Source organism: Pyxicephalus adspersus, chromosome 3 (assembly GCF_032062135.1).
Source record: "Pyxicephalus adspersus chromosome 3, UCB_Pads_2.0, whole genome shotgun sequence".
Classification (NCBI taxonomy): domain Eukaryota; kingdom Metazoa; phylum Chordata; class Amphibia; order Anura; family Pyxicephalidae; genus Pyxicephalus; species Pyxicephalus adspersus.
In genome coordinates, this window is record NC_092860.1 from 6,708,393 (window position 1) to 6,780,481 (window position 72,089).

A 72,089-nucleotide genomic window follows, 5' to 3' on the forward strand; every position below is an offset into this window, starting at 1 on the left:
TGATGCTGCCAAATAATGTACCTACCAGGCAGTGGAGAAAATGAACATGTCGACCTCCAAGATATCATTTTGCAGGAATAAGCAAAGAAAAAGTCACACGGTGTAAATAATGAGATGAAAGACAAGTCAAATAGTGTACATAATAGGAAGAAAGTGCTTATAAAATTCACAACTAGGCTGGTAAATGTATCCAGTCCAGAGAGTGTGATATTTATGGGTTATGTACTAAATAAATATGTGCTAGGCTGTTCTGAGTCACTTTGCATTGAAGGAAGTAAATGAAAAACGTAACAATGGAAACATAGAAAGAAGAAGGACATTACATATGTTACAATTCAGTATAAATGTCTATATACAGAGAGAGAGAGTCCAAACTGAAATAGAAAAAAAGAGAAAAGTAAAAGAAGAAAGAAAGACATTAAAATTAAAGGCAAAGAAAAGGCAAATGAAAAGGAAAAAAGAAAAGGAAAAGGAAAAAGAAAAAGATAATATAAATAAAAGTAAGGGAAATTTAATGTAAAGGAGAATGAAAGGAAAGGGAAAAGAAAAAAAGAGGTACTGAACAGGAAAAAAGAAAGCAAAAAGAAAGAAAAGGAAAAGGAAAAAGAAAAAGATAATATAAATAAAAGTAAGGGAAATTTAATGTAAAGGAGAATGAAAGGAAAGGGAAAAGAAAAAAAGAGGTACTGAACAGGAAAAAAGAAAGCAAAAAGAAAGAAAAGGAAAAGGAAAGGGAAGAAAAAAGAGGAAAGGGAAATAGGGGAAAGGGAGGAAAAAAGGGAGGAGTAATACGCGTAAAGAAAATAGGAAAAAGAAGGTAAGGAAGATGGTAAAAAGTTAGGAAAAGGGGAAAACATGAGACATTAAAAAAGAAAAGGAAGGAAAACAAGAGAAATGTTCCACTAAAAAAAAACAAAAAAAAACAAAACATGTTCCAAACAGTAATACAAAACCTTCCATTGTACGTAATGCAACTTTTTTTGTATACCGATTAATAACCTCTGATTAGCAACCAACAAAGAAACACTTGTCATTAGAAATTTAAGCATTCATTCCCTAACTTTTATATCCAACAATTAAACAACCTTTCAGTGAAATACAATCATCCAAATTCTCATTTTCATCTTTTGTTTATTTTGCCCTCCAAGATTTTTGCCCTACAGTCATGAAACCCATTGCGGTGGCCTCCTTTCCAGAAACGGATGCTATCATTCTCCCCAAATCTGCAGGATTCTATCATTCTCCCCATTTCTTTCCTTCCTCAGTCTGTGCCTCCCTCACTCTTGGTACAGCCAAGTACTGTAAGTGTCTTCTCATTTCCCACTCTGCCAATCTTCACCCAAGAGAACCCGTGGAGATGTCTGGAGACGTCTGAAGGATATTGCCTCAGTCTTAAAGGAAGGAAAGAAACACAGACTCGAAAAAGAAAAAAAAAGTTGCCAGGGCACTTGCGAGTCTTTTTGTGGTTTCCTCCTTAAGTCATATCAAAACCAAATCTCTGCCAATTCCCAGCCCTGGCAAAAATTTGTGGTGTCTGGAGAAGGTTAAGCATAACTCGGGAACGAAGACAGAGTCATATCCTTGTAGCCATTTAGGTAATGTTCTCTAAATCATCGGCCAACAAGAGTTGGACGAGAGCTTGAGTTGCTACCAACAGTGCAAACAACGGAGTCTGGAATACATTAAAACCCTATTAGAAGTGCAGCTTTCTTCCCGAAATTTAAATAATGACTAAGCCATTTATCAGCCTTTGAGCATAAAAAAAAGTTCTATGTATCGTAAACCCAAGAGGACTCGCTCCTCCCAGTCTGGAAAGCTTGTCAAGCTCTATTTTGCTATAGATGGTGCCATTATGTTTTTTAAGCATTAGCCAGCTGACGTGTGCCCCTTCCGTAGGTACACTTTGCCATTGATGCCTATGGATGGGATGTCTGGGGTTCCGAGCCAATAAACACAAAACATACTGTGTCTACTGAGGTACAAAAACCGACTGTATTGATGTACACTGTTAGGTTCTTCATCAAGCCCTTCTAGACGTAACACATTGGTTAAAGGGAATGTATTTTCAGTGGGCGCGTATTTTAAGAAACTGTTAAAATATTCCCTATGATATGTCTTTCATATTTAATATGTTAGCTGTTTCGTGTTGCCATTCTTATTTTACATATGAAGAATTTTAGATCATCCACCTGGTGGCCATCTGTATTTCACTATAGATGCTCAGGCTCCTTCACTGAAGCTTAACTCTAGACCCCAACCAGTGTGCCATGTATCCCTAGGGATCCTCCAGAAGTTGTTGGGGGTTCATTGAACAATTGGGCATTGGGCACTTTGTAGCTCTCTGGTCAATATAACTGGAACCAATGATGTTTTTGGCTATCTGTAGGGGTGACATTCCTACCAATGGCCAGCAATGTAAGAGGCATTCTTCCTACTGACCACCACACTAATATACTGTGAGCTGTGGATATAGAGATCATAGAAGATGTTCCCTGATGACCTGCAAGTTATTTATAGGGTTCTCCATGATTAAAAGGTCAAGAAAGACTGCTCGAGACACAAGTAGTGTAATGTGTTGTAGTAGTATTGATGTTATTACTACTGCCACTTACACTAGGTTTGCACTCTCACTTTTTGGGTAATAGGATAAATATAACACTTAAACCAAGATTTTTGTAATTGAAAATGCCATTAAATAAAGAATATCAGTTTATACTTAGGTCATACCACTAGATGGTGCTATGCGCTCATGTAAAGTGTACAACAAAACAAACTTGCTGTTGGAAATACGATTAGAGTTTGTTATACACTTTACATGAGGGCACAGAGTCATCTACAGTTTACTCACCCAAATGCACAAAAGATGTCCCATCATAACCAACTCAAATGTAGAAAACACTTCCAACTGTAAAAATAAAACAAATATACCGAGACCATGTGATTTTATTTCTTTTCCCTTCTAAATCAATGTTTAAAAAAAAAAACACTCCAACGATGTATTTATTCATATTCATTTTATTGGCATTTTTGTTTATTACTATTTGGAAAGTTAACAAAGACAGCTGCATTTTGTGCCCTAGGTTTATACTTGAGTCAATGGAGATTTTTTTTTTTTTTTAGGTAAAAGTAGATATGGATTATGTTCAGATGGGTTAATATTCAAGTATATAAGGTATATTTTTCTTTTTTGTAAAGTGTAAATATTATATATATATATATATATCATTTTATTTGTTTTATTAATTTATTTTCAATACCTTTGCAATTTTCAGAAAAAGCCAGGTTAGCAGTGTGCAGTCCATTTATCCATTAGGTAACATCACTAAACAAATGGAAAAGACAACATCTTAATTTGGAACACCGGGAGCAGCTTGCCAGACTGTAAGCAATGAGAACACGGCCTGGGCATCTGACCGCTCTCTACGCCCTCATGCTGGGCCTGTTTATCGTTCCAATGACGGATTAATAAGAGGCCCTGTCATTTTTCAGCAGCCTATCATTACTACTCTTTAATAAAGCATTACAACATTATTGCCGTGCATATTATTACCCCTCCCTTCCCCCTATTCACCGGCCCTAATTACAGGCTCACCAAGAAGTCAATAAGCTGTCTGTTGTGCGGAGGTTTAGACTCGGCAGAGAAGCCGAAGCATGGAAAAAGGAAGACCTCCATTTAGGCCTCCGGTTTAATGAAGTCAAATTATCGTAGGCGACAGTCTCTGTGGTCCGTCTTTCAGGAGTGAGGGATGAATTTAAGTTGTTTTCATTGCAAATAATAATAATTGGAAAGCAAAGCTGAAATAGTGAGGCTCGTTTAATAACGTGCAATTTCCATATTTACGGGTTTCACAAACCTGAAAGACAGAAGCTTGTTATATCTATACATTATATCATCTGTATACCAAATGTAGCAAATTCTCTACACCTTGTCTTATTTTCTTTCTTGTAAGTCCTACTTAATAGCAACAGAACAATATGGTGTCCTGCCCTGCCTAACATAGTTCTGCCGTCTGATGGAGTTATGTAAATCTCAGGACTATAAACAACTAAAAAAGAAAAAAATAGCACAATAAAAAAAAGTTCCCTTAGATGTGTTTTATTTGTTTTTATGAATGCATAGAAAAATATAGCAAATATACTCAGCCCCCAGTGGTGCAACATTTGCAACCTCCTACCAACATGTTTGCCCGTTTTTGAGATTTTTGGACAAGTTGATTAGCTGCACCTTAATGAATGAACAGCCTTGCATGCATGCAGTGTTTTAAGGAATACTAAGTGCCCAGAATACCCCTTTACACTGACAGATGTCCAGCTTGTGTGCATGAAGCATGGCAGATAAGGAGGGAACCTAGCCATGTAAGGGAAAATAGATTGGGCCTGATGTATTGAAGCTCTTCAAGACTGGAGAAGATAGACTGTTATGGGGGAATCTGGTTGATCCTGCAAACTGGAATGGAATTCCTAAAATCATTTCCTAATATTTGGCAAATGTTTTCAATCCTGGCCCAAATCCAATAAAAGTTTTCAGTCTTGAAGAACTTTGTCATGTAAAATTCAATAACTCTGCTTCTATTCAGATCAGTTTATATTCAAGTATATACAGTATTTTTACTTTTTTGTAAATGTAATATATAATGATCAGGCCCAATGTGTCTGCATCATTGTGCAAAGATGGAGTGTTACTCACTAGCAGCAGAGGAGAGCACAACTGAACTGTGACTTCATTGTACAATGGGAAAGGGAGATCATGAGCTGCTGATATGTAAAGTTAAAGTTTTATACCGAGCCCAATGCAGAGTTAATTTTTTTGCCTAAACACCAATGGAAAGTTGGAGTTTTGCAATGAGCACAAATGCAAATACATTTTCCATGCCGCTTTAAACCCCTTCCAATTTTAACAAAATTTGGCACAATTTGGCCACACCTACAATCCACCATGGTGCATTAATCATTATCATCTTATCATTGCTTTCCTCGATACCCCCCTACTACCTAAATAATGTGTTGTCCCTGGCGTGAAAGTTCTTTCACCTGGCAGTTGCTGAAATGCATGCATAGCTCAGTATACATTGCAACTTGGTGAAAGAATGATATACTATCCTATAATGTACTATAATAATATTAAAAAATATAGTTTGGTCACAATATTGGAATTCTAGGCCAAAGTTTCACTTGATTTTAAACATCAATAGTAATTTAAATAATATAATAAAATTGGTAAAACAAATAATCAAATAATATTATTAGTAATTATAAAATAATAAAAATAATATTGTATGCGTATTCTCCAAAAACTGCAGAATGCCCATTTTTCCATTAATATTAAAATTCTTTTTCGGTGTAGAACCAGGTATGACCCCCCCACGCTGGAATCAGTGGGTCGATGATTAATTTTGCGTTGGCCTCACTTATTTTGAGGACAGGGGTGTGAAAACGGTTCCTTTCTATAGCTCCTTGCAGCACGTGGAGGCTGAACACTGCAGAGGTCTGTTCGGCCCGGCTCTCAATTACAAACCCCTCGAGTTTAATAAAGCGCTAAATGAGGTGTTACAAATTTGTATTTTATCTGTTACACGAATCATTTCCAACTGTTCCAGGCAAGTCGTCTCTGCAGTGACAGCCTGCTCCGATCTTCATCCATGGGGAATATTGAGATCCCCTCGAGTTACATTTTAGGATAATATTTATTTCCAGTAGGCTGAGCATTTCTTGTAGTCGCAAGGGAGCAGAAACTAGTTGCAAGAATTATCGTATTGCTTGTTTTTATAAATGAATGTTATGCGTGGTAATAACCTTTGTAGGATTTTTGATTTTGGGGAAATAAATCTATATTGTATAATGCTTCAGTGGCTCCTTTGTCTTTGCAGCACTGGGGCTCAGATTCACATACTGGCCATATAGGACACTTTCTGCATGGAGTTTGTATGTTCTCCTTGTGCTAATGTATATTACCTTCTGGATCCCCAAAACCTATAATTTGCGTCACCCAAAAAAAAAAAAAAAAAAGGCTTGAACTATATATGACATCTGACTGTATGATGATATTCAATATGATTTGAACATTTTTTTTATTTAATGATTTAAAATCAAACCTGACAATGCAGCCATAAGAGTCCTTTTTCAGGATCTTCCTGTTATAGGGTGACAACCGTCTTCCAATATTGCTCCTGGATTGTCATCACATGTACCTCCTATGGACAGTACATGTGGATGTGCAGACATGTATTGTGCAGCCATGGTCTCCCATTGGCACCATAAGGAAGCCAGTTCAGGGCAATGATGTGCAGCTAGCACTAAACAAATGCATGTACCTAGGTGTGAAAATGACTGAAAGAAGCTGGAGGAGACAATATACTGTTTACGGGTAGTGCATTTTAAATAAAATATTATTATTATACTACATAGTATTTTCAACATTTACCTAATTTTGCACATTTTTCAATTTTTCCAATTTCCAATTTTCAATTTTTTGGTGGGCTTTCAGACTTGCACATTAACTAGTGTCTCATGTGGTATGTATCTGAGTATTAATAAAGCCAATGACAAGAGCAGGTGGAATTTCCGGATCATTTTTACGGTTTGAGATAATTATAATGAAGAAAGAATTGTTTTCAAATGCTTAAAAAGGTTCCACTGCTGCAGAGAATGTCCCTTTCTTGTTGAGTAGAAGCAGTGGTCTCATTGCTGAGGTCCAGCACCCCTCCTTTGCCTAAAGGGTCATAGCTAAGCTCTCCAATCAGCAAGGAGAATGAACTTTGCTATAGATTGACTCAGCAGGGGGCGTCACAGACCACTGCTTCCATGCTCCTTTCCTGCAGCATGTTGATAAGGGACAAACCTTTTCTTTTTAAAGAAAATGAAATGTAAGACCTTGATAGTCATTTGTTGCGACACATCTGGAATGTATCTACATGATTTAAAAGAAAAAAAAACAATATGAAACAAACTCGATTTGGATCACCCGTGCTTTGTGCAAGCAATGATATTAATATTGAGGTCGGATCTATTCAAACATCAGATTGGAACTCCGAATGCGAACAATAAAAGTTCCAAATCAGCGTGTTATTGACAGGCCCAAAGATTATAATATGTCCAAAGACCACTCATACATAAATGCCCCATCTCGAAGGGTAAATATATTCAAAAGACAAACTAATTATAGGAGTTTTAAGCCGTCAGGATATCTTATTTCCTTATAAATCAATTATGTCCATAGGGTTTTATATCTGGGATATGTTTATTTCACTAGTGGTTGAACTTGATAGACTTATGTCTTTTTTCAACCTGACTTACTATGTGACTATGTATAGTAGGGTCACTGGGCATTGACAATTGTCATGATCCAGTTACCCACTATACCTATCAATAAATAAGAACTTGGATTGTTCACAATCGAGGTTCTGATCCGAGTCTGGAACAGCTCCGTCCTTTCTCACGGATGGTGACTGTTGTCATAGTCCAGTGGTTATATTGGCTAAGCTGTATTATACCGATCAAAAAAGTACTAATTTAGATGCAGAATTCTTTAAATCTGGATTCAATCCCATTCAGATTTTTGCATTGCGTTCGCCTCTTGTTACTGAACTACTGAACGAGTTTGTTCCACATTACCATTCATTAGCCACCTCCCTACCTATAGAACCCATCATCACCTCCTCGCCCGGAGCCAACAACAAACAAACTGTAATTATCTTAAGTAAACTTTCCCTCAACTATTGCCTTGTATTCTCAGCACACTCTGACAAATTGTTACTTGAAAAAAAAAAATCCAATCAACGTTTCAATTAATTAGTCCCCCTCGCTTCTTGGTAAGTGGCGGTTAAGCTGCTAACGCAGAAAAACCTTGTCCAAGTAAAAACAAATAAAAGATTTTCCCGGCAGCCACCGTGCCGTCCTACGTAATTAAATCTCGTTTGCTTCTCCCGTACGACTCGCCGCATGGACAATCGGGACCTTGTGAGAGGCAGCACTTATTAAACAGAAGAGAGTGCCAGCCAGGCTAGCTCTCCAGGTAACCTAAGATGCTAAATAGCAAGTGCACTGCTCAGCCATTTATTTTCCTTCAACAAGGGAAAAGGGCCAGCCTGCCAGATTTCGAGAAATATTGCTCCTTCCATCTCACCAATGAATCTGAAGCCTTCTTGTCCACCGCCTCAATCAATTATATAGTTATTCAAGATAAAGCAAACAGTTTTCACCGAGGAGCTGCATTCACGCTGGTGGTTAGGCGTGCGGGCAGGGCAAAGGAAATAGGGAAATTGTTGGAAAATTCAACTTTTTTTTTTTTAGACGGGTACAAATGGAGATTGCTCGAAAAGTATGCAGGGAATTAATATCGCTAACCTCAAACCCAGAGCTGTCAAAACTTCAACTAACAAGAAAATGTGCGATTTGAGAACTGTCAAGATGATTCTAAATCACGCCAATTAACCCGTTCGTGGTGCAGAGGTGGGGGCTGCTATTAATAAAGTTAGCCACTTATCATGGGGTAATTTGGTCTCACCGTCTATGTTTATTCTTTTTTTTTTTGAAGGATAATGTTATCCTTGTTGGACTCTGCTTAGGAGGGAAATCCATCCATGTATGATTATTATTGAACTGTATTTATATAGCACCAACACATTACCCAGCGCTGTACATTGTCCTTTTGGAATATGGTCAGCTTTGTGCAGTGGGGAAAATAAACCTAGCACCAAATACATTTTTATGTTACGTACATGTGTGTGCAGAAAAATGTCAATGCAACACTTCCAGGTATTTATAGCTTCTCACAGTGATCACAGTACTGATTATAGTTTGTTTTCTGCTCAGCATGGATCCATCCTTGTTCCGGCATCATATCACTTCCTGATGGACGACTCAGAGACAACACAATCATGTAATGCTTCATACACATGTCCTAAGAGAGGTTCTCCTGGTCTGACACATGTACAGTATTCCCCTGATGTTATTTATTAATCTACTGTCCCAGGATCAAGAATGACCACTGTGCACCTCTATGGAGGAGACTAGAGTTGGGTGCCGTTGGCTTGTCTTCACTTTCCCTCTCCATAGAACAAAATAGCACTGTGTGTACAGCACTTGTATTGTATTGTTTATTTATGTGTCACTGGAAACAATCGCAAAGGATCAGTCATTTAACGTCTATCTGATGTCTGTACCGGGTTTAAATCCTAGTGCCTGTGCTCCAAAATGTCACACATCAGCCTTATGTGGGTCACACGTTGGATGATAGGTGTTAGAATGATCTTCCCAAATATAATTTTGTTATCTGGTTACCACCACACACCCATCAACGACCCCCATTCTTTGCCCAATCAATGCTTCTCCCCACCTGCTTTGAGCAACGATAGTATTTTGAGCACCTTCCACTGAGTTACTTTATTTCAATTCCAGGAGGAGTGGCATGGACGGGGCAAGGAATGGGAAAACCTGATCGGTATCAATCAAATAATAATTGTTATTTGTTATTTCCTAAAGGATTCACCCCTGATTTTATATATTTATCAGATCTGACCCCTGAAACTTTCTAAAATATTGACCAGTGGAAGGCCAGCATTGGGGATGAGGTTTAGATTGATAATTTAGTGCAAATTCAGCCACCTTCTCAGGGTATGTTGGGGATCAGTGCATGTCACCCATAGCAGTGCCCAGATTCCCATGCCTATGATTTGAACATAGTTTTCCCATTAACCCAATAACCAAAACTGGAATGGAGATTCACTCCCTATGAACTCCAATATGAGTAACCACAAACTTTCCAAACTTTTTTTGAACCAAACGCAGGCGGGTTCACTAATCCTTGGTGCACCCTATCACCTTGTGACTGGTTACAAACTTACAATATTGCATCCTGATCACGGGAGGTAAGTTGTTCAAGGAAATGCTTCCTTCTGTCTGCAACAGACCGATGACAATGGTCACCAAAAAAGACAAACAAGGTAAATCTCCCCCAGAGGGTAAACCGAGGGCAATGACAAACCTGTCAGGGGTTCCAGACACCACCAGCAAAAAATTACAAAAATATAGTTTCAGATGGATTTCAGGCATTTAAAGTACAAGGGGATGTTGGTATATGCAGTTTGTTTATCATAAACAAGATTTTAATATTTGATGTATACAAAGTGGAGTTAATGATGACTGATCACAAGTGAAAAAAACAGTTGGTCATTGCTGACCTTCCATCTGAAATTTTGAAATGCAAATAGTATGGTTCTCATGCTGGCCTATGTTGGTTCTAGTTCAACGTCTCATGCTGGTTCCCATGCTGTGTCCCATACTGGCCTTCATATTGGTTCTCTGTTGGGTCACATTTTTTGTCTTATGCTGGTTCTCATGCATGTTCTTATCATGGCTTTCATGCTGGCTAACATTCTGTTTTTTTTTGGGAGGTTTTCTCAGGTTGGTCCACATGCTGGTTCTAATGTTGGCTTCCAATGCTGGATGACATACTGACTTTCATGCTGGCATTCAGGTTCTCATGCTCACTAACATTCTCATTACTATGTTGGTTTTCATGCTGGCCCTCATTTTGGTTCCTCTGTGGATTCATATAATGGTTCCAATGGTGGTTCTCATGCTGGTTCTCATGTAGGTTCTCATCCTGCCTTTCATGGTGGATCTCATGCTTGCGTACATTCTGGTTCTTTTGTTGGTTCTTAGGTTTATTCTCATGATAGTTCTGTGCTGGCTCTCTTGTTGGTTCTCAGGTTTATTCTCATGCTGGCTCCTATGATGGTTGTCATATGGACTATCATGCTGGCTCGCATGCTGGCTTTCACATTGGTTCTCCTGCTCACTAACAGTCTCCTTCATATGTCAGTTCTCATGCCACTCCTCATTTTGGTTCCTATATTGGTTCATATTCTGGTTCTCATGTATGTTCTTGTCCTGGCTTTCATGCTGGTTCTTATGCTGGCTAACATTCTGTTTTCGTTTTGTTGCTTTTTGAGTTTGTTCTTAAGAAAGATCTTTGCTGGCTCCCATGTTGGGTCTCATGCCGGCAAACATTTTGTTTCTTTTTGGGTTCTCAAGATAGTTCTCTGATGGTTCTCTTGTTGGTTCTTTTGCTGGTTCTAATCCTGACTCCCATGTTAGTTCTCATGTTTGTTCCTATGTTGGCTCTCATTCTGGTTCTCAAGCTGGTTCTCATGCTGCTTTTTATGTTGGCTCTCATTCTGGTTCTCAAGTTGGATCCCATACTGCTTCTCATGTTGATTCTTTTGCCAGTTCTAATCCTGACTCCCATGCTAGTTCATATGCTGGTTCCTATGTTGGTTCTCATTCTGGTTCTCAAGCTGGTTCGCATGCTGCTTCTCACATTGGTTCTAAAGTTGGCTCTCATTCTGGTTCTTAAGCTGATTCCCATGCTGCTTCACATGCTGGGTATAATATTATAGTTCTTCTATTGGTTCTCACGGTGGCTCCCATGCTGGTTCTTATGTTGGTTCTCATGCTGTCTTTCATGTTGGCTGGATCTCTTGCTGGCTCTTATATTGTTTCTTATGCTGGTACTCATGTTGGTATATATTCTGTTTATCATGTTCACTCTCATGTTGGTTTTTATGCTGGTTGTGATGTTGGTATATATTATGGTTCTCATGCAGCCTCTCATGTTGGTTCTAATGTTAGTTAATACCGGTTATCATGTTGGCTCTCATGTTGGTTCTCATGCTGGTTGGTCTTGTTAGTCTTCTGCCAGCATTATTTTCTGGGTGTCTGCCTTAAACAAGTATGTAGCCAAATCACTGGATCTGTATACTAGTTGCTCATCAATATACTTGTCAATGACTTAAAAAATGGGAGATCCAAGAAAAATTTAAAATAAATAAAAACTTGATAATGCCATCAAGATTCTATGTCTCGTTGGAATTTCAATTAAAAAGCGTAGGTTCACAAAAAGAAAATATTCTACCATTCAACCATCTGCCTGGTAGACTCTAAGAAAAATAAAACTGATGCAAAACTGATGTTATTGTGGTCTGGTATAGTGGACCTTAAAGACCAGAGTAATACACTACTGGCCTGGATTGGCAATGTGAGAGATTATATTTTCCTTAGCATTGACAAATGAGATATTAATTAGTCTGGGACCATTAAAAGACAATCGATCTCAGACCGCAGCTGCTAATGAGCGTCTTCTTTTTTTATTTTCCTTAATAATTCACTCCTAGACACATTAGCACTCATGTTTTTCTAAAACAAAGAGCAAAATTAGCTACTTAATGATGCCACCACATGTCATACAGCAGGAATAAAGGAGAACTCCAAGCAAACTCACTAAAGCTGCAGGGGAAAGGTAAGAAGAGTATAGCGACCGCATTTGAATTTCAGGTCTGATTATTGCACTTATATACTATAAAGATGATTGGGGTGTATGTGTGTGTATGGGGGGGGGGGTAACCTCTTAAAACTAAACTGGAGATATAAAGGTCTACTTTGTAGACACCAAATGCCACAAATTGCAAACCCAGGTATGAATCTCATTAATTTTCTTCTACATGCAAAATGGTTTATATACTAATGCTTTTATAAACAGTGTATTACATTCAGTTTCAGGTAACTTTAGGGCCCCCTTTAGACTAATGGGTGATTTACATGGACGGTGAGATTTTGGGGTGATTACCACTCCCTTGTGCACGTAAACCATGCTCATGGTCAAAACGCCACATGTAGCATTCCACCTATGGCCACTCATAGGGAATAAATAGGAGTAGTAGTGTGCAGTCCGGCATTGCCCACTGCCCAAGGCTAAGTCTACATTGACTAAATTTTAAACACTTTTTAAGTGCCCATAGAGTTTTTTTTTTAGTTTAAAAACAAATTTTAAATAGAGATGTGGTAGAAAAGAGTTTGCCCCAAAAATGCCCCATTTATGTCAACAGATAGCTTTTTTTAGTTTTTTTTTAGCCACTTGGGGGCTGTTTTGGAGTGTTCATGGGCATTTTAACACTTTCCAAATGCAGCAGGGCGCAGTGCCATTGAAATGATTGAGATTTTCAAACATGGGTGATTAAACACTTATTTTAAACACTGGGAAACATTCTCTGTAAAATTAACCTAAAACTACTTTCAGTCATGCTGTCAGAACCTGTGCAGATTGCTGGAGCAGTAAAACACAATTGTAAGCAGTTCTGTAATGCATTTTTGGTTGCAAAAGCAACCACATAGCCAGAAGCAACATGTCATATCCAGGAATCATGTCATAACCCCATTGCAACAAAGAATGGAGCACTATTGAGGTGCTGTGGCCATGTGGCAAACCTCTGAGACATATCTAAAATACCCCAAAAATTTGCGTTACAACACTGAGTTTTTAATATCACTGCTGTAACTCAAGCCACACAATTTGTGTTTAGCGTGTGTTTCCCGCAATGACCGATATAAAGGGGGCCAAATAGAAATCTCTCCAAATATAGGGGGCACTAACCATTTTCTATTTATCACCAAAAAATGGCTTATATTTATAATTAGACTTTAACTTTATCCTTGGACTTATCTTTATATTGAACCATAATTCTAAAAATTAAAGGGAAAAAAAGGTTATGTGTTTTTTTTTTTTGCACCATAAAATGTGGAACAGGGAACATATAAAAAAACTTCTTGTTTAACTATGCAAATAATTTCACGCCTAATTTCCAAGCTGAACATTTGCAGACTCAGAAACTTCGCTTTTCAAAAAAAAAAAAAAATCAAAAATTAGTCTGTTTAAAATGTTGGCAGGGGACTTTGGACTTTTCCCACCTTGCGAGCTTAAAATTGCACACCTGCCAAACTTAATATTCACACATTGAAATGACTCAGCCATTCAGAAGTGAGAGAAAGAAGTGTTACAACTCCATCTCCATCTGTCCTTCATGTAGACCCGATCCCTATTTTATCAGGGACTGTTTCTCTTTTTTTGAGATCTTTTTAAATGAACGCACTAATTAGAAATTTTTTTTTGATGTGAAAAACTTTAGAATACCATGGTGCATGCAACATTTATGTCACTCCAGAATAGTGCAGTGCATTGCTTGACGTTGTACTGTTCTGCAATGCAGGTGCACCTGGAACTGTGTAAATACATTGGTTGTGTCACTGCAGCACATTGAGCCCTTTAATAAAAGATGCAGATTTAATCACACGTGACTTTAATTTGGAACTAAAGTTCTACTTTAAAAACTTGCAATCATGTTGGGCCTTGCTGCAGAAAGGGACAGGCGATGTCCATTCTGCAATAAGCATTGTTACCTTCCTGATCGCTCCATTTAACTGGCCCAATCCCTGAGCTACATTGATTGGTTGTAGGGATACCCGGCACATTGCAGCTTTACCTGTGGCTTCCAGGACTGAATGAACTCCTGCACACCTGGACTTACATCATCCCGGCCTGGCCAATCAAGATGGCTGATGATCAGAAGGACGAGAAGCAGAAAGAGGAAGATTGCAATGGAACAGGGAGAGGTGAGTATAAACTGGGTTCTGGTATTATATCATTTTTTGTCGTTGAGTTTTTTTTGTTAATAAATCCGAACTCCAGACATTTCAGTCTAAATATATTGCTTGCTTTCCACGAATAATATAAAACCACTTGGTTTCCACCAAGCACCTTGGCTTCCTTGTAAAAGTAGTGGTGACAACATCATTGTGCAGCGAGCAGAGCTGTGGGAGGGGCCCGGTAGATCCACCCACTGCAGGAAACTACAGGAGAGGGCGGATACAAGACCAGTCGTCCTGCACAAGTAGAGAGTACAGCAGTGACCGGTCTTTATTACTACGTAGCTGCATAGAGACAACATACAGGAGTTGTTTTGAGCTGGAATATTGCACAGTAAATGCATAAAGAACTCAAAGATTCAAGAAAGAATACACATGCTTATTGTATTTAGTTCGTGCTTGTTTTACCTGGGGCCTCAAGCTCCTTCCTGTGCTACTGGTCATCCTCAACAGTTGCCAATTTTTGGCTCGACACCCAAAGCCAGGCGTGCCGACCACGAACCTTACAACCCTCCCAGCAGCATTCTGATATATAAACCCGTCCACTCCTAAAATAAATCTACAATATGACGCCATCATTTCGACCTATCAGAACCGGAGCGCACAATTGCAGAGAGATGCCGTTTACCAAAATATTGTTCTTGAATACCATCCAAGCATTTGATCAGCGCCATCTGACGAATCCATTCATCACGCAGTGCAGCCAGCAATGCTCAGCCGTATGAAAATATCTCCAGGTAATTAAGAGGGAAATGTTAATAACATGCATCTGATTAGGCAATTAAAATGGATTTAGTAATTGATAACATTCCAACGAGAGGAACAAAACTTGGGTGGACTTTACGGCAAATGCTGGTAATTGTGGCGGCAAGATGTGATTGCAAATGAGTCATTACCTTTATTAAGTGATTAAAAGGAAATTAAAAAAAAAAAAAATTAAAAGGGATCCCCAGGAAAAAATTATAAAATGTAGTAGTAAGTACAGGAACAACATTGCACCCTGGGTAAATTTAAAGTTGGGGCTTCAAATGCACAACATCCTAGCTCCCTGCATCCCCTGCCATTGGGCCTGAATTATTAAAGCTCTCCAAGAGAATACACTTTCATCAGTGAGGCTGGGTGATCAAGCAAACCTGGAATGGATCTGGTCCAGGATTCAAAACGTGCTTGAAAATAGCAAATGACATTGAAGAAATCCATTCCAGGTTTGCTGGATCACCCAGCGTCATTGATTAAAGTGTATCCTCTCCAGCCTTGAAGAGCTTTATTAAATCAGGCCCATTATGTCCATTGGGGTCATGGAGAAGGTGGAAGCCCTGGGTCCAATTTGCCCCCTCCAAAACAACTGACCCTTAGTAGGTACTACTGGGTGTTTCTTTTTTCTGACTTGCTGCATAGAAATTAAATTCCCCACCACTTTTTTATCTTTTAAACACTTCGAACCAACTTTCATTCCAGTTATGGCTCAAAAGGAGTTATAGTCCAACGGCACAACCATTGCTACTCATCAGAACTTTTTGGGCTCCATACTAGGTAAACTTTTTTCCATAGCTGAAAGTTTCAGCATTGCAAAAATCAAGCTCTTCTGGTACAGAAGTATTTCTTGTTCCAACCTTATGGCAGGGCCGGCTATTCACTGCAAATCTTTTCATCTGCTGTGAACTTTAATCTTAACACAAGATTATTTTTTTATTGTTTAACACAATAGCAGGCTATTTTTTCTTTTGTGCTATTTTGTCATTTATTAAATTTTTTTTTATTATTGTATTTGTTGTTTTTATGTCACCTGGGTGCAGTATGTAATCAGCGTTGCAGCAAACATGTTTGCATGCGGTTTTGCATTGCAGTTGTGGTTGCTATTCTCCCTCCAGAAGACACACAGCCAGAAGCCCCAATATAAGGGTATTATCAGGGTGTTATGGTCATGCAGTAAACCTCTAACTGCTGCTTTGGGGTCTATGGAAATGAAAGACAAATTGTGTATAGCGCATGTTTCCATAACTTGACAGAGCAAATTGTCTAAAATTTTGCAGCTTGTAAGAGAGGCCCGAATTTAGGCACAGGGCCACATGGGAGGGTGGGAGGCCTAGCCCAGGGGTGTTAGGGTTATTAAAATGTAGTAAGGCTAGAGGGGGCTGTGCTAGTATGGAGCGTGGGGTAGGAGGGGATTAGGAATAGGATGAGTTAAAAGGGGCAGGACAGAAGTGAAAAAAAGTTTCCTGCCCACCCACCCCTTTTATAGTTATAATTTGAAAGTGTGTTTAATTTTAGTGGTTGGGGTCTTGGAAGGCAAAGATCCAGTGCATTGGTAAAGTGGTGGAATTTGGCAGGGGGCATATTCTTTGGTAGGGTCTCCCCCTTTATGGTGAACAAATGATTATGGCTCCTGAGGTGGTGCTGGGCGGCTAGGGGCCAAGGTTGGAAGAATTAAAGTCCTGTTGGGTGCGGATTTTGCCTTCTGAGACCTGCAGCCTGGTTGTTTGGGTGTAAACCGGGAGTATGGAGTTTGATAACATTATGGATATTGTTGGTATGGTTAGGTATTATTAATAGGGAGGAATTAGGTTGTTGGTTAAATTGGTTATATTCAATGTAATATGTTTGCGTCATATAATCCCGGTTAAGTAATAATAATAATAATGGAGTGTTATGTTATTTTAATGTATGCTTGCATATCAAAAGTATAAATGTATTTTTTTATTCGTCATTTATTTATTATTGGATATTTGTTAATTACTTGAATGGTTAATTTATTTAAACGGCTGCTTGCCAGCCAATTTAAATCCAAGATTGGTGTCTGGGTATTTAATGATGGGGGAAGGGTTGGTATTCAGGTGGGGAGCCTGGGGGGAGGCAGAGGTTCTGATGGTGGTGGTGAAGGACGGGCTAGAAGGTCCGAGCTACCCTCGTCATGTAAGCTGTCATAGGAAGTTGCATACCAGCTCAGACCCAGTAAGGGAAGGAACCATTAAACTGAAACCACCACGGACCCAACGAAAGCAAAGGAATGCTGGTGGACCTACAGGAGACCATGTTATTGCCATCCAATGCTGTGCACCAATGTGAGCCAATAAACCAATCCCAGCCTTTCACGGATATGCAATACTAATGCATGGCTGCTATGTTAGAGATAGCGTCACAGTGGGTAAAAATTGGCACATATTAAAAAATGTGAACGATAGTATGGGCGAACTTTTTGAGTATATTTTAAAATAAAGTAGGAAACCTCTTTTATATCCTATACAAAAAAAAAAAAGACTCCCTCTTTGTTGCAGTTACTTACCGCAATGTTACCTGCAGCAGAAAAAAAAAAAAAAAAAATACAAGCAATTTCTTTTACAGTGCCCGCTAATCGGAAATGATGTCGCATCTCCCCGCTTCTGACAGCGCACACCTCCTTCATCACCTTCAAACTGGCACCGGCACGTTTTCATAACACGCCTGCCCCGCCGGAGCAGTCTGCTCCCATTTGGATCCTTTGCCGTCCAGACAAATCGGCGACAGCAGCCGTAACCTGCGAAAACATTGGGGGCAGAAAACAGCGATTTGTTTGCAGTCGGGGTGAGGGGGGTGAAAAAATAGACCCATTTTCTAGTTCCAGCTAATTTCTCTCACAAAATTTTTTCTGGTATTTTTTTTTCCCCGAGAAATTATTGGTAGCAGCCGGAGCGAGGAGTAATTAGTGTTACCTCACTTGTGTTTATACAGATTTAAACAATTTACAGGGAATAAGCCACAGAGAGAGAGAGCGCCGCATGTTCCGTAATGTGGAGAGCGCTGAGACATATTGCATGTTATGGGGGGGGGGGGGGGGCTATAGCTTTGGGAGCAAATATCAACCCCCAAACTGAATGCAAGGGAAGGTAAAGGAGTGGTAACTTATTTGTGAATCTGGTTCAAGTAGACCCATCAATTTAAACCAAAGGTATGATAAGTAGTAGAGACTATCTCCATTGGACTCCAACTCTGTAACCCTAACACTAACATTCCATGGAACCCTAATACTAACCTTCCCTGTAATCCTAATACTAACCTTCCCTGTAATCCTAATAATGACACCAATTCTTCTTCTAAAACTAACCGAACCTGTAACCCTAACAATATAATTCCATGTAACCTTAACACTAACCCTCCCTGTAATCTTTACAGCAACCTTCCCTGCAACCCTAACGCTAATCCCTTCCCTATTATTAACCATTGTCTTTATACAAAAACTAACCTTAAATCTTCTATGTAATCCTCATATCAACTATGTAACCCTAACACTAATTTCCCATTTTACCCTCACATCGTGTTTCCCGTGACCCTAACACTCTTCCCCCTAAATTCCCAATAGTAATTCTCCATGTGATACAAACTCTCCCTGTAATCCAATCAATGGCCTTACCTACCCTCCCTGAATAACTAAAACAACCCTCCCCATAACCTTAACACTTACCCTCCCCAAATCCCTAACTAACCATTCCTGTATCCCTAACACTTACCCCCCCTGTTTAACTAAAACAACCCTCCCCATAACCCTAACCACTTATCCCCAAATCCCTAACTAACTATTATTGAAACCCTAACACTTACCCTCCCCGAATCCCTAACCAACCATTCCTGTAACCCTAACACTTACCCTCCCAGAATAACTTAAACAACCCTCCCCATAAACCAACCATTCCTGTAACCCTAACACTTACCCTCCCAGAATAACTTAAACAACCCTCCCCATAACCCTAACACTTACCCTCCCCGAATCCCTAACTAACCATTTTTGTAACCCCAACACCCTAAAACTTTTTCTCTAGGAATCCCTAAAACTTACCCTTCCCATAGCCCTAACCGTCTATGTTATTCCCCTGTTGGGTTTCCCATGTGAATTTGGTATTGAAATGGTAATTTTTAGTTTCTATCCTAACCCTTATTTTTGACAAGGTGACAAAATGAGAGCAGAAAAAGATACAGGGACCAAGCTTTGTCACCCTATAATGGACATGCCCCAAACAAGGATCTTCATGGCAGGATAATGAAGTAGCAGATTTTGAAATACTGAAATTATATTTGTAACCACATGAACTCAATTTTTCAAAATCTTCTTTATCCCTACCTATATTGTTGAATATTTCTGATTGGATGCGACAGATACTTAACAGACTGTCCAGTCAGAAGAAAGCTATCTGGTGATCCCTTTCAATGCAATTTGCAGCCTTGGCGGTGCAGGGAATGTGCAGGGATTTGGAAGGTCCAGCCATCCCTGTGAGTATTCCTCCTGCTAAATATATAGTTCTGTTCTGCCGGCCAAATTAGTTTTGGAAACGATTGTTCAGTTTCTGTAATTTTTTTATTTTTTTCTTCTTCTTACGCATGAAATGAGGCCTCCCCTGGGACAGCCAGGAGCCTGAGGTTGCTCCACCTGAATCTGTCTTGGGACGCGGCCCATGAAAAGGGGAAACAAAAAAACAACACGGAGCAGCCAAGAATATCAAACGGTGCCTCGGCGCTGCACGGCCGCGTACAGTCCACCCCACACCCTGTCTGCCTTCCAAGCTGGCAGCTGCCCTCACCTCCATACATTCATCAGGTACGTGGGCAGCTCAGAGGCTGCTGGGCAATATTTAGGGGGAGGGTGGGGTACAGGAAAAGGTCAGTTAACCCCTTTCAACCATAAAAATTTAGAAAGTGCTCATTGCTTAATAATCTCAGTATTTTAGTATTTTAAACTAATTTTATTTTTTATTTTATATCGCATCGCATTTAAATAAATAAAATTGCATGTGACAAAATTCATTTTTTGAAATATGTTTTTTTTAACTTTTAAGAAAAAGGTTAATTTATCCAAAAATGATTTTATTATGATTGCAAATTAAATCAATTCTAATTAAAAAAAAAAAAAAGCTGAATATTTGCATTTGTAACTAGCTACACGTAACTTACCCTTACACTTACATTAAAGCTGAACCTTCTGGACCGGTGCTTAGGTAATAAAGCTTTAGGTAGGGGGTCACAATTTTCCGCTGTTGTCCATTGAAGTAATGCTCAGCACTCTGTTACATACTTCTGATTCCTGCACTCTGCAGGTTACCTACACCTGACCCCAGTACTCTGTACATTACATACTTAAGACCCCTTCACTTTGCAGGTTGCATACTCCTGACACTGAACTATGTACATTACACATTCCTAATCCCTGTACTCTGTATGTTGCATGCACCTGACCTCAACACTTTGTGTGTTATAAAACACCTGACCCTTGCACTCTGTATATTACATACTTACTACTTCTTCACTTTGCGGGTTATATTCTCCTGACACTGCACTGTACTGTATATTACATACTGTGAATCCATGTACTATGTATGTTATATACACCTGACCTTTGCTGCCTGTACATTACATACTTACCACTCCTTCACTTTGTAGATTATTTACTCCCGATCCCTGCACTCTGTTCAGTACATACTTATGGCCCCTTCACTTTGTATGTTATATACTCCTAACACTGAACTATGAACCTTACACATTCCTAACCTTTGTGCTCTGTATGAAGCATACACCTGACCTCTGTACTTTGTGATTTACGTACACCTGACCCCTGCACTCTGTGCATTCTTTACACTGGCCCTATTTGCATTGCATACACCTGACCCCTGCACTCTGTGTATTCTATACACTGGCCCCTGGCCCTATGTGCATTGCATGCACCTGACCCCTGCACTCTGTGCATTCTATACATTAGCCCCTGGCCCTATGTGCATTACATACAATATACTCCTGATCCAACTATGCTCTGCAATTCATACACCTAACTCTGCATTTTGCTTTCTCCTAAACCCTGTATTCTGTACATCAATTACATACTCTGTATGTTACATATCCCTGACCCTCGCATTCTGCACATTATGTAACCCCTGCAATTTTACATCTGCATAACCGCACGGTCTTTGTATGTTGTGTACACCAGAATCCTGCATTCTAATTACACATGTAATAACTGTAGTACATGTAAAAACATGTAGTAACTCCTGACCCCACCAAATTGTACATTACATACATCTAACCCCCTTAGCTTGTATATTATATACTCATCATCCCTGTACTTTGTTTATTACATACACCTGACCTCTGCACTATTACATATACTGGACCCCTGATTGCTGTACATAACATACTGTACATCTAACCCCTGCACTCTGTACTTTACATACTCCTGACCCCTGCACTCTGTACTTTACATACTCCTGAGTCCATGGTTGTCCTAATTTATGGCATTTATGAATACTAGTACTGAAAGTAATGTTTTATATTTTCAAAACTGTAGCATTCAATAAATAAATGTCTAGTGATCTTGCCATGAAGGTTCATGCACTCTCTTAATTGAATTCCTGCATTGTTATCCTGTCATACATACACTTTTAAGGCAAATATGTTGCTTGCATATTTAAATTACACAGACATGGTCCATACCCCCCACCTTAGAGACAGAAAGAAAACAGGAACATAAAGCATGATTGGTCTAATCGACAAGTGTTTTTTTTTTTTTCACAGCCTTTCTTATATATTGGATTATCAAACTAAAAAGGCTGGGCGAAGGATGATTGCAAACTAAACACTTTTTAATAGGTAAATAATACAGGTGTATTGATCTACCCCAAAAGAGGGGCAATTTAGAAGGAAAGAGGAACAGCTTGGATCTGAAAGAGATATAGATCATTCAAATCTGGATTGGGGTATGATGGACCACTGGTGTCACCAACTGGAAACCTGAAAAATAGTAAAAAAAAAGTATTATAATAAAAAAAATAAAAAATAAAACTGAGATCTAAGGTCTACTTCTCCATGAGGTGATTGGTGGATGTTTTATAGAACTAATTTCTTTAGGCATACATACAATTAAATAAAGCTAAGAATTTATTGGTATGTTTTTGGAGCAGTTCTCCAGTTTTAGAAGGGTGCAGAAGCTCCCTATGTTCAGATGATCCCAGTCACCAGGAGTAGACCTAAAGGGAAATCTCTCCCATGAAGGCCAATGATCTTTGGTTAGGCTCAGGGCCCCATGATGAGAGCTCAGTGGAGAATCCCACCATGGTATACCATTGGCAATGCTAATTTGTCTTGCGTGTGTGCTGGATATTAGTTGTGTTTATGCAGATTTATCTGTTTTGCAAGCATTTTCCCAGTCCTACCAACTACAATTAACAATCATTACTTTATAACATACAATCTTCATAGGAATTCTCACTTTCCAGATTGATGTCCACCCATCAAGACACTTTAAGATTTGAATTCCACCTACCAAGAGACAGTCCACTGTTTGCCTATGGGCCTTTAATTGGAGGACCAAGGCATTGTGCTGAGATGTTTTCAGGAAGGTATGTACAACATCTTGGTGGCCCCATCCAGGAGCCATGTCATTGGAACTAAAATAAGATACATTAAACACGTAAAGATTCAATTAAATATTGAATAAAGAAGAAATCAGTGAGGGTAAATATAGGCAGAATAAACATTTCTTCAAACTTTATTTACAATGGCTTTACATTTCAATAAAATAATATTTTTTGTCTAATAACTTTTCCAGTTTTCTTTTTATTTCAAAACATTTTTTGTTAATGCATATTCAAGTGCTAGCTTGACCCCCCAAAATCAGGCTTTAGCCGCTTTGACAGGTTGAAATACTAAAAGTCCGTCTGTTTCGATGGAGCTTAACAAATGGCACCGTGCTGACATCACGACCACAAAAATAATCATCGAGGGCCTGAAATTTCCTCCTCCCTTCCCAATGCCATATTCATCGCCACCAGTTTTTATTAATATAATTTATCCCAGAACTTTTGTGGGGTTACAAAATCGTTTGGCTGCATATGACCCCGCTCCCTCCCACAATGTCGATCTTGTGAAACCAGAGCCCAGTCTTCCCCAGGCAATCCACCAAAGATGAAACTCAATCTGGCCTTGGACTTCTGTGAAAATTAAACCTTTTTAGAGGATTATGTATAAATGCAATAGGTTTTCTGCTCACCTACCCGATGACAGATCCTCTCTTTCCTGCAATTTCCAGCACGCTATTATTACACCACCTGCGTACCTGATTAACTTGTCCCGTGTATGAGACGTTAACTCTCTTTGGTCCGGCGGTGAAAGCTTTTCCCAAAAGAGAAGGACAGTCTGCCCACTACAAGTAAACTTTCACTATATCATGCTTAAATCTTCCAAGCTGCAAATAATAAAAAGACCAAAAAAAAAATTAAATAAATATATGTATGTGTGTACCTTTTCTAAAATAAATATATATTGATCTTAACTATGTAAAAAATAATTGATTTTATGTGATACCTAATTAAAGTAGTATATAATTCATTAAGTTTTTGTAAACATACTTTCATTATTTTTATGAATCGTTTTTCTTTCTACATTTTTCTTTCTACTATTTTCTTTCCACATTTGTAGATTTCCCATTAATGATAACAATATACCCTGTCTATGTAAAGTGTGCATAGATAATAAAATGCATTTTTTATTGGAAGTGCAATGGATGGAATGGCAATGCATTACCACAAGTGGGAGACAGGAACGAAGTGTTGTCACCCTTTAAAATGGAGCTATACTTATTGATGGGTGGTGAACTTCTGCCATAATCAGTGAGTAGACACAGCATACGTGCTGATTATGGCATATACTTACCCATGAGTAGTTTCCCTGCAGTGCTGACCAGGGGTGCTATCACTGCATCCTCGGAGGGCGCCATCTTTGCCACCAGCTCCACAGCCATTATAGGGGTTTAACTCTACTTCAACCATTAAATGCCTGATAGCCACAAAAATTGGGCAAAAGTGCTAGGGTTAGGAGAATGTTTTTTTTTCCAAGTTTGCCAAACTCTGTGTTCTATTGAAGCCCTGGCTACCATCCCTTACCCACTGCTTTGATAAAAGCAAAGGGGTTAGCAGGAAAAACTTCAGTTAGGTGTTGATTTTTAAGACATTGAGTATTGATGGAATGGATCATGATAACTTGGCATGAACTGGCATCAGCCAATGGGACCACTGCCCATCATGTGCTTTAACAATGGATAATATCGATTGAAAAGGTAATCATTGGTAAAAGTTGTTTGGCCATGCCAATTTTTTTTAAGTCTATCTGCTTTTTTCCTTATGAGTGAATGGAAACAGAGAATGGTGGGTCCAAACCAGTCCTACCACAAGGTTCAACTTAACCCTTATACCTAAAAAAAATTAAATTAAAATAATAAAAAAACATTCACAAATATGGATGACATTAGAATCCAAATTTAAGCAAAATGATTGCTTTTTCATTGTGGACAGAATAGAGAAAGAACCTCTTAACCTCTTAATTTTGATCTGGAGGTGATAGGAAATTAAAAGGACAAAACTAAAAACTTTAAAAGAAAAAAAATCTGGTCTTTGGTAAACTGGTTTTGGGATATTGTTAGAACCCTTAGAAATGTACCTCATGGACGATAATTTAAAGCCACATGTCCTCCATCCATGGAGCATTTAGTCTTGGCTGCCTCATCCTTTGGGCACTTTTCATCAGCATCTATTGCTTAGAATCCAGTTCACTGTCTCAGCTCTTTCTTCTTCATTGTCCACAATCCTGATCCAGTATTCCCTTTATACCCTCAGGTGTCCTGTCTATCAGCAGGTGTTTGTAGTTATCCTAATTGACTGAGCTCTTTTTTTTAAAGGTCACTTGCCAATCACCCATCATAAAGTACTATAGACTGTGCCTTTTCCTTCCATTGTGTGTGTTCACTTGTTGGTGATTCTGAGCATTGAAGACCATTCCAGCAAGTCAGCACAGATCTACATTTATCCAGAATCTTCATACTGTATGTACCCCTCCATATTTTATCTCAATTCCGTAATCAGGAATCAATGATTTAAAATAATTATTTAATACATTTCTATTGAGCATTTATTTCCCTCATACAAGTAGGTAAGAGTGGGTTCTCCAGTAGACTGGATTGCAGCAGTGAGGAGCATCCAAGCTGTTACTCTTGATGGTAATAGGAATATGACTACACCACATATGTATGGATGCTGCATAATAGAACTTATTTCATATGTTGCATTTAATTCCTTGTACTGAATAGTAATACTTCCTTTGCACCCTAAAACTACTTTTTGGCATTTTTTTCTTATTCACCTTTTAAGAATGTCTTCTCAGCACCTTTGTAACTGTATGCATTCCGCATGTTTTGCCTTGATGTGTAGGAAATGTTGTCAACCCAGTTTTAATCACAGCTTGTGCCATTTTCCTTTCTGCAAATCAACGATCCTCAAGCTTAACCCATAGGCTGGCCAAAATAGGCCGGTTCCCCCAGGAAGCATTTCACTGATAAGAAAACCCTGTTCTTGGTCATTTCAAGCCAGAGGAAGCCACACTATGTAGAATTGCAGCAAGTGCCACACACTAGAAAGCTAAGTTTTAGCACCCAAGTATCTTAGGCTCTGTCATATGGAAGAATGCTTCAAAATGGTGCCATTTTGCTCCTACGTAACAAAGTCGAGAGGCTTTTATTATTTACTAAACATCAACCATGAGGGCTTTATTTTTAAATGAAAATTTAGGCTAAAAGGTGTTTTGGATCACACGTACATGAATAGTTGGATTTGCTTTATTTGCTCTCTCTGACTACCTACGTTGGTGCAAGTCTTACTTCTACTACTGAAGGAAGGAAATATTTACTTCTACTCATCTCCAAGACTATTCCACTTATTCTGGCTCCCCAACTGTCTGAAATCTGGCCCTTTGTTGGATAAATTTGTGGACTGGTTGAATCACATTACAACTCCTCATCTCCAAAATCCAGGGGTGCTTTTGGGGTGTCAGGAAAGTTAAGCTCGCCTTTTTAATCTTCCAAATTTTCCAAAGACAGCCAAATACCCCCACCATTTTTGGAGGTCTTTTTTGCCTGCCCTTTCATGTTTACATTTTTCTTTATTGCCATAGTGAAAATTTTATGTGCCTAAAGCAGCTCCTATTAGCCCAATGTCCACCCACCTGTGAAAATAAGCATGTTTTAGTTGTATGTTTTATCAAATAAAATCTCCCTATAAGAGGTTTGCATTTGTTTCTGATTCTTGCATCACCACGCGGAGGGTTCTGGGAGCTGTATGTGAAGCTTCAGGCTCACGCAAGTGTCTCAGCTGGAACAAATTAATCTATTATTTTGGTTTCTTTTAACCCCGGTGAACTGTGTTTTGGCTACAGGCTCTTACTACCTGCTGCTTCTAATAATGTCAGGTGTGAAAAATATTTTTTTCTTCCAAATAAATACTTTGTCTGTTTGTGTTTCTTGCTAAACCGAAGCCCTCCGTGGCAGCTCCGAGTGACAGCTGAAACCCAAAAGGGACCATTTACTGGGATTTGTTCGAGACCTGGGGACATTGGAGCTGATGGAAAGTGGCAGACGTCGCTAGTAGCGGTTCCCCAAACTGCATATGTCACAGTGCGTTCATAGCATAATATTTACCAGCAGTGGTTTACAATTTAATGCCAGGATTTATTTACTGCCACTGGGAAAGCAAACTCAGCAGAGTGCCTGCCTATATGTCTGACATTTACATAGATAGAGTGGGGTGGTCACCATATAAAGTCACAGAAAATTGGCTGGGTTCTTTATGGAATAAAAATATATTAAAAATTCCAACTAAAAAGCTGTTCCTCATCAAAATATCAAACACTAAGTAATTTTAAGGGGGTTAATTTTTTGCAGTGCTTGGTTTTAGGTGCCTTGCTTCCAGTTAGTGGATAGGTAGATAGATAGATGGATAGATAGATATATAGATGGATAGATAGATAGATAGATAGATAGATATATAGATATATAGATGGATAGATAGATAGATAGTTGGAAAGATATAAAAGATCAATAGATCTACTGGTATGTTCAGAAGTCCCATCATTCCAGCCTGGCCAGTCAAGTTGTCCATGACTGGTGGAGTTTACATGAAGTGAGCTGAATGATGGCTGCTCATGGCATCGCTGGAACTTGGAAAAAGTTGGATATTGGTTTTGGAATATTTAAAAAACTACACATATGAAGATAGAGACATGCCTTAAACAAAATTTATATCAAGGTTTCTTCCTTGATAAACGTTCTGCATACTGGCTATGGGATAGAAATGCTCCATGTATTAGATTGACGGATCCCATCATCAATAGCAACTGGGGGAAAGCACCAGTCAACTCCAGCTAAATGCCAAGGAGCCACTTAAATAAAGGACCTGACTGGTCACAATTTTTGAATATTAAGTTTAGTTCCACTTCGATAGGTGCCAAGAGGTCCCCTGGCTCCTTGGGGATCTTTGCAATACCTCTGAACAGATGGATCAACGGATAAATAGATATCTCAGATGGCTCAGGAGTTAGCACTCTTGTCTTTGCAGCGCTAAATCCCAGGTTCGACTCCCAGCCAGGGCACTATCTGCGTGAAGTTTGCTGGTTTTCACTGTGTCTATTTGGGTTTTCTCCATGTACTCCAGTTTCCTTCCACATTCCAAAAACATCCAGTTAGGTTAATTGACTTCCCCCAAAAAACTGACTACATTAATGACAAATGACCATGGTAGGGACATTAGATTGTGAGCCCCTCTGAGGGGCAGTTAGTGTCACGACTATGGACCTTGTGCAGCACTGCGTAATATGATGGCTGTATAAAAATGATTGATAGATAGATAGACTTATACTTACTCTATACTTCATTTATCAAAAGATTTGAAACAAAAAGTCTCTGTAGCCGAGAAGCACCATGTCCTTTGTTTTCCAACCTGCACTGAAAAATTTAAAAAGAACAGCTGAAACCCAATGGGTTCTTAGAAGCAGCGGAGACACTTTGACTTCTCGTTTTTCGTACATGAGACGCAATGACGCCAGGCCTAGCTATGCACAGATCCCTGGCTTCCAATGGACCCGTACATCTCATGTCAACCACAAGCTCCAGCGCTGACACCGAGGTTAATATTGTGGGAAAACTAATATTATTTTTCTGAATAACAAGAAGCTGTCTGCTCCAAACGCTCCTGAGCATACATTTTTCCCTTGTCATTAAAGTAGCTAAATGCCGAGCAGTTCGGAGATTTGCATAACTTGGCCTGTAGAAAAACATGGGTATGGAATTGCCGATAATTGCAAAATTTCAGCCACATTGGGCTAGGGTCAGAGGGGAAATGTAAAGTCTGTATACCATCTGTGAAAGGGTCAGCCGAAACTTGTTATTGCCGGAGCCTTGTCACAGGCAATATATATCAGCTGAGTCGAATGGATGATACCGTGATGTCATATGTACAAAATAGAATCTCTGCTTTCCAGAACGCTCCACAAGGAGGGATATGCTGCTAATACATATTGTGAGACATTTAATCCTTCTTCTAGTTCAGAGAACTTGTCATAAAATCTTCTTGTGTGTTAAAAATCATGAGTGACCACCATAGGAACTCATTGTGATCCAGATAGGGCCACAGAAACAGGCTGAAATCTGAAGCACCATACTGGAGTTATTTATGGCCATCTTCAATAACTTTAAAGACCGGCATGAAAAAATATTCAATTTATTTTTCAGAAGCAATTTCACAAATGCTCCAGTTTATTATAGCTCCAACCTGGTGACATTGCCTGGCAAAGTCTGCCGCACACAGGAGGAAACATATCCTTGGTCTACTTTCCACCTCAGGTCAAAAAGTAGGGGGTTGTAGACGGAGCTGATCTGTATCAGACATTTGACTACATACAAAAATTGCACATTAATCAGGATTTATATGGCCAGGGTTAAAGAGATGAAGCCATCCACTCTACGCCAGACCCACGTAACCCCAACCTTAACCCAACCACCGCATTACTTTGTCTTAAAACAACACATGGGGTGCATCTTGAGGATAACCCTGCCAAACCTTAACACAACTATAGCTTTATTTACCAGAAAACAAGTAAAATCTTTTACATCCAGGTGCAGTTAATAGATTTTGAAGGTGCATGAACCTTGCTCCATGAACTCCAAGGTCCATGAACTCCTGTTCCCAAAAAGGCCCCCAGCTGCTACCACACCACCTCCGGGACAGTTAACTGGTATCTACAGCTCACTCTGGGGGTTACAACAACTCTTTGTCACGTGAGGCTCCACTTATACAGGAACCACATACCCCAATGAGTTCCCACCGCTTGTATAAATTAAACCCCCTTTCATGTACCTACAAAACCGCCAAGCTGCCATGACAATGCCCACCCAAATTTCTCCAAGCTCAAAGGAAGAGAAGGTGGAAAAACTTCCTTCTCCAATTTCAGTTGTGCACTGACCTTTTCCACCCCCAACCTTGACCTCTCCTTACTTCACCAGCAGGCCTATCACCCCTATCTTTAATCCCACCCCTCTTACCATTTTAACCCTTCCTTGACCATGCCTTCCCTTTTCACCTTATCATGTGGCCCTCCACTTATTCTTTCTTTTCTGCCCTGGGCTTACTTGACTGAGGCATCTCTAAACGGCATCTCAGGGTTTGCACTAGTTCATGATTAGGATAATGCCTGAACAGCGATGGTGCTGTATACAGAGATGTATTGTAAGGGTACTGTAATTTCTGTGAGAGCAATAAATATCTGGAACACATTACTTAGCATGCATACCTAATATGAAAAACACTTTTGGTAGGTAAATTGCTCATTCATTGGTACAATTACATATGTTGGGCCTAAGAGAAACAATTTGGGGTAAAAATTGGCATTTTTGGTCCAAAATAGGGACCTTCCAATGAAAAGAACAGTTTGTGAAGTAGACTTGTAGGTCACTTTCCCAAGCTATTGGTGCTAATAGTTTGCAGATTATTAACCTCCTGACCCTTCCAGAGATCTCAAACATTGCCATGCCTCATCTGTGCCCTGACAGATACAAATTGATATATTGTCCACCATTAGAGTTCAAAACCGTGTTATTTTTGACTTCTTATTTCTAGAATATCTCTAATACAAAAGTTAGGCAATCTCCATGTTTCAATTAGTTGGCTTCATTGCACCAGCGGCAATCTCCAGTTATGGTCCAATGAGTTGGAGACTCCTTTAGAACTGCATCATCTGGAAGGCACGTGGTCTCCTTCTTTCATTAGATTTTTTCATTTTCCTTGTTTCACATACCAGAGAGTATGGTTTGATCATATCTTGGAAAATATATGTGGCTTCTGTTTCTATTGTCATAAAAAACTGGTAGTTTTTATCCTCCAACTAAAATATTTTGGTAAACCATACTCATATGGGTAAACTGGTCTATCTTCCTAGAAGCTAAAAGCCCCATCAGACCTTCAATGTTGTTGACCAAGGTACTCACTGGCAATGGAGCTCATATCATAGAATATGTTTTAGTGATGTAATTGACCATACCGAGGTGTGACAAGAAATAGGTTCAGCACGTCTTGTCTGGATCTAGATTCACTTTCATAGTGCAAAATATTCACTTTATTAAACATTGTATACCTCCCGTCTCTGATTTGTAGGCACCATGCCATTTTCAAGTTCATTTGTCCCCTTTTCCTCCTCATTTGTCCCATTTTGGGTAGACATAGACACCTCTAAAAAATGTATTATTTATCTAATAGTGTTATTTTTCAGTAAACCTTTATCGAGTCTCTAAATAATTCCATTTGAAAAGTTGGAGGATACGCCATTCATTGGTGTGGTTGGCATGCTATTTTTTATTGGCCTATCACATTTTAAAATCCTTTTTCACCGTGTGACTTTTTTCCTTGCTTTTATCTACCACTACTATAAGATGGATCAAAATGTTAGGGCTTTGCAGCTTCGAAGACGAGTATCAACTATTGTGTGTTCCTGCAGTAGATTCTGCTAGATATTTGCTATAGATGTGAAGATCCCACATGGATGGAGCCGTCCAAAGTGTTATTACTCTTTAACTTCTTGCACTTTATTTGGGTGATTCATTGGCATTCAGCTGGAGTTGACTGGAGTTTCCCCCGAGTTGCTGTCTAATACATGGGGCATCGAATAGCAAGTATGCAAAATGTTTATCAAGCAGAATCCTTTTGTTAAATCTTCACCTTCATTCATTTATTTATTTTAAATATCAAAATGCCAATAGAATAACTGACTGTCTCTATGTTCCAGCATTGCCATGTGCAGTCACCATTCACTTTTTGTGAACTCCACCAGTCAGGGACAAACAAGCACTACATTTGCATATTACATAAAAAATATATCTGATGCTAGTTCCATTTTGACCTCTTTCTCAAAGACTTTCCCAATTACGTGGCTATTCTAAGATAATAGTTATTTACATTGGTAAATGGAGGGTAATATATTATATGGAATGATGAGTTTAAATACCATTTTTTTTCCTTGTTGATAGTTTATTTTTTTACATGTGCCTACTCGCGGTATTTTGCATAGCAGTTGTAGGAAAAATGGCACGGACTGTATAATTTAAAGCTTATTAAATGGAAAAGCAAACTTTGGGGTACCTGTAGTGAAGGGTTAGGCGACAAATTAGAACTTTACTTTTTTCTGCAAACAGTTGGGGCCAAACTTTCCAGACTAATAAGCAATGAGTCATCTACATTACTATTAATATAATGTAGACGCGTCTGTGTCATCTTTCCGTTGTGCCCTCTCCACACGTGTGCACTACGAAGAAGGAAATACGGTTTTGCTCCAGGGGTGTCTAAAAATATAAGCTGTGAACTCCTTCCCATGGACCTGTTCCTGCAAGAATATCATCGTATAGAATAATAATGATAATAATAATATTGCTGTAGATGATGTCATATGAATCTGACACTAGAAACTGGTGGAAGATGACAAGGGTTACGGAATTAGCACACTTGAAGCAATCTATCTATCTATCTATCTATCTATCTATCTATCTATCTTTCTATCTTTCTATCTATAAATCTATCTAAATTATTCTAGCTATCATTTTTAAAGTTTAAAATTTTAAATTTTTCAAATAAATTTTTTTAAGCAAATGTGCCTATCGTGGCCCATTATAGTATTTGTATGTCTATCTTATATCTAGTTATGAATTTATTAAAAACTTTATAATAAAGAATCTAAATGTTAAAATCCCCCTCATAATGACTGACAGCTCTTCTGGTTCTCATACAAGCAGCATATAAATTTAGATATGTGGGAAGGCCTGCGACTAAATTTCGCCCAGGCCTTTGTGAACATGCTGGTCTCTTTGACCTGTCAGCAGAAGCTGTTAGACAAGATTTTCTAATTGTTCCAGAATGAGCGACTCCGTCTGTTTGCTCAGAGCAATAGTGGAATTATTTCAGTTTTCTTAGAAAATGTCTTAACTTCTGATCCAATAATTGGTGACCTGTAAGGGAGAGGGGGAGCACGGTGGATGTGACAAAATAATACGCAGAGCAAAGGACTTTGCTAAGTAAACATAACTTATTACTAGGCCAGGCCGCCTGAAGGTAGTAAATTATTGGAAATATCCTTATATCTGGACAAGCTGTCAAATGCTGCCCTTTGATATGCTATTTTCTTGTAACACTGGTGTTATGGGAATTACAAACACTGGCCTTGATTTAAATACAATTTTCTATGCTAATATATGTACACATCTCTGCCCCTGGGGGCTTTTTCTAAAAGGCAGGGCAAAGAGCAAAAAAGAGGGGCAAGGTGCAGAAATTCAGAGCAACCAATCAGATTTTATATTTCATGGGCCAGATTAGTTATAAACATAAAATTAATTTTAGGAGTTAATTTATTAAAGTGTAGACTATATTACAAGATATATCAGTAATAGTATGAGGCACCTTTTACCTCTTCCAAATTTGTTCACCGATAAGTGCAGCCCAGAGTTAAATTTTATTTATAGCAGGAGCCTAGTAAGCTCCATATATGCTTTGGATTTTCCATCAGCCTGGCTATAATTGGTCATGTCCTGGCTATAATTTTTTCTGTTCCTGGCCACCTAAACACATTTGTGTGTTCCAGTTTCTTCTGTTGCATTCTTTATCATTTGAAATATATAAAAAAAAACATCATCAGGGATGGCAGGATTCCTTCAAGGGTTCAAGGTGCTTCAAGAGGCTCAGCAGTTGTGAGACCCAAGAACTTAGCAAAAAGAATTAACCAATAAAGTTCCCAGTAGAAGGGGATATATGTGCAGTTGTGGGAGAATATAAGAAGATCATCCATTGACCAAATGGGAACATGGACCTCTCAGAAGGAAGTTACATTAAAGGTGTGCCATAATGGGCTACTGTGACCTGTCGATGGGTTTGGGTAGATGTACCAAGCACAAAGGAAAATGTATTTCAGTAACTTTAATGTATGTTCCTTATTTATTGCTAAGACTTGGAGGGTGAGGCATGGGCATTGAACTTACAAAATGGGCCAAATCAGTTACAGTCTTAGGCATGTAAATGGAGAAGAGCCTCAGTAAACTCAACAAATGAAATATACCTTCTCCCACCATTATTATTATTACATAGTATTTTTATAGCACCATCATATTGCACAGCAATGTACAAAGTCGATAGTCGTGTCACTAACTGTCCCTCAAAGGAGCTCACAATCTAATGTCCCATTAATGTCCCAAAGCCACACAGACACAGGGAGAACCTGCAAACTCCATGCAGATAGTGTTCTGGCCAAGATTCAAACCTGGGACCTAGTGCTGCAAAGGCAAGAGTACTACCACTGAGCCACCATGGGCATTTATAGTTGGAAACCTTTAGTTGGACTTACTATGCGTCATCACCAGCCAGGGTTTGGTGAAGACCACATTCAACTCCAGCTAAAAAACAAGGAACCATGCTACTATCAACTGAAAATCATTTTACAACACTACTTATTGTTTTCTCTTCTCCTTCAGACAACCACAGGTCAACAAGCTAACCACATCTGATCCTCCTCATTCCTTTATTCAGTAACATTTGAGGGCATATTGAAATTATTTATCTGTGATCCCTAAAGTCCCCTGAAGAAGCCAATAAGGGCTAAACGCGTCAGACCAGCCATCACATTATGGTTACCAAAGCACTCTGAACTATAGGATCATTAGTGTATAGATTATTAGTGCCCAACCTAATCTGCCCTCCCACCATTTGTGGGGGAGGCTGGGACAAAACTGCCAGTGATTCCATCATATTTGTACATTCTATGTTTTACCTGTATGTTAAATGACTTCAATATAACCTACATACAATATATATCTACTTATTTCCAAAAAAAACCCTGCTTTCTGTTCTCTTTTCTTTTTGCTACCTACTGTACTACTGGGGTTGGCAACACCAAATACTTATATTGATATCATTTGTGGCTGGATAACTCCCAAACCTATCGATTTTTCCATTTTACAACATTAGCTTGTTACTTCCATTGAATAAAATGTATATTGTTGTTTAGGCACACTTGTTGGAATGTGTGGTAACCACTACGGTACTCGCCATAATAAATATTATCAACATTGACTGGGAAACAAGAAACAACATTGATCCACATAGTTGCTTCTTGTGCTTAAGTAACATTGATGGTTAGTGATGGCCTGGTTGACATTCATCCATGTATGGTAACCACCATAAGACTGACAGATCTCATAACCGACATTCACTGGGTGGAAGCTCCAGTCAACTCCAGCTGAATGCCAAGGAACCACGCTGGTTCTGCAAATTGAATAATTTTACATTGCAATCTTTTTGCTTCCATTGATTAAGAAACATTGGTTTAGAGCACTTGTTGGACATTCATCCATGTGTGGTAACCACCATGAAGCTGACGGATCTCATCACCAACAGCGACTGGGTGGAGGCTCCAGTCAACCCCAGCTGAATGCCAAGGAACCACCCAAAATAGAGGGCAAGGTGTTCACACCATGACACTTTTACTGTTAAAACCCAGAGAAATAACACTTTGGGCAGCACCATCTGCAGCCAACACAAATGTGTTAAAAATATCTGTACAAACACGGCTAATGACATTCTAGAACCTAACATGGAACTCCACAGAACTTGTAAGTGCTACTACAACTGGGGATCATTTTACACCATTCAGCTCGTTCTCCTCCACTGATGGAAACACGCTGATTGTTTATATTGGTCCAGTGCACTTGTTGGACCTTCATATTTCGCAACCTCCTGAACCTTTTTTAATCCGCTCGGCGGGGGCACAAAGTGCTGCTCGGGCTCTCGCTTAATGAAACACCAGTTTAATTGTATAACTACTGAGTCAGCACTTTGCTGTTGCTATAGGAACTCTGCAACATTTTGACGTTTTTTTCTTCTCTTTTGCAGGAAACCACACAAATAGCAAAATTTATATGATTTTTCCAAGGGCATTTTTGGCCCAACGCAAGCCTAACCTGATTCATTGGCCATCAGCCTCAGCAGGGGTGTGTACGAGGCTCGCGTGTAATAAAACTCAAATGTAACGGCCCTTGCTTGTTTACCTTGGCCAGTCCGGACACCTAAATCCTATTTATACTATGATTGTAACCTGTGAATTGCTTGAATCCAGCTGAGGAAAGATAAATAGACTTCAGCAAACAGGAGATACCTTATTATAGCAAGAAAAGGGCTTGATTTGTAGTTTGGGATTAGGGAATAGTGTCTTGTGGGTCAGAAAAAAAAAGGGGCACTTCCATCAAATTCGGGATGGAACACTCTTTAGAATGCAGTCCCCAAAGGTCACCTTGGAGCAAGGTATAGCCAGATATTGTCAACATCAGATCTGAATGTCTGCACATCCGAGGAGCCCCGCTATCTATTTCCACGCCATTAAACTCCACCACATGCTGTACCCTTTACCAGTCCCGGCATAAGCCTGAAGAAAACTGAACACTTGCCTATTGATCCTATATCACAGCACCCTGCACCATGCAGACCACTCGAGGTAACTTGCACATGTGCCATTGAGCCTCAATGATCGAGAGAATCGAAATCCAATTACTAAAAATACCAGGTCAGGGAGGAAACGGCTGAATGATGTACCCATCACCCATAATAAAGTGTGGGTTCTATCTGACTTTCTGCAGTTTCTAATGTACATCATGAGAAGTTCACAGTGTGCAGTGGAATCAAAGTAAGCACCAGTTCAGAAGAGGATCTGGTACAACAATGTCCATGGGGTGTATCTACTTTAAAAATGTTTTTATCCAAGAATTACCTTTTATCCTAAATGTTCACAATTTTTACTCTGGATTTTATTAGAAAAGGTATGAATGAGATTTCTAATTGAATCCAATAGTAATGTGTACATGTTGGGTAAAAGTTGAGTGAATATTGGTTAAAAACATAGATAAACAGACCCCTATACCCCATAGGTTTTTAAAATAATGTTTAAAGCATTTATATAAATCTCTGGCCCTCAATGGGGTACAAGAGAATAAACCTTTTAAGTCATGACTTACACACGTTTAGTATTCCCTCCCTGCCCCCATGTGACAGCATTGGATGTTAAAGCAGCCAATCACCAAAGAACAGAGCAGCCACATGGCAAGGAAGAAAGTTACTTCCATGCTCTTCCATACCCCAATCAATGTACGAGCAGTCTTCCAAGCCTCCAGTCGTCAAAGCAAACAGTGGGGCAACAATGGTATGAGCAAAAAAAGATGGTGGTGCCAGCTGGTTGTTCCACAAGCAAGGAAAGAATCCAGGAAGATAAAGGACTGAATTTGATTGTAAAGGGATCGAGGGCTCTGCTGCTGCATTTTTTTTATAATGAAAGTTCTGCTTAAACATAAGTTTAGTTTGGATTACTACTTTAAGAGGAATCTTGCAGAGAAGAAGCATGGACTGCTTGCCTCTACGCACCACGGCCGTCATGCTGATCCAGTACAATATTAGGAGTTTACAATCCACATTTTTTTTCCTGATCTGTGAGTCAAGACGAATAAGTTAATTTGTATATTTAACACATTTTAATACCTAAAATACCTTCAACATTTTATTTATTGGACCATTTGGAAACTTTTTTTTCTCAGCAAATAAAATAATGCAAATCTAATCCAAAAAGAAATCTACAAAAAAACAGAGGCGTTCTACCGAATAATATTGGACATTGTTGGACTTGTGAACATAAGCCTTGATTCTGGATTTCGAGGAAACCAAGTTCGGTGAATGTGACACTGCCTGATGTACATAAAATATATTTTACAACGCAATTCCCCCTCATGTGGCTCTTTTTCTAATATTTATTTTTCCTAGTACACTATTGTGCTTGGATTTGTCTCGGACAGTGCTGGATACCGCTATGCGATTTCTCCAGAGACGATTCTTTTCGTAGCGTTGCTTTGTGAATTATCCTGACAGCGTAGGGGAATCATATATATGCCCCCCCCCCTCCTTTTTCCCTCTGCTTATCCTGGCACAGGATTGTAATATATGCAGAATGAAGGCGTCTGCGCCGCTGCTACTGTTTCCTGGTTTATCCGCCCCTGCAGCCTGCTCGATTTCGCACTGTCTCCCTCCCAGCAGGTCACCGTCCTCGTAACGCTAGCTACCAAAACAAAAAACCATGCTCACAGATACTCAACTGTTTTTTTTCATTGCCAGTGGCAGTAATAATAAAAAGAAAAAAAAAATGCATAGCTTATGTTAGCGCAGATGCTGGTACTTTTTTTCTGGTCGCAGCAATGCGCTACTCTCCAAGGGCATCACTTAAAACCGTCAAAGTGTTTGGCTTGGAGTGGCGAGTTTTGAACCGGTTACAGGGTCCGTCTCCAGCATGAATCAAGACCTTGTGCACGGTCTTCAAAATCCGTCTTTCCGCTAAAGAGAATCAAGATCGCGTTTCTATCAAATAGACGCTGGAGAAGCACAGAAGGGGCACAGTGTGAAATAGGAATGAGACAGGGGCCGGTTTGGCACCTGGAGTACCTTAGCGGGATCAAGTGTCGGCCATCTCCTGGGGACAGTGTCCCTGTTCTTTCTCTTGCATTTTAATATAAAGATTTAATACATAGAATTAATACCTAGAATTATATAGCAATGTATGGTTTTTTTAATGCATTGTCAGCCCCTATTAAGAAACTACGTTGATGACCAATGTTCCTTTTTTTATTATTTGCAAAATATGGCATCATGCCATTGCACTCTCCTGGTCCATGATCTGCCTTCATTGCACACAAGAACACAATGATGACATCAACGTATCTGAAAGAAGGTACGCAATGAAAATATAAAAGGTTCGATTGAAAAATGTGAGTAGTGTGTTGATAAAAAAGGGTACAGGGAATGCAAATTGTAAGCAGATTAAACTCAAGCTTTACTGAGCCTTTTGCTTGCAAATGCAACAATACATACAGAGTATTAGAGCTCCTGGTTCAAGCTTTGTTATTTCAGAATAAGTGTGCACAGTGTAAATTCTGTTTCTGGTAAGTAAATTGAACTGACATTGTGCACTGGGGCTTTGGCGGCTCGCCTTTCAGAGCAAGTCCCCAAATTACCTTCTCATTAATGAAATGTCATTTAAATGACAGGGCGGCCTCGTGAAATAACTCCCATAGACTCACAGTGCTGACCTGCAGCTCGAGGCCGAGAGGTAGCCAGGACTCCCTAGGGTAAAGGCCAGGTGTTTTATCTCGGAAAATGAGCATTGGATGCTAAAATAAAGGTCACAGACAGGAGACTGGCACTCGGTCATATAACCAATCTCTGGAGGGTGCTAAAAACAATTAAGGAGAAAGCAAACACATTTCATGTCATATTATTCCAACTGTAAATCCGGAGGGAAGCAGAAAAAACAATATATAATAGCATGCGCCATGTTATCACTGGCTGCTTATCTAACTAACTAACCAACTAACCATCACCACTGGCTAACTGTAACTTTTTTTTGACTTCTTGGATATATCAGGGTTCATTGTACTGACAATATGCTTGAAGAAGAAATCCGGGAATTTGGCATTCCTGTAAATGCTAAATAAAGCAACATGGACTAATGCATAAAATTAGATTTGACCGGTCATTGTTCTGATTTAAAGCAAATCTTAACCATATCCAAATGGTACTTGGAATTGTTTCATAGAATACCTCTGCTGATTTTGATCCAGCCTCTTGCAGTTACTTATTGTCTACACGCACTTTACATTATTGCTCTGGGTGGCTTGCTCATAGTGACAACGGTGGGCCATGCTTGAGCAATGTGTGTTGGTTGGTGGTTTACAGATTGTAAATAAGAAAAGTAACATTTGTTTCGCTATTAACTTCTTCTCCATCACTGACCTCCTTACATTTACTGTTCTGCAATCTGGTGCCGGGGCTCTTCTGGGTTGAACTCCCAAAAAGTGGAACTGTCGTTGGCTTTTTGGAATATTTATAGATTTCCTTTCCACTCTTTGACCCGCACGGATTAATAATATTATCTTTTATTTATTGTTCAGCCCTGTGCAATAAAGAAACAGGAATACAAATGCCAAATTTGCATTAAAATCCAGTACAAACTATGATAGGGATGGTGAAGGGGACCCTGCCCAAAGAAGCTGACAATCTAAGAGGCGGGAAATATAATATATAATAGACAGGAGACTGGCAGCCATCCATAGCTCTGCTCAAGTAAGGAAATGCAAGTAAACCCAAATTAATTTTTTTGACTCCAGCTTTTAATTAGTAGCAGCATTGCAAGCTTGCTGTGCATGCCACTTCTTTTCGGCATTGGGTGCCTTTGTCTTTGAATAAATGGAGCAGGGCAGATTGATATTATTGCTGGCGCTGCAAGGTGGTGGCTTAGTATTGTCATCCTGAAACCTTCTACTTGCAGGATCTCCAGAAAAAAATGATTTGCTTAAAGCAAACCTAAATAGCAAAAGCATTTAGCAGTCAGAAGGAACAGCTGATGTCCCTTCTGCAATTAAATAAACTTACCTGGCTGATTGCAATTTTTAAATTACATCTACTTGTCCTTAATTTACCACGGTCGCCCGAATCACTTTACTTCTGGGTTTAAGATCTTCAACTATCTCGAATGGCCAGGCTGGAATGATGCAAATCATGGACATTGGAGTTCATAGATTACATGCATCCAGCTAAGCTGCACAGCTCAGTGCACATTGAAGGAAAGATTGTGAACATGCAGCAAGGTTTATTTTATTGCAGAAAGGACCAACTGCAATAAAATAAACCTACCGACCTGCAATAATAAACCTGCCCGCTCACATTCTTTTATTATTTAAGTTTTTAAGCAAGTTTTTGAGCAAGGCCCATTGTGACACCAAACTGCACCAACAAACACCAACACCAAAAAAATATCTGCACTTTCAAAGTTCTTATCTTCCCAATAAATGAAGCAAAGGCTTTGTATGTCATTCACGTACGTTTTTTTAACCTAACCATCTTTCATAATCAATACTGACAATGTTTATAAGCATTAATCCTGTAAACCATTCAAAAGAAAAATAACACAAACAGGATTTGGACACAGACCACGGTGCGGGCCCTGCAGCAACACTTTGGAACTCGGTTAAAAAATCCACCCATTCGAGAATCCCATTCGGGCGAAGGAAGCTTATAACCCCCTGGAGTCAATACCGAGAACGATACCTCACTCGGAAGAAGAAGGTGCCAGCTTTTAATACGGCATTACTAAAGTAAACGTTTAATTTACCAAAAACCAAACTATCAGAAAAAAAAGATCCCTTAAGGCAATGAAGGCAAAATATGTGAAACCTGTTTAGGAGAGAAAAAAAATTGTAATAACAAACTAGCATTTCTTGACTTGCAAAACTGCAATTTTTCTCCGGCAGACTAGCGGGCATAGAATTTCATTCTGTAGCAAAATATTTATTGAGTTTTTAAATGTAACTGTTCTTTTTCGACCACAGAAAATGTAATTATGGAAGACTGAGGAGATCAAATTGATTGAAAATGAACAGGTCTTTATAAAGCTTTGGCAGGGATTTTTGTGGTTAAAGCTGAATTCCAGGCCAATAGAAAAGACGCAAATTAATGCGACTTTGTATTCATTAATTCATGGTTAAAGCTGAACTCTGGTTAAAATGTAAAAATCTTCTGTGCGTTGGTGCGTATGAGCATTGCCCATGCTTGATATCCATACGGACACTTAAATATTCCGCCTTAATAATTAATTTGTTGTATTGACATCACATATATTCCAGAAACAGAACTCTCATGTCCCTTTATAGTACCTCCCCATTGTAGTTTGCTCTGCTGTTTCTTTACAGATCATTACATTCGCACATTGGGCATCGTCTACGTACCTGCACCATATTTATAGTTACTGACCGCATTGCCCATGCAACCATATACTTTATATACTGAGACAGAGCTACACTCTCAGACATGGCCAAAGTTCCACCAGTTCTTCCTAATAAGATGCAAAACATCATAAAAAATGTAATTTACTTGCACCAAAGACTAAAAGTAACAAAGTGATGTTGGGACATAATCAGCTTCTCCCAATGGAGAGATAATGGAAAAAAATCCGAGCCCAGAATTCAGCTTTTAATGTATATTTTAAAGTTTAGCTACAGGGCCAGCAAAATGTTCTTTGTGCTGGGGCTAGCCCGGCACTTCAAGGGTTCTACTTTCCTTGCCTTGTTCCTTCTGCGGCCAAAGTACTCTCAATTCTTCCGTGGCCGAAGAGCCTTTCATCCAAAAGCCATAGGCTATGGAAGGGCACTGGGTTTAATCCCCTTACAACAGACAGCTACTGGTCTTATATTCTACGGAATACAATCAGCAGCTGCAACCATGGCGGCCTAAAGAAGGACCTACGGAGGAATGAGTGATAGGATAAGTGAACGTATAATGTATTCTGCCCATGGATGCAGAACAGGGCTATCCCTACTGCAAGGAAACATTTTGCCCTTTATCAGCCACCTACAGTCTTCTGTACAGCAGAGCCCAGACAGGGAGGTGGTAAAGCAATGCGAAAACCTAAGCAGCTGTACTGCAGTACAAAGAGGCTGTAGAAGAGAACATAAACTGATCAGACCAGTGACAGGCTCAAATCCTAAATTTGAAGATTTTATTGAAGAGACGGTGACAACATTCTCAGTGTTTTCCCAGTTGTGGTTCTGAGTTGTCAGAATATCACATACCCAGTGACTCCTGAACACAATATACTGACACATTCTGCTGTTGTCACCATCTGGACATTTGTCCTATCTACAGCAACTTGCTCCAGGGAGTAGCAAACCCCATTGATGGCAACCAGATTTGCACAAAGCTGCGGTTAAAATTTTCACACTACAAGCAAGCAGCCAAAGGAGGCAAGTCACTTTAAGGAACCGTGCTGCGATCTGGGACCATGACCGTGCCCATGGCTGAACCCTAAGGCCTGGATATCATTTAAATCCTGGCTTGTAGACTTGTATTATTTTCTGCACAGAGCAATAGATTTTTAATTTTCTTCCATCTTAAATTCAGTAGACATCTGTATGCAATCAGTAAAGTCACAGGTATAGGGCAATATTTGAGCTTAGCTGGTGTCACTTTGCCCGATGTGAACCAACGCTATCTGGGAGACTGCAGCAAATATATTTCAAATTGTGCATCACATTTTAATACGACATAAACATTCTGACCGGCTGAAACTAAACGCAGCCAAAAATAAACAGCATTTCACCGAGGTTTATTTTTTTATCGCTGTCTTTACGGACAGCCTATATTAGTCATCATTTTTTATAGACTATCCGTAAATTTCTAGGTGGTTGCCAATCTTGGCATCCTAAGCTTAGTTTTGGTGTACTTAGCTTGGCCAGTTAAAGAGAACCAGTCACTGATTATCTGATGACTAACGGGCATGTGTTTTTTAAAGGAATGTGATCAAATCCCCACTTTTATTATTTTTTTCTCTTATTGTCCCATTAAAAAAAACAAAGTTTCTAAAAGAACGATCCTTTTCAGTTCTTTTTATTTCAGATTCCTTTTTTCAGTGGTGATTAGTGCTTTGATGTGATTATTATAAAGTGTCAAACAGAAACTCCGTTTGTCTAATTGCAAGAACTCAAATGAAAATCCATTCATTTGAAATGCAGCCACCATTGGCATCAGTAAATTACAGCAAACAGCACTGATCTCCATGGTGGCCAGTGGCCATTAATAATGTGCCAAATACTGTATGATGATTATCATACTGATCTCTGTTTTATAAATTGATAAATGATCATTTGTTGATAATTAATAAAATGTGATGAGCGTGTCACCATTTTTATGAATGGGGCAAAGTCAATAGTGTCATTATTTCCCTGAGATAAAGTCACTTTGTTAATGACTGTTGTATTATAACAGGGGCTCTAAGTTTCCATATGCTTCCTAAACTTGGTGTTAACTTTTTATTCCAATGAATTGCCTTCATATCAAAGGCACAGATGTCATTGGCACACAGGGTACCCCACAGCTGGGGGAATCGTTTGTCCCCTTGGTGCCTCCAAAACTCCTTAGCAAGAAGAGCTACAAAGAAAGCAATCCATCCTTCTATTCTGCCAGAGATTTAGTTCTCGATGTACACTGGGAGTATATGGTGAAATATTCTACCAATACAAATGCAAAAGCTGTGCAGGGAGAGAATCGAGGAGGACTTGGTTAGATTGCATTGGCACATGGCCCTCATTTGGAACTAATCCCTGGGTCCCTTTTACCTTCCCAATCATCTCTCTTTTCAAATACAGTGGATTTTTTTTTCTAAACAAATTTTATAATATATACAAATTTTTTTCCTCCCAACTATTGTGTTCCTCATGGGTAGCCCAAAGCTTGCCATATACATGAAAATAACTGGGCATTTGTAGTCTGTCTGTAATATATTACATATCAGTTTGTTTAGGATAGGACTTTCACTTGTATCCAAATCTAGATGCTTAGATGTATATTTATTTAGTTTGTAAACTTTTTAGTTTGGAAATATTAGTAAAACATTTAAAGGAAAGCATATTCCTGTAATTTTTTCCCATGTTTATAATATTTTTATGACATGTGCACTGCATATTATATTCTGCTAATTACAAATATATTATTGTGACTAATGTAATGCAGTGGAATTGTAAAATCCAAAGTCAATGAAGAAGTGTTACGTGTACTTGGATCTTCTACAGGTGATCCTATAGAGCAAGGGTGACAAACTCTGGCCCAGGGGCCAAATCTGGTCCCCAATGTAATTTTTTAGGCCCCCAAAGGAATTCTAAATATAAACTGCAGCTGGCCCACTGCCGCATTGAAATAGCGCCGCTACTACAATTCCAGGCATCACTCGCATCTATAGACCAGCGGGCTCTCTGCCTATGCGTGGCCCCGCATTGGACTGTTTTATAGACCCAAATAATGCCAGGAATTTTAGTAGCGGCGCTATTCCAATGAAGAGGGAGTTCCAGCCGTGCGCCACTCATAAGATTTAGCTCCGCATTGGCAGCGTCTGGCATTTCCAGCACTCCCCCTCAGCTATTCCAAGGCATGGACTTGAATGGTTGGATTTTCATAGAAGAATATTATTATTATTGTTAGCCTGTGCAAAAGTGTTACCATTACCAATTTAACTCAGAAGGCTACAAATAGAGAAAAAGGCAGAAGATTTTTTCCTAAATAAAAAAAAATTCTTATGCCTCTTTCTCTATTATAAGGCTTGTACCAGGTTGAATGTAAAGCAAAGCCTCTTTGTTTCCATATGAAAGAGGGTTTATATCCAATAAGAAGGAAAAATGTCCTCAATTTTTTCAATATATTTTAAGATTGGCCTGTGACTTTATCTAAGTTTTTAATTTTGGCCCTCTGTGTTGAATAGCTGCTCCCCTGCTGCATGCTTTGGTATCTCCCACTATCCCATATTTTACTATTTTGTCCTGTGGTCAGCAGAAGCAACCACATTACATGGAGGGGGAAATTGGTGATTAAGATTGCACTGGGCAATCCTAATTTTCCTGGAGTTTAGGGACAATCTTACTTGCTCAGCTTTTATCGTTTATAGTTTGCTAAAATTATAAGAAAATAATAAGACTTATTAAAGAAATAGAAACTTTACCTCCCCAGAGATGGTGGCTCTCATGGACAGCTACAGCTGCTGCTGACACCCAAGAACTCCAGGTGTGTTGAATAGCTGCTCCCCTGCTGCTTGCTTTGGTATCTCCCACTAACCCATATGTTACTATTGTGTCCTGTGTTCATCAGAAGGAGCCATTACATGAAGTAAGGGGGGGATTTGGTATGCAATGGTATGCAATGCAATGTTACAAGAATTAGATGTCTGTATATAACGTCGCTGTATTCCAAGTCCTCACGTGTGCCCGTGTCATGTTTAATAAGGATCATAACATTATGCTGCTCCAAAGTCTCAGAAGTAACAATGATGCCATTCAGAAACAGGAGTAAAATCCGGCAATTGCTCGATACATTTTATAGGCCGCATTCACCAGTCGTGTGTACATAGATAGCAAAATAACGAAACATTCCATGGCAAACAAAGGCGGAACATAAACCTTTACCGTATGGCTTCCATGTTTGGATACATAGGTTGTGCTTATCTCAGTAATGTGACATGGGGACACAGCAGCAATAACAATGTATAGATTTTCAGACTTCCTACAGATAAGTACAACGGTCAGCTGCAATTCACCAGAAGTCACCTTTATTTTATGGGTGGCAAATCAGGATAAGGTGAACTCAGCAGCTAAATACGCAGATAAAAGACTTGCATGCGAGCTCTTTGCAAGTAAAGGATTTGTATTTCTGTTCATTTAGTTCTGGGATTTATACAGATCTTACACAGAGAAGGAGACCTGTCTTTTCTCTGCTGGAGTTCAGCACCACTTACTGGTCTTGTCCCTCCCCCTTTCTGTGATTGGAAAGTGAAAGGAGAGGAAGTTGTCTGATGATCTCCACTCTCTGTCATTCTGATTTATTCTATCAGCATGCTCCTTGTTAGCACACTCATACCAACTAATAGGCTTCCTATGCTGATTTCCCATGCCTCGCACCTGTGGTTTGAGTATGCATGATTTTTTCCATTAAGTTTCACAAGCTTTGTCTAGACCAGGCATGGGCAAACTATGGCCCGTGGGCCAAATACGGCCCTTTGGGCATTTTAATCTGGTCCATCAAATATTGGTACAAAATCGCCCACTGGCTAAAAAGGGTGACCAAAAACATTGTTCCCATTGACATGGAATGCACTTTGAATGTATGTTTTCTTTACTTTTAGTTAACAGCTTTTACACATAGTTTATATAAGTTTATACAAACACACTCCATTAATCTGATACTGGCCTAGCCCATCTGTCAAATTTTAAAAACCATTGTGGCCCCTGAGCCAACAAATTTGCCCACCCCTGGTCTAGACTGGGATGATTCCATCAATCTGCTACAGGCAAGTAGAACCGTTTTCTCAGTCCCCTATGCCTATTGATAAGAATGATACAGTGTGTGCCAGCAAAGAACTACACAAGCTCCAGGACTTGCATGGCTGTGGCATCTTAGACCCGGCATCTCAGCCCAAGAAGCAACCCTGGATGATACCTGAGCACAGGTGGCTCCTCTTTTTGGAGAGAGAAGCAGATAAAGACCGTGGGGCTGATTACTTTGTATTGGATTCAATACAGTTATTTTGTATTGAAACCAATAAAAAATAATTTGAATTTCCCGCCACGTTCCAGCAACGATGTCACCGGGAACTCCCCGGGAACATCGGAGGAAGAGGACAGGGCCCGAGAATGGGATCCAACACCCAGGACCCTGGAGGACACCGATGGGACCAGGTAAGTGTTTTTTTTGTTAATGTCTTTAGCTACCCCAGATGTGGCTCTGGGTTACTGCTTTCAGCATGTTTTTTCAGGTTTAGTGGATCACCCAGCTTTACTAATGAAAGTGTATTCTCTCCAGCCTTGGAGAGCTTTAATAAATTAGGCTCATTTAAGCGGGGGCACTATGATCTCTATGAGAGCAGAAAAATACAGGGGGGTAGTTGTGGTGTTGTGAAATTACATACTTACCCCCTCCTCAGTGCCTGGTGGTAATCATGGACATTTTTGGGGAGCATTTGGGTGCAGTTGGGGTTTCCTTGCATAGAAATCAGACCTTGTGGGGCGGTTTGAAGGAAGTAGTTGGAGCAAAAGTGCATCTTGGGACAAAAATCACACCACTGCACCATGGGCAAAATAAATAGGCATTTAACCACTTCTATTGGTTCCAGTTACAGCCAGTGCTCCAGACCTGCTGTAGATCTTCATCCACTCCTCTTGATGTTGGATCTTCAGCCATATTATTGGGCCAGGTTGGAATAGCAATGGGAGTTCATGCCGTCCCCGCAGCCCCGGGGCATTCCAGATCTCCAGGTATATCCCAGCATCCGATATGCATGCACAGCTCAGTGTACATGGAAAAGAAGGTTGCAAAAGGGCAGATATGTTTTTATGCAGAAAGGACTTTGCAATTAAATACCTGCCTGCTCACAATTTTGAAATATTGCTTAGCTTAGGATAGATTTTATTTTGGGTTTACTCCTAGATTGTAAGCTCTTCAGGTCAGGGTCCTCTCCTCCTCCTGTGTATTTCTCCTCCTCCTGTGTCTGTATTCATCTGTCATTTGCAACCCCTATTTAATGTACAGCGCTGGGCAATATGTTGGCGTCAAAAAAATCCTGATTAATTATTATTATTATTAATAATAATAATAATAAAAATAATAATAGTAAAAAACTAAAGATTTCCCCTTTAAATCATATTAGAAGAAGATGCAGAACCGTTCAAAAACAACGATGCAGAATTTGCAATATGGTTTACAGTCCCAGGTCAGGCCGTAGGCTGAATCGAGGCATTTACCCAATTTCCCCTTTGTCTTCCGCAGCCCAGGCCCGCGATGGGCCGGTAATGGAGCTGTCATAATGCCGTAATGGATCTCCACTTGAAACCTGCAGACCGCTATTTAACGTCTTCAGAAATCGGCTTATAAAATCTTCGGTTACCGTCTTGTTCTCTTAAAGGCCAGAAAGGTAATGGATTTGGAATTGCTTTGGAAAGCCGACAGGTTTTTCTAATAAATGAAAACAGAACCAGATTTCAGGTTAATTCTCATATTTGTAACAGGGAGCGGGAGCTCTCCCCACCTGTCCCCGAGGATAGCTACAGACGTGAATGTATTTAGGCTTCTACTGTCTCAAAGAGCAGCAATAATGCTAGCACATCTTTTTGTCTAGCATGTTTCAACTTTTTTTCAACCCTACATTCTGCATTGATTCTCCCTATTGACCCCAAGCTTTAGGGGGCAGCACAGAGTCATGAACTTCCCACCCGCTATATATCACCTTTTCTTCTTTGGGTAATAACAAGCAGCGATTGATTATGTCTTGAGCTTCCTTCCATTTGTGTATGACAAGAACTTTGGGGAAGTCATCTGGGAATATCAAAAGCAAAAGGGAAAAAACAAACTTGCTAAAATTAAACTAAATGTATCTTATAAAGGAGGGAGAAAAATACTTACCTCTCTAGTGGATCCAATCTTCATCCTCCTTAAGAGCTACAGCAAGTACTGGTTGAATACCAAGCCCCCCCCTCCCCTTTCTCAATGTAATGGTTTCTTCTGCTGATGTATGGGTCAGTGGGAGATACCAAAACATACAGCAGGGACACATTTCTGGGGAGGTAAAGTTTCTACCTCTTTAATATGTCATCTTATTGTTTTATATTGTTAGCAATCTATAAAAGATAAAAGCTGAACTTCAAGCAAATATGTTTGCTCCCAAACCCCAAGAAAATTAAGATTGCTCCTAAACAGTGCAATCTTAATCATTAAGTTCCCCATCCATGTAATTTGGTTTCTTCTGGGTACAGGTCAGTGGGAGATACCAAAGCAAGCAGCAGGGGAGCAGCTATTCAGCACAACTGGAAGTTTGGGGTGTCAGCAGTGGCTGTAGCTCTGCTTGAGAGTCACCATTTCCGGGACAGGTAAGGATTCTTCTTTTTTTTTTTCATTATCTTATTTTATATTGTTAGCAAACAATGAAAGCTGAACTCCTAGCAAAGAAGATTGTCCCAAAACAAGGTAATCGTAACCACCAAGTTCCCCCTCTATGTAATGGTTCCTTCTGCTGACACAATAGTAATGTATGGGTGAGTGGGAGATACCAAAGCATGCAGCAGGCGAGCAGTTTTTCAACACACCTGGAGGTTTTGAGTGGCACCATCTTTAGGTAGGTAAAGCTTTTACTTCTTTAATATGTCTTCTTGATCTTTTATATTGATAGCAAACTATAAAAGATAAAAACTGAGCAAATAGGATTGCCCCTAAACTCCAAACAAATTAAGATTTCCACTAAACACTGCAATCCTAATCACCAATTTCCCCCTCTATTTAATGTGGTTGCTTCTGCTGAGCACAGGGCACAATAGTAAAGTATAGGTAAGTGGGAAGTACCAAAGCATGCGGCAGGGGAGCATCTGCTCAGCACACCCAGAAATTTTGGAAGCTTGCAGTGGCTGTAGCTTGACATGAGGGTCTCCCAGATAAGTAAAGATTAACTCCTAATATCTTCTCCTAATATTGGTCAGTCACAGAGTAGGGTAAGAAGCTAACCTGTAAGTGCAAGTGAAACTGCAAAAGAGAATCAGATCCTCTCTGCTGCTAGGCAGGATTGTAATGATGGACGTTGGATGTTGTGAAGTTTTAGTATTAAAATTGGGTGGACAGAAACACAAATCCTTTAGCACTAAAAGTTAAATATAACTAACATACCGTGTGTCTCCGGTATTAAATGCACACTTGGGCTTTAACACTTATAGCTAAAAATAGCCAATCCCGTTTGAGTTTTTTTTCCCCTCTCTCGTTATATTCTGTTACTTCTCCATCGTCATTACATTGGCTGTGTTTATTTGTTCTGTGATCACGATGAACAAGCCCAGCACTGGTTTTACTGGAAAAGCCTTGTTTTCCTTTCCGTTCTCCGGCGGCAGCAGTGAGGGGTGTTCCCCCACCGCCGCCACCCCCCTCCTTAAAAAGCGCAATCCTATTCGCCAGCGTTAAAGCAACATCCAGAACCCGAGCAGGTGTGGCATCGAAATGAAAAATGGGATCTCACCCAAACACATCATACACGTTCCTGCCTGGCAGAGTAACTTACTGTATGTTGTATGTGCTGCAGAAAGATCACTAAAGTCCTAAATAAACTCCCCCCTCCTCCTTATTATATGAAGAACAGCTTGTCTTGTTCAGAGGGGATTTTGTGGAAGGAACATGAAATTTGGGGTCGTGGAAATATCTAATCCTTGTTCTTTATCCTGGGAGATTTTACTGTCAGCCAGCCATGTGTATCGGGAAATGTAAAGCTGAGGTTCTGATGGGAAGATTTGTGTAAAAAAGGTAATGTAAAAAAGAAAGAAGGGAAAAAAAAAAAAATATATATATATATATATAAAATTCATAAAGTAAACCTAAGGTGAACGTCACATATTCACTCCTGTGCATACTCAGCCTCGCCTTTTGTTCCCACCCCCGCTGTACACAGCTTAAGAAAGAAAGAAAGAAACATCGCCTTTTGTTCCCACCCCCGCTGTACACAGCTTAAGAAAGAAAGAAAGGAAAAGAGAAAGAATATATATATATTAATTTTACCATGCAGGTGAAGGTGAATTTAACATGTCCACTTGCATGCCCCTCCCATGCATATTCAGTCCTGTCCTTTATTCCCAACACAGCTGAAGAATAAAGAAAGAAAGAAAGAAAGAAAGAAAGAATAATATATATTACCATGAAGGTGAATGTAACATGTTCACTTCACTGCCCCTCCCATGCATACTCAGTCCTGCCTTTTGTTCCCACCCCCGCTGTACACCACTTAAGAATGGCTTATACATTCTATTGGCTATAGTTTTCAACTGTGTCACTGTTTGCACATGTCAGGAATGCATGTTTATCATCTGTTGGCCTTTTTTAATATACAATTCTATGAAATATGTTGGTGCTATATTATTAAAGATTATTAATTAAAATTAGCCAACAGAATTAGGATTACTGGGATTTCTTTAATACTTAGCTTGAGCAAAGAAACTGGGAGGCAGAGGGAGTTTTGTTCCTCTCTGACACCTACATATAAAGTTATGTAAAAGGGAGGAGCGGAGTGATATTTAGAAAAGAAAGCACTGCAGGTAGACCCTGAAAGACCGCGGACATGATCAACGCTGGCGAGGGGAGTGGGCAGGAGAATCAATAGGAACATTCTGCAAGTGAAAAAAAAGATCAGTGATGGCTTTAAAAACATGAAGCCTTGACTATACCTAAAAAAGCTATTTTTTACAAATTTACTTACTAATCCTAAACTACATGAGCAACAGCTAACTGGCTTCTCATGCTGCTTCTCCCTTTACTAGTCTAAGCTATGCTGTACAGGGCTGATACCGAGTGAGATTGAGGTATATCAGGGTGTATTCATGGGAGCTACACTAACCTTACCTTTTGTGTTTTCTTTCACAGGGCGAGGGAAAATCAGCACGGTGAATCATTATGATGCAGAGATGTTAATTTTAGATTATGGGCTGGCAGAAGTGAATTCATAGAAGTTCTGGATGTGCAGATAGAAGGGAGCAGACAGGGAGGTGCGGAATCCTTTGTGTCCTGCAGCCAGAAAACACCCAACTCACACACAGAGCAGATTCATGTCTGACTCTTCCCAAGGGTCAGAGTTCATCAGGAGTAAAAGGAAAGGGGCATTACCCCATTATTCCCCCATCATTCCCCCATACAGACCTGGGGAAAGTAGCCATATGACATGGTGCTATTCACCACTGTGACACTTCTCACACCAAAGTGTAAAGGACAAGTCACAATCAGCAATGGTAATGTTTTAAAGAGGACCTGTCCTAAGAAAAATACAGGGCTGTGATTGCTTCTGAAAATACTGGTTCAAAGCAAGAGGTCAGCAATGGTATTCTACTCATATATAATTATTTTTATATGTATCTGCACAGCCCTGTGCCCTAGACTATGACTGGGTTCTAAATCATATACCGAGTCGCCATCAATTCCTGTTAGAATGTCTGCAGTCTCTGACCGTCTCCTGTACAATGTCTGCAGTCTCTGACCGTCTCCTGTACTATGTCTGCAGTCTCTGACCGTCTTAATAATAATAATAATAATAATAATGTTGCAAACTGATCACTGGGAGAGATTGAGTAAAGGCTACCCACTTCCTGCAGAAGGCAGAAAACATCATTTCAGTTTAGATAAGTCCCAGCTTGGAACTGTCCGGAATTTGGTCTGGATCTGCAGATTTAGAAGCATAGGGAGAAAAAAGGTCGGAGGGGTAGGCAGGTACCATAAGCAGGGTGAAGGGTGCAGGATGCACAAAGACCACTATTAATAGGGACAGCTGGGTTGGTTGAAATTCAGGGTATTTACCCACGTTTGATGGTTTTAGTAGACCTACCAGGTTCACCAGTCTGACCCGTACAAAGGTATACCTTAGGTAAATGAAAAATGGCATGTATGGTATAATTCCATAAATTTCAATGTTATTGCCAACCCCTAGGGTCACTTAGTAAAAGTACAGAAAGAGGCAAAAAGAAGGGTTTAATGGCTAAATTATATTGGAAATGAGTCAAAAGACTAAGTACATAATAGTTGCATAGTCACCAATCTGAAAGACACCCCTTAATTCTCCATTGCATTAATGATTGAGGGGGGGGGGGGGGAGTTTGACTCTAAACAAAGCACTCCTGGTGATTAAAGAACAAAGATAATGGAAAACAAAAATCCAGTTGTGATTATTGGACAGGACCTGTTTGGGTGTAACCTTAAAGGTAGGGTCCTTTGGTCTCTTAATTTCTGACGCGTTTCACCATAATGGCTTCCTCAGGGGAGTTTCAGATACATATAAACTTTATTGATGACTTGGTCTAGGTATAATGTTACACCTGCATCAGCCACAGCTAATAATATCCTATTATAGAGAGGTCCATTTGGGACTATACTTCTGCACTGAGCAGCCTGAATCAGTTGGGTTTGAAAACGATCTTTTGCATGGAGTTGGATTTGCTGGCTGGAATGCATCCTTGTGAATGTAGTTAAAGAGTGCAAACTGCTTAGTTGGCACTTTAAACCTGGGCCCATTGTTGCAGTGCACCACAAGCTGCATTCCCAATGGTTCTACCCCAAACAACCAAAGCCATAACAAGGTCTTCCTAAAGTTCCCTTTAGAATAGGTATCACCCAACCGATTATTTACTTGACAAGATGACATCACATCCCAAAAAATATCTAGAAACCACCAGATACATTTTTGGCACATTGCCAATTGCAGAGACTTTAAGGCATTTATATCATTCAGATAAAATGTCACATAATCATCTAAAATAAACAAATTTTTATAAACATAACAAATAAGATATAAAAAAAAAACAAAAACACTCTTATCTCAACAAAAGATTTCACATGAAGGGGATGCATAGGTCTTATATTGTTAATCGACGCATTTTGCGAATCTGTGAAACGCGTCATTTCACACATATTAAGATAAACCCTAAATGTGACCCCTTCGTGTGAAATCTTACTCATTCTTACTTTAATAAAATGTACCCCAATGATTCTATTACAACTGTGTATGATGACCAGATAGGAACTTCTGTTTTAATAATGGGGAATACCATAGGTCACAAGAGATCGCTGACATTTGTTCCCACTTCCATTTAGCCACTTTGCCAAGATCAACACAAATTACCAATTGAAATTAATGGGTCCTGTATGCCACTTTCAAATATAGTGATCGGTTACTCCATTCAAGTGAATAAACTTTTAAAACATAATGATGATATGGCAATCAAAGCATGGATCTCTACCGCACTAAATCCAATTATTTTTCCAATCAAATTCCGATCAACCACCAAATGTGCCCAAAAGATGCGACATGGTGCCATTCTCTCCATGTGGCCATGTATAGGCAGATCATAATATTTTTTATTATTTTATATATTACAAACTATCTCAATTATTGCAGAAATCAGCATTCTTCTCCATAAGTCACCAGAAAAGCCTGACTGATAGACCTCTCGATAAATCTGTCACCAGGACAAAAGCAGAAGAAAACACTTCAAATAAATACTTCTCCGGACTCTAGCTTTCCAGAACAGCGCTCCTTCAATACAGCACTCCTGAAAGTACCCTGCCACTTAAAGCCTGCTCTTTTTTTGACATTAGCATTTAGGTCAATGCTTTCAGATTTACAATCTTGGGGGTGCAATTCCCTTGAAGATTAAACCTTCATTAGGTCTTTTTGTTGCTGCCCTTGTATCCATCAGTTTCCAACCCTGGCGACTGCTGTTCTGCAGAATGCTACACAATTCATACCTAACACCCTTCAAAATGTTTTTAGGAAATTGAAGCCCCCCCTCTCCCTTTTCCACTTTTTTGTCGTTCCTTTAGCCCCCTCGGATCATTTTGGTTCTTTCCATTAAAAGCAGGAGAAAGCTTCTTTACCCTTCTGACATATGCAGACATCAATCACTTTCCATATAACGAAAAAAGCATTTTTTCACAGGCTTCACATTTAAAAATGTTGTCAAAAGGAATAAGATAGGGCCAGAATAATTCCCTCTGTGGTTCTACATTAAATAGTTTTTATGGGTAATTTATTGAGAGGCTGTTCCAATCTGCTTTACTACAGTGCTTGGAAAATAATGGCATGCTTTTCATAAGGATTGTAGTTCTCTTTTTTTATGGAAGGAAAAGATCTATTTTGTGTTTTAAAAAAGAAACACATGTTATAAACTGCCAAGTTACAGCATGGATCACAAGTAAAAATAAAATAATATTAGTATTTTGCATCTGTGTAAAAACAAAGCCCGTTGGATGTTAGACAATGGTCCACCCAAGGGGAGCAATATACATTTTACAGCCATGGTGAACATCTTGAAACCTATGGATCACATACTGGCCATTTGGTACTGGATGTGTGGCCCCTGGACACCAGCAGCCAATAATGAGCATGGCACCATTGGAAATGATCTGTAATACCAGTGATCTCCAGCAGTCTTATGTAACATGTCTTTACTCTTTAACCATCTCCTACATCTCTACACTTGGAGCATGGCAACAGTCTGTAACTATTTCCTTATTCTAACAGTCTTTAATTGTCCCCTGCAGCATTGTATGCATGAAAAATAATTTGCACCAGTTTTGTGATGTCAGAGGCCGTAGTTAGAGCCCCATCCCCAAGCAGTGATCTATGGAATGAAATTAAAAAAACATTTGGTTGAGCATACGGGATTGACATGGTTGTAGAGTTGCTCTCCCAGTGTAATTATTGGAAATCCACTGTCACTTTGACAGTCAGGTCTCCTGTTCTCGTTTTATCAGGAACACGATCAGATCTTTTTACACAAAGCAAACAGCTGGAACTAGGGATTTATTATTTACATAAGAAGAGCCTTTGTGAAGCTAATACCATCTGCAGGACTGAGATAGTCATTTGGTAGCTTGGTCGGGTACCGGGTGGTCACCAATCTTTCCAACCTCACGGACCACTAAATTCACCAAAACCAGGCCCTTGTGTCAGTTAAAGGGGAAGGAACTTCCCCCAGAGTTACGTCATGATGCCTGAACCCTCTCACCGCAGGCTCAGACCTGCTTGCTAAATTCCGGGGGGACAGTAGCGCAGGGCTGTGAACGCGACAAAAGTTGTGCCCATAGCCCTGTGCTACTGTCCCCCCAGGATGTTTAGCAGGCAGGTCTGAGCCTGTGATTAGAGAGTGTGTGGGTTTTGTCCATATGGGGGGTCAGAGCCGCAAACCAACAACTTTTTCTCACAGATCAGACCTCCAGTTGGCAACCGCTGGCTCAAAGGACTGTTGTGCAAAGTCAGAGGCTGAAATTCCAAATTTTGACTTGCTATTGTAAAAGGAAAAAGAAAATCTTCCAATAGAAAGACCTGTTTATTGTTGGACGCTAGGAACCTTTCTGTTCTATCTGGAGGAGATGTCTGGATCCAGCATTCCCCCCAGCTCCTTTTAGCTGGGCACACCACACAGCAGTTTTTGGGTGGTTACTGAAAAGTAGAGGAGTGGCCACCTGCCCGTAGCTCCTTCCAGCCCAGCTTGTTTTGGGGAGAATACTGGAATCAGCTTAGATTTATGTACAGTTGTGCTTGGAAGCTTGTGAACCCTTGGAAATGTTCTATATTTAAACATGAATGTGATCTTGTGCTTGTGGGTAAGAAGGTTGATGACGGCCAAGACAGAAGCCCTCCCAGCATCAACATTTCCAAGCCATGTTCTGCATGGCACAGGACTAACATATCAAGCTCACTCCAGACAGAATCCCCTTGCTGTTCATCATCCAAGGACAATGCATGAGTTGGGTGCTTCTTCCGCTTCTGCTTTGGTCCAGCCCAGTTTATCAATATTATTATTATTACACAGTATTTATATAGCGTCATCAAATTATGCAGCGCTGTACAAAGTCCATAGTCATATCAATAACTGTCTGTCAAAGGAGCTCATAATATGATGTTGCTACCATAGTCATATGTCTTTAAAAAATTCAATGTTGGGGGGAAGCCAATTTACCTAACTGCGTGTTTTTGGATTGTGGTAGGAAAATTAAGTGCCTGGAGGAAACCCATGCAAACCCGTGGAGAACCTGCAAACTCCATGCAGATATATACTGTTCCTTCTCTTTCCAGTTAGCATATTGGGGATTGGGAGATGACACCATTGCATTTGTTATAAAAATCCAATAATTTTAGTGTCTCCGACCTGGTTGGGCTTTTTGTCAGTTGCGCATAAACTGGCCAGACAAAACCATAAATTACTATATTTCTTAAATCCCAAAAATTTAGCCCCCATATGAGTTTTATGTTCCATATTAATCTGTCGGCCTGGAGTCGTGGAGCTCTGTAGTTATCTGCCAGCCTTAAAATGAATTCAGTGCGCGCGTCGAAAAGGTTAACTGTAAAATCCCAACAACTTGTTTTTATAGAACGTAAACTCACTTGAAAATCACAACGGAGGGATTACCCATTTGCTCCCGCAGAGTTTTGACCTTGTTAAGTTTCTACCACCAAGGCAAATATCACTTAAGTGACAAATCCGATGACTCCCCTCCCAGCGATAACCGTCAGCTATAAAGGAATATTTTACTGCTGTCTCTGGTGGGGAGCCGGTAAGGGAATCTCAGTAAAAGTTGGTGTCAGGATGAAAAATGATGCAGTGCACAAGGTCTCTGTACCCTGGACACCTACAAGACAGGAACACCAGGCGGAGAAGTCAAGCATTTGACAAGCCGCTTTGCTCTCGCTGTTAGGTTCTCCTTAATGCTGTCTTGAGTGATGACCCCTGCTGCTTCCAAAACATGTCCTAATGCTTCTGAAGTGTCATTTTGCTTGTTTTTCTTCAAGAAGTGAATGTAATGTGCAATATGTGAGGTATAAGCCGGAAAAAAAAAGATACACCCAGCATTCCACAGCGGAGGAAGTTCCAAAGCCGTTTAGCATATTAGCATTTGTTTTTAGACAGTTTAAGTGAGGAACTCCACCCAGAATGGTGGACAAGTCTCAAAGGCTCCAGCTGTGAGATTTCACTGCAAATAGTTTGCACTTTCCCAGAAGGGATCATTCTTTCATAGTTGGATTTATGGTTAGAATATGATATGACATGGAGCATGATATGATATGGCCTGTAAAGTAAACCTGTTGGGCAGTTGTTTGGCTTTGGTAAAAGCATGAAATGCACAAAACAATCTATATAGATACCTTTATTTACCATAAATCCAGCTGTCTATTGGACAGTCATGGGGGTCCTGGGGCCCTCCTACTATTCTTCTGATTTTTCCTATTCTCCACCATTCTCTGTAGCATTATACTGTGAGTCCATGTTGGAGTCATGCCATATGTCCGTGACACTTCACAGGAAGTAGATTGGAACTGGCAATCATGCACCCTAGAATAGGGGCAGCGCTGGACCATGGGGTGTACTTTCTTCAAAAGTTTACACCTGATATCAAAAAATAGTTGCATAATAGTATGTGATATTATTGACCAAAGGCCACTTACGCATGCCTTCTGACATCAGTGCAATTTCATTATGCAGATCCAGTTCGGTTTCCCAGAATGGCATAGATATCATCATTTGTTATGTATTCAAATCACTCTAGGATTTACATTTGCTTGCACACAAAGTAGACAATTGGACTTTGTAAGTCTTGCCTATGGATAGACTCCTCAAGGTGCCTACCATTGTTAGGGTATAAATAACTCAAAATCTTTTTTGTGCTTCTCTAAAACTACATTCTCGTTGCTTTGACTTCCTTGACTTTTGTTCAAAGCCCTGCCACTATTCCAACTCCCATTCCACTGTCAATAAGAGGGTCACAATGACTACTAAGAGCACCATGGGCAGATCCACAGTAGGGTCCAAGTACAGGTAGGGTAAAAGTAAATTCAGTTTCAGATGGGCACAAAGAGGATGGTTTTCCTCCAACATCACAAAGTTGCTGCCAGACCCTGATTGGCTGGCAAAACAATAATTTTCATACTCTTCATCCTTTTTAATTCAACCACACTCTCTCTTTCACTCCATTGCTACCTCTCAGCGAGAGCTTTGAAACATATCAGAGACTGCGCCACATTTCCTGAGCGGTTCCATTCTTGTTATTGCAATGCTGTAATTGCTTCGTGCTAAGTGATGGCCTAAAAGGAACTGAAAGCTAAGAGCAACTAAGAAGCGGGAACAAAAGCCGGTGATACCCGCGAGCGCTAAGCCAGTATAATCCTCACTTGGCCTGTGGGATGTGAGCAAAATGTGTAACCTGTTATCAATCAGAATGGGTCAAAGTACCACTCAGCTACATGAGGACTGAGTCAGCAAAGCTTAAAAAGACAAAACGGTAAGCACTCAATTTATAGCCAACTGGGAAGGTGTACAATTGGAAGGGCAAGTCACAAAAACATTGGAGAAACCCAACATGAAGCTGGCTCTAATATTTTAATAAAAACAGAGGTCTTGGATTGCATAGAAATATATATACAATGTATGCAAGACCTAAACACCTCTGCACTATGCGGTTCCTAATATATTTTATAAGAGAACCCACAATGAAATATATACATCAGTGAAAGCGCTGTGAGACAGCTTTCCTAAAGGGTTCCACTGCTTCTCTATCTTACAGTTCCATGTTTAGTTTCCAGTGTGAGTTGCATGGATATAAGAAATTTCATGACTATTTTTTATTACTTCTCAACATAGACTGCATGATATGGGTTTTGATGGCCAATCAATCAAAATAATCGGCTATTTCTGATGATGTAGCCAAGAGAGAGTCCTTGGGTGTTCTTTAAAGCACAATTAGAACTAAAATTACTTGTGTCCTCTGTTCCGTTCTTTTTTACTTTTTCCAGAGGGTCCTAGCTCCTGGAAGAACCACCAGTAGCCAAACAGACGAAAGCACCGGCGGGGGCACATATTTATTTCAAATTACTTTCCCCCAAAGTCCCCGTGATATATATATTCCACCAATCCATGATTGCCCCATCCAAAAAGGGTTCATAAGATGGGAATAACTTGAGAATAAGTATGCATCACCCTTAATAGAAACAACCCTGGCAGCTCCACCTTGCCCATCTGACCTTCAACCACCAATCTTATGGTGATCGAAGGTCAGATGGCCAAGACCTACAGCCTTTCACACACTTATTGCCAACCTTTTCTCCTCCCTTCAGTCATGAAAACCTTCCTGAATTTTTATCTTCGCCCGGTCTCACCTGGTCTTTGCCAGGTTTTTGGTGGGATTGTTTTTTTTAGCAATGCCTTGGTTTTGGTAAAAATGTGTTGCATTTTTGGTACACTATATCGCCCTTTTAACATGATTTCACGCTGTGCCTAAAGCGAACTCCATAAAGATATAGTTTTAAGGGATGGGTGGGGAAGAATTCAAGTGGCCCACAACCAGCTCTGGCCAAAACCCCAGCCTGTAGCTTTATGGATGAACAGAAACACCAACTGTGAGAATTGGTGGCTATGATAAGGATACATGTGAAAAAGAATTCAAGTGGCCTACACAGAGATACGGCCATAACCCTACTGTAAAGCTTTGGAGATGAATGGAAGCACTAATTGTGAGCTATAATGGCAACAGTTGGGCTCCATGCAAAAAAGAATTCAAATGGCCCACCCAGAGCTTGGGCCATGAACCTACCGTATAGCAATGAGGATGAACTGAAACACCAATTGTGAGCTGTGGTTGTTATATTGGGACTGTGAGTTAGTGGAGTCACCCAAAAACTGTGCAGAATCTGTAAAAATGTCAGCTTTCATATATTACAGAAATAGTAAGTGGTGAGGTCTGCAGGTCTATTTATTTAAGGAAATGCTTTAATAACACTATCTCTATGAACTATCACTCTTAAAGCAAATTTAATGGTTTATTGTTGCCTATGAAACAAATGTGTATTGTCTTTCTAATAGAACCAGTTGGGAAGTTTCAGTTATGACTGGCCAGTTTCATAGTTATAATCTCTCATGGGAAGGTCAAAATGTATATTTTTAATTGTGGAGCAGAACCGGTTGAGGAAGAAACATATTTCTGATGTCATGCGTCACCCTCTTGGAATGCTCACATGACGACACGCAGACATTGGTCCTGCTATGTCACCCAGGAACAAGTGCCAACCCGGCTGGCAAATTTGCCATTGGCATTGTTGCCTATTAGGAGGTACTCGACCTACTTGAGCTTGGATGCAAACTTTTGTGAAGATGGAAATTTTGTGAGCAAAGTGTGTCTTTCCTTGCCAAGTTGTGTTGTTGGCACTTTTCCTTTGCCAGCTTTGGCATAGGAATTCAGAGACTCGTCCTACAGTGTCTGGAGGGCACTGCTTCGAGAATGTGTCATGCTTGATATGGACCCAACATTCCTAATTAATTTACAGGCCAGTGTTCTCACTTGCCTGCTTCATATTGTCATGGGTTCTGACAAAAGTTCATTCTGAAATTCAGATTAGTTTAGATTCAAACCTAATTTCATAAATTCATATTCCTCAGACCTAATCCAAGTTTTTTTGTGTTATTTGAATGTTTGGATTCCCAAAGGCTTTTCTGAAAAAGAAACCAAAGCCTGCTGAAAAGATTCTTTCTGTCTATTTTTATATATCTGCTCTAGTTATTGCCTGAGCACCTTTAACTCAGAAATTGCCACCAGCACCAACTTTCTCTCCTATATTGTGACATTTAATAACCCCAATACCACACTGGCAGAGCTGACAAGAACTTTATAATGCAATGAATAATTTACAGTATTTGCAGCTTTGTAATAGTTGGATTTAATGAGATTTCCAGTTTCAGAATCCTGAATTTTGGAGCATTTTAGGTTATTGCCTTAGTGGGGTTCCTGATTTAGCTTCCACCAGAGGATCCATCAGCATGAAATATAGACAATATCACAAAGTTATTGTCTGCTCTTAAAAACTCTTCCAATTGTTTTACCAACAATGCAAAGTACACCATTCTAGTATGTGAGAAAGAGAAAGCGAGAGAACAAAAGGAGTTGATGTAATGAAAGATAAGGAGAGAAAGCCATAGATAGATATGGGGATAGAGATTTAAAGGGGAGAGAAGGAAAAATAAAAAAAATGGCAGAGAGAAAGAAGGAAGGAGCAGGGAACAGGAGGAAAGAGAGAAAGAGAAATGCAGAGAAAGCGAAAAGAAGACAAGAAGAATGAAGAGAGGAAAAGAAATCATACAAAGAAAGAATAACAAACAGTTTGTGCATCATGGTGATTGACGTATCTCCTGTACAGCTGATATAAATTGTTCTATAAAAACACCTGCAAAATGTTATAGTGCCATAAAAATAATATATAATTAGATGACTGGTATCTTGACTACAATTATTTATTAGAAATTGCTAGTTCTCTGGCTTTCATGGTGTCCCAGTGGCTTCAGTTCTTAATTAACAAGTATGCACATTCTGAAAACACTCTGACTTTCCTGATGTGCATATTTCTTTCAAGGTTTCAAAGTATAGGAAGACCAGCAACAACATTTTTTTACTTATAGGTTTCTTTAAAATTAAAGGTACACTTTAGCACTCTAGGAACCCTGTATGGGTTCTCCCAACTTCTTTATATATTGTACCCAAAGACACAGACATGACTTTTTATGTGCGTCACTACTCTCTAATTTTACTATTGGTGCCTTTTGCTGCAGTGTGAGGTTTGGTTTTGGATGAGGGGGCAAACTGGGCACGCGCCCATGGCCCTTACCTTCTCAATTAACCCAAATGACATAATGGCCAGGGGTGCACCCACTTCATATTCAGGGCCCCATTTCATCTAAAACCTTTTCTGCTTGGTATTCCTGCAAACTCAATAAAGATGAATAATAGAGACCAATTCAGCCGGTCGAAGTGATGTACAGGTGAAGTCTCTCTTTGGGTATAACATTAGAAAGGGGAGTAGGGGCTCCCCATGCATGATTTTTTTTAAATAATTGCACCTGTACTTTAAGCATTAAACGTGTCACACGGCAGGTTTTGCTCTTTGTGGTTAAGCTGTGTGCTTGCTTTGTGTCGGCATCTCCTTGGCACGACTCATGAGCAGATCTTATATTTGGGAGGTCTCTGAGCTGATAACTGTGAAGGAGTGCGCACTTTGTAAATTGATTATTAGGCTTACGCCGGATCACTTTACCGGATATCCTGCACAGGCTTAGAGGACACAAAACAATTGTTTTCATTCATGGACAGGGTAAGCCATGTGATCTCAGGCTGCACCGTCACTGACACCATGAAAAGGGGACATTTTGGTGAAGTCATCGCAGATGTCCCGAATCTACCTGTCTCATGTGTTAAACAAGATGTTCGGACGCTTTCCAGTTGGCCAGAATCCAAGCTGTATCAGTGCTTGTTATTACCGAAATATGATAAGAGGGGGAAGGAAGTCTTCATGTTGGTTAGACAGTCAATCACGCTTTTAATTTATCCTCTAAATGTCTGCTTAAAATAAACCTGCATTAAGATCGGAGTTTCTGGATGGGGGAACCTTTGAAATAACTTTCAGGTCTTCGGGGAACCCCTCCTATAATAAATATACCCACGGCTCACAGTATATTAGTGTGGTGGTCAGTGGCAAGAATTCCTCTTACATTGCTGTATATTGGGAAGAATGTCACCCTTACAGATAGCCAAAAACATTATTGGTGTCAGCTAAACGGACATGAGAATCATAAATTGCTCATTGCTTAAAGAATCTGCAGCAACCTCTGGCTGAGAAACACTGACTATTCCTGCTTTATCTCTTAAACTTACGTTCTCTGATTTCCCCTAACCCCATTTGCCTCATTGGCTTCTACCGCGTAAGCATGTGACTTATTCCCCCAATCTCCCTCCTACAATGCAGCACTGGGTGTCTGAGCAGCCAATGGCAAGTCTAAATAGTGTCATGTGGGGAATAGGGGGAGGATCCTTTGCCCAGGGACATCACAGGCTCGAGGCGGTGGGCGGGTTGGGTCTCTGGACTGGTCTGAGCCTGCAATGGGAAAGTGGGGGTTTCTGGCATCATGACGTCTATCTGAGTTTCCATGCATTTAGTGGTCCGCGATGTGCAAAAGGTTGGGGACCACTGCAATATATGGTAGTTTTTTGGCCTTTCTAATTAGATTCTTCATGGGAAATGTGACCAATCAACTGGACATAATAATCCTTATTGAAGAAATATTGAAAAAATGCTTCGTAACTGATGCGTTTCGCCAATAGGCTTCTTCGGGGGATGTATGGAGAAGGTTTACCAAACTGTGCTGCAAAATTTAATACCATGATTCAGATATGATGGTATATATAGTATGTGTAGACAGATTGTATGCAGAGGGGAAGGAGTATAAGGTGTAATTGTAGATATAAATATTTGAGGAGTTCTATAAAAGTTCAACAAGAAAGAAAGATTTTTTAGCCACTTACTAGATATTTCAGGGACTTCAGGGATACCACCCTACATATATCAACCCAAACAAACCTACACATAACTAAATAAAGAAAAAACAAACAACATACCAAATTTATACAATGTTTAACTATGTATTTGAACCAATATATATTTTTGAATCATGTTATTATATTTTGCTGCACAGTTTGGTTAACGTTCCCCATACATCTCCTGAAGAATCCTATTGGCGAAACTTGTTGGGCTACGAAACATTGTTTCAATATTTCTGCAATAGGGATTATTATGTCTAGTTAATTGGTCATGAAGAATCTAATGGAAAAGGTCAAAAATACTACCATATATTACACACATACAAAAATTGTTATTTCCTACAAACATTTGCTTACAAAATACCCTTTATTTGCGGCAAACACCCCCGACTCTCTTTTGGTCTTTTCATCATCCAACCAGAACAATTTAAAAAAAAATGGGGGCAATGGAGGGAACTGCTGTCATCTTGGTAAATTGCCCCATACCGGTCAAACCAAAAGAAAATAAATGAATACAAATAGTTGCAAACTGTTTTGCCAGAAAGTTAGGTTGATTGTACTGGGCAATGCAATAAATTTAGTAGGCTGATAGGGGTAACTTTCTGCTTCCCAGTCTGGAGGTTTTTGCAAAGTTGCAGGCTAAACTGTTGGCAAGAAACAACTCTTTTGTATATTAAATCAGTTGGCTTTATGTAATAAATCAGTGGTTATCTACAATAATCTGTATTTGTCTTGAATATTAATAACATTTTTAATAGATTTCACTTTTATTCTTTCGCTGTCATGGTAGAAGTGTCTGGCTAAATGTCAATCTTCAAGAGCAAGAGACAGGATAGCCTTCATTGGTATATTAGAGCCTGACAAGGGACAGGGAGAGAATACAGGAACATAAATGCACACACATCTCTCCCTAAGATATTAGACTGCACTTTTATACTTTAAGATTGGAGACTTCCAATGGGCAAAACTCAACACCAATTTTAAAATTACACCCCAACCAGAACTGAATACCAGGCTGATACTTTCCCTATCTACTCCCTTTGGGGCACCAGGCCCTACAATGGTAAATGTGTACTTCTAGCCCCTACTGGCCGGTCTCAGGACTGCAGTGAGTCTAAAACCGGTGCGCCGGGAGTTTTTTGTTCCATGTGTTATTGCAACATTGACTTGATTACTGTCCCCCGGGCTGCTGTGACAACTGCATATTAACGCATTCCAAATCATTGTCACTAATTAAAACAAACACTGGATTCCTGAGGGTTTTATGGCCTTCATTAAAGAAAAAGAAGAGAGTGCGAAGGCACAAAATATAATCAGCAGAGCCTGGCCGCTGGCCAAAGTACACTGTGTCAGTTTCAGGTGTTTGGGGCATGAAAGCACAACAAGACATTCCCATGATTACAGAAGATGCGGTCATCAAAGGTCATCATGGGCAAAAGTATCCAGGGTTCAGGTTTGTCTGTTCAAGAGAACCTGTCTGTTCTGCTGTATGCACAGTGCTCATAGGCTTGGGTAATGGAGTGGAGAAGACATGAAGAGTTTCTAAGTCAAGAAAAGTTTATTCACTCAATACTAGGGTTCTGATTTTGTTATTTGCAGCCTTGGATTTGGACTTACTTAGCAGCAATTTATTTTGCAGGAAAGAATAAAATGGTGTTAATCAATAAAATTATTCCTCCGTAACGCTTGTAAGTCCGTAGACATTCATAGACCAATAACTTTTAAATACAATACAATAATGGCCATCATCTACAATCTGCTACATTAGCTATATTTTTGGCATTTATAATAAAATAATGACATGAAAACCTGGAATCTCTGGAATTATTTCTGTGTTTCCTAATAACAAGCAGCTAATGGGAGTGTGACCTACTATTGACTCTGCCTGGTGCTTTTGAAAATAGCTGGGAGGGCCTCCAATTGGCTGCTCTGGTAGCTGATTTATATTAACTTGTCTGTAGAGGCGGAGTTATATTGACTAATTTACATCAGCTCCTCAGGGGCGGGGTTAGGAAGTGTTAGAGCAGGCTGGTCAATGGAAGCATGGCAGTTAAACACAGGTAAACAGTTAGTATTAGTAATATATGGATCATTCTCTTGATCTTGTACTGCAACTTTGGAGAAGTTTACTCTCCCTTCCAGTTGCATTTACAGGATAAGTAGCAAAGTGAAATAAGTAAGTTAAAATAAAGGTAAAAAAAAGCATAAAAAAGAGAAATTAATGCAAAATGCGGATATTAAAGGGTTGCCTATATGCAACACATTATTATTATTATTATTATTATTATTATTATTGTTATTATCATTATTATTATTAATATTAATAATAATAATTATAAACAGTATTTATATAGCGCCAACATATTACGCAGCGCAGTACAATAAATAGGGATGGCAAATGACAAACAGATACAGACAGTGACACAGGAATAGGAGAAGACCCTGCACAGAAGAGCTTACAATCTAATACATTATGTATTTGTTCCTGGCGTTAGATGCTTTCTATTTGTTCTCTGCTTCGTCCATTTACCCCCAATAATCTTTGTATGTGGACCATCCTAGAAAATGCCCATATGTGACCTTAAACCTCCATATCTAAGATCCAATGAATTAAAGGGGTTAGGATAAGGCATTGAGAGTGGGGTGGAAAGGGCCTAATATTGCTGGACATAGCCAGGAAGGAAATGACTTGGCTCTATCTTTCTTGCTGCAGCTTTTAATGCACCTTGTGAGAAGCTCACAGTGTGCAGTGAAATCATAGAAAGCAGTTTTAGTCCAGGAGAGGAGCCGGAATGACTGCGCAAGACTGAAGGGAAAGCCAGAGAGAAGATTTATTAAGAGGAAATCTAGGGGACAAATTCAATGAAGGTGAGGCTGGAGGGCAGATTTAATGAAACAAAGACTAGAGGGCAGATTTAATGAAGGTGAGGCTGGAGGGCAGATTTATTGAAGGTGAGGCTGGAGGGCAGATTTAATAAAGGTGAGGCCGGTGGACAAATATAATATGGCGAAGCTGGGATGCAGATTTAATTTTTTTAAAGTTTTGCAAACTTAACGACAATGCATATCACCGACATTCAAAGTAAACAGTAACAAGCATATACCATGCATATAACATCATTCATATTGTTTGCTTTGTAATTATTGTCTAGTGTTTTGTATATTCCTTATTGCTTATTATAAATACATTCAGTCCTGGAGGCCACCAACAAAGGATTTTTGAGAACCGTGCGCTATATCTCTATAAACACGGATTTACCCGATATAAATGTTTTCTTTGCCCTTTTCCTAAGAAGCAGACAAGCGAGGTATTGTGAAACGAATGACAGCAAGCAAATATTGTGATATGTCTTGTTGTTTAATGTTGATGTGTATCAAAACATGACACGTGTTGTGATGACCCGGGCTTTTGTTTTTATATTAAAGCAGATTTGGCAAACGGCTCAATAGGCAAACAAAATATCATATATTGTAGCTACTTCACCTGCCAAGGGGTTTGTATTGTTGCCCATACAGTTGTCAGAGCTCCGCTACACAGGACAGCCCTCGGGGGGTTTTTTTTGGACTGTGGACGGTGAAAGGAGAAGCAGAAGAGTGATTAGCTCATCTCTCTGTTACTCTGTACTCCTATCAGCAAATCCTTGTTAGCAAATGAGCACCAAAGCACAACTGATTGCCTCCTTGTGCCGTTTATTCTTTTCCATTTCTAAACTTTGCTGTACAGTAATTGCAAATGCCAAGTCAAATTCACATATAATGCACAAAAAAAAAGGTATCAGACACAACTGGCATGGAAAATCATCATATTTAGCTACATCTGCTACAATACATTGCAATAACACAGGGACGTTATTCAAATCCCCTGAGGAAGCCAAAAAGTGAAACGCGTCGGGCTACAAGACGTTTTTCCCTTTTGCTAACATCTCATTAGGGATATCTTTGTATAGTTTATCCGTAGCCTTTCCTAACTTTCGTAATGCAAAAGACTGCTAAAAATGCCCCTATGTTAACAAATTTTGTATTCAAAAATACATTGCCGCACTTAAACCCAATCTTTTCTTCAGCCTTTTTTTTTCAATAACACAGGGGCAGAAAGCAACTGTACAAGAGCCCCAGACCCTTCTCCACCAAAAGGGTCCCCCACAGAGCCCCAAATCAGTACAGTATGGGGGGATCCAACCACTACAATAACACATGGTAAACAGTGTGAAAGGTGTATAAGAGTTGTTTTTGCAATGCACCAGTATACATGAACCCCTATTGTGGAGTATGGTATTGGCATTTTCTCATAGGGGGTGCTTTAGCCAGGTGGTAGGTGTGCAGTATTGCATTTGTAGGTTGCTCTGGATCACTCCATTATGAGCAACCAATCACAGGTCTATTAGCAAGAATAAACTGTCGGTGTTATTGTGTACCAAACACTGCATAGCGAGAGGTCAGCAACCTGCTACACAATTGTCACTTGTTTGTGAAATTTCTATTTTTATATATTACGATGGGAATTGTTACAAGAAAGCCAGACAGAAGGTGTGTCTCGTCCGCCCGGTAATCTAGTTCCCAGGTTTCATCTCCCAGCGTTCGGCATCCCCAGGTGCACTGAATACCTTAAGGCTTGTATTGTCTGGCTGTAATCACATCCTCTGTAGTGTTTCATTGATACTTTTGCTGAGAAAAGCTGACATGGCCCTGAGATTCCAACTTTTCCTAATGCTGAGAAATAGGCTGCCAGAGCATCAGGTTCTGTATGCTAATAAAAAAGTTCTCCACCACAGATGAATGTTGAATCCAATGAACCATGTTATAATATATGGGGTTGAACGGAGAAAAGGTGATATTGCCAAATGTAAAAAATGTTGTTCTTTATTGTAAAAGTTTGCTTTAGATAGGACTGAGGAAGAGATAGATCAGCTGTTGGGTTGTCCCATTTTCTTGCTCTGGTGGCACTCTGTAATGCTCTTAATTTTTGGTACCTTTAAGACAAGAAGTAAAGGCGGGGAAAGGTGAACATTTATTAAATTTAAATTATTTTTTTTTTTAATATCAATATTTTAATTACGATTTTTGTTCCTTCCCTTCCTTTCAGTACTGCTATGCAGTATGTTACAGGAGTTTAAATGGAGACCGTAGGTAACAGGGACCTGTGCTGTGGAAGCTGAACTAGCTACCAGTATTGCCTCTGATCTCTCTATTACTAATGATGCCTTGGAGGCAGCTGTCTGGGCCTTACTTACTGCTATCAAAAGTCCTTTGCCTGGACCCCAGGACTGATGAGCTGATGGCTTTTGGGTAACGATCAAGAGACGAAAGAGGTGGAAGAAGCACAAATACATAGAAAGAATGAAGAACAAGCAGGGGGATCTTGCACTGCAGATCCTCAGGTACAGCTTCCTCTTCAGCAAGGAAAACAATGAGCACCGTACTAGTAACATCATAAAATCTTCCAAAACTGGATGTCAATGGCAGAAGTTCCTTGATGATAACGCACACCCCTGAAGAGGTCTACAGAAGAGTACCCAAGCACAAAAAAGTATATTGCTATTTTTCAGAAGGAATTAACTAAGGAATTTATTGATTGATTTCATTTACACAATAAAGTAAAGTGGGGAAAGTTTAGAACTTCTGACAATGTTTTGTTGGTGTCTTTGACTTTCTTTCTCAGTGATACCCAAAGTGTCCAATTCCGGTATGGGCGTCATAGGAAACATTGAAAAATCTCTCCAGTTGAGTATAAACTTGGCCGAATTTATTATTCTTTAGATTATCTCCAGTTTTAGGTGTTTATCAGCCTAAGCAGATGATATGCATATTAAAATACACTTGCTCTACTGCAAAAATCAGATATTCAAAATACTAACAATAAAATAATAAAATCCTGGCTTTAAAGGAATTTAAAATGTTAAATGAACCTCTACATTCCAAGGAAAGCACAAAATGCCTAATTTAGACCTTATTGCCTATGTAGTCTCAGTATTCTTGCAGGATGTGGTTAGACCACACAGCATTGACACAGAAAATCCCCACGCATCAGTCAGGGGAAATCCAGAGAGTCTGAAGCACCTGCATGATACGTACCTGAGGCCAAACACCCACTCACACCTTCCCATTTGTTCTGTCTAGTGTGATCACAAAGTCAGAACACAAATTCCAATGGATGATACAAACAGACGGAATTAACAAGGTGCTCTCATACACACCCATCATTATCACTGCAGTGAAAATTAAAGTAACTATAAGCTCTGCACTTAAAATCTCATGTAAGCTTTAACATGATAATGCATTTTCAAGAATCGTTTTCAGTCCCATTAATATATATGGCTTTTGTTTTAAAAAAAAACCTTGTGGTCCTGCCATGGGGTACCTATGGTAGGCACTTACTGTTACAGGGTGAAAACTGTCTCTTAATTATGCTCTTGCATTATTACTCTTGTGCCTCTAGTGGGCACTACAAAAGACATACCTACTGGAGAAGGTAGACCATCATCAGTGAACCTGGGGAACCAGCAAACCTGGAATGGATTTCCTAGTTGGGAAATGCTTTAAATTCTGGTCCAAATTCATTCCTAGTTTGCTCGATCATGACAGTCTCACTGTTTCCTAACCAAGGTTACGTGGAACCCTAGCGTTCTTCCAGAGGTTGCTAAAGGTTCACTGAGCAACTTGACTCAGTTTAACTGACACTAATGAACTTTTTTGCTATCTCTAAGGGTGTCATTCTTCCCAATTGCCAGTAATGTAAGAGGCATTCTTTCTACTGACCACCACACTAATGTACTGTGAGATATGGATATAGTAATTATAACGACGGTTCCCTGAAGACCTGGAAGTTAGTTCAAGGGTTCCTCCATGTTACTAGGTTCAAGAAAGACTAATCTATCCTGGAGAGCTCTAATAAATCAGGCCCATTGTGCAAGCACCACCACGGTATAGGAAGGTGATTATTTTGGCTTCATGTGTTCCCACTCACACCTTTCCATTTGTTCTGTATATGGGGGTAGTGTGATTCCTGGAATAGAATTCTTAGTTGGGAATGCTTTAAATCCTGGTCCAACTCCATTCCTAGTTTGCTGGACCATGACAGGATATCTCACTGTTTCTTAAGCAGGGTTACATGAAACTAGGGTTCTTCCAGAAGTTGCTAGGGGTCTCTTGAGCCATTTGTGACCCTCGGGTCCATTGTGCAAGCACCACCATGGTATAAGAAGGTGATTATTTTGGCTTCATGTGTTCACTGCAGTAATTGGGCTTCATGTGTTTAGCCCAATACTATTGGACTTCCTGTGTTCAATTTAATAATATCTGAAAATGTGTGTAAAAAATATGCCATGGTTTCCTGGAAGAGATGTGGGTAAGTGGAAATTGGATTTGGTCTGGCCCTTGACTTTTACTACCAGTAAATATTGGAAGTCTTTAGTTTTGCTTGTGCTGGGGGGACGTGGAAGTTAAGTGACTCTATTTAAATTCCAATGGATGAGTTTAAATCTGTTTTAATGGGTTTTTATACTCATTTATATATACACAATTATATATATATATATATATATATATATATATATATATATATATAATAGAACCTTAAATACACCAATTTCCATGATCACAACATATTATACATGTACATGTAGATAACGCAAAACAGGATTCCGACCAGCGGACATTTGAACTGGGAGCATCACAAACATAAATTCTGAGCATAGAAAACCTAGCGGGTGATCATGTTTCGTTTCAGTTCATTTGCAGTGTTTCAGGATAGAGTGTTGAGAATTCCCT

At 39.6% G+C, this 72,089-nt stretch overlaps 1 long non-coding RNA gene across 2 annotated transcripts; it reads right to left on the reverse strand.

Annotated features, from left to right (window-relative positions):
* Nucleotides 1–22,069: 22,069 nt before the first annotated feature.
* LOC140327644 (uncharacterized) lies at nucleotides 22,070–57,792 on the reverse strand. 2 transcript variants are annotated; one of them, XR_011920058.1, is made up of 4 exons: nucleotides 57,355–57,792; nucleotides 23,549–23,677; nucleotides 22,757–22,880; nucleotides 22,070–22,224 (listed from the first exon to the last, which is right to left on the reverse strand). It is a non-coding gene; the product is annotated as an uncharacterized lncRNA (long non-coding RNA). The 2 variants fall into 2 exon arrangements; XR_011920057.1 differs by having other exon boundaries at nucleotides 23,483–23,677.
* Between the last annotated feature and the right edge of the window lie 14,297 nt (nucleotides 57,793–72,089).